Source organism: Mytilus trossulus, chromosome 9 (genome assembly GCF_036588685.1).
Source record: "Mytilus trossulus isolate FHL-02 chromosome 9, PNRI_Mtr1.1.1.hap1, whole genome shotgun sequence".
NCBI classification, from domain to species: domain Eukaryota; kingdom Metazoa; phylum Mollusca; class Bivalvia; order Mytilida; family Mytilidae; genus Mytilus; species Mytilus trossulus.
The window spans coordinates 38,373,768-38,445,856 of record NC_086381.1 but is presented as its reverse complement, the minus strand read 5'-3'; the positions used below and the strand labels follow the sequence as shown (position 1 = coordinate 38,445,856).

At 32.0% G+C, this 72,089-nt stretch overlaps 1 protein-coding gene and 1 pseudogene across 1 annotated transcript; both read right to left on the bottom strand.

The window, feature by feature from the left end:
* Positions 1-12,052: 12,052 nt before the first annotated feature.
* Positions 12,053-46,898, bottom strand: LOC134684602 (heat shock 70 kDa protein 12A-like). The gene is made up of 4 exons (XM_063543901.1): positions 46,653-46,898; positions 34,576-34,794; positions 29,316-29,463; positions 12,053-13,116 (listed from the first exon to the last, which is right to left on the bottom strand). Exons 1-4 carry the CDS (start codon positions 46,896-46,898, stop codon positions 12,053-12,055), a joined length of 1,677 nt encoding a protein of 558 aa, XP_063399971.1.
* A 10,947-nt stretch (positions 46,899-57,845) lies between these two features.
* Positions 57,846-59,554, bottom strand: LOC134684601 (myb/SANT-like DNA-binding domain-containing protein 4; annotated as a pseudogene).
* Positions 59,555-72,089: the final 12,535 nt, after the last annotated feature.

Sequence of the window (72,089 nt, the reverse complement as noted above, 5' to 3'; positions counted from 1 at the left end):
ATCGCAATTGGCTTTGTATGCATTCAGTGTTATTGTAGGGAGTCTGACGTAGGTATCTTCCGATTTAAAAATTTATAACGGAACTGATCTTGATTTGTTTCGGTAAAGACGTTTCGAAATCAACAAGATCTGGATACAATCTGGATTCATTTTGGGAAAAAATAAGTCAATGAGAAATTTCTCCAGATCATTCCCGTTCTACAGGACACCGTCCAGAAAACACAAAATATTGTAAGGACTTTAAACCGAGACAGCAGAATCCTTCACGACATAGTAACGACTGTAAACCGACTAGACAAAACCGGCCTAATTTCCCGTACTGTCGGGGTGCTTGACAGACCTTTCCGAACCATTTGTCCCGATCCGTAGGCATCTGTAATGAACTTATACTGCGTGAAGACAATGATAAGACAGAGGAAATTAAATCATACATGCTCACATATAGAAAGACAATTCCAATCACTTTCTAATTGTCAGGTATTTGTTGGGTTTTGTTCTGATTCAACAATTGTATTTTTTCTGATACCATATTTACTATTTTACAATCAATTTATAACCTCAAAAAGTGATAATTGAAATAATTACACACAGGATATACCTATAATAAATGTTGTCACATGTTTATAACTATAGAATATTATATATAAATAGCATGAGTGTAAATGAAAAATAGCAGCTTAGTATCATACGTTACAGTATTAAACAGGGGAGATAATGCAGTCATTCCCAAAAAATGGGTACAATTCGAATGTAGACACTGTTAAAAAATAAATGTCCACTGAGCAGAGAGAGAGTGTTGTTTTCTTCTGTGTCTATATCTAGTCTGTCATTTTAAAAATTTTTACTTACACCATTTTAGTTGTTTTCAAGTTTTAGCATTTTTTGTAAGACAAGGTAAGTATGAACGTATCGGAGGTAAGTGTTGTATAAAGTCATCTTAAAAATTGCAATAGAGAAAAACACAAGGTTTAAATCAAGGCTCATGTGAAATGGGTTACATTTACCAGCATAACAAACTCATTTATACGTATTATTCTGTATATATTGAAAGCAAATACCAATTTAAAGGCCTGAATTAATATAGCGTTTAAAAAATAATTCAAATTAGTAGTTTTCACAACTTATTTACTAATGAATTTAATCTAATGAAATGTTATGCTGTATAATATTTTAGTTTCATAATACAGCTTTCCAGGAAAAAACCCTATTATACATGTTTTGAATCATTTGTATGTATTTTTTATGCTTGTATTAATCCACACCCCCATCTTTGTTACGGAGGTTAATATCAAACTAGTATTTAAATGCTGATACATAGTAACACTTAACTCTTTAATGCTAGCTTTTCTAAACAATTTATTGACATTAAAAACTAAAAAACTGTTTTCTATCAAGTTATATGTTTCTGTTAGTCAGATGGACTTGTTCTTGTCAAAATCTCCGTAACGATTCACGAACTCTCACTCAAAAATATGTTTTACCTAAGCCGAATAATGTTCAACTAAATTTTATTAGCTCTATATAGATAATGTCGTCTTCCGTCACACTATAATGTATATATTATACTCAACAATGAAGTTTTGGAGTCAAATAGTTTCATTTCGAAAATTTCAATCCCCCGTAACGACATTTAAAACCTCCATAACGGACAATTCCAGTTCTTACCAACATCAAACATATAAAAGAATGTGAATATTGGAATTAAATGACAAACAAGACAACAGAATTACACATTTTTCTTAGTAAATCCTTATCAAAGAAGGGTAAAGTCCTGTTAGAGAAAAAAAACTTGTTTTCCTTAAATTTCTATCCTCCGTAACGAAAATCAATGATGTCGTCTATGATTGACATCACCTTTTGATATTTGTTAGTGATAATTGATGAACTGATTTGGTATCTATAACAATGTACAAGAATTTCAATTGGTATGATTGTGTTTACATGCATGTTTAGAATTTTTTTATTTGCATAACCTCCGTTACATTGATGGGTCCTAAATTATCTTAAAAAATGTTTGCTATCAACGCTATTAATTAAAGCAACAGTAGTATACCGCTGTTCAAAACTCATAAATCCATGGACAAAAAAAATAATCGGGGTAACATTAACTGTAATCATATTAAAGTTATGATTGTCGTAATAATTACACAAGTTGTGTTGTAGACTATTTTAAATCTAAGAAAATGGCTGATATAACATTTATTAAACGTTATAATGTTGCTCACATAATAGGGGAAAACAAGTTAACCTATCTTTCTCCAAACAACATTTTTTTCTCAGAATCTGTAATTTGTTTGTCTGTTTCCTTTATAATGAATGCTGTCTGCTACAAAAATGACTTTCGGCAGTGTCAGCAGCCGCTGATACTGATAAAAAAGTCTGACAACTTAACTGTAAATAAAATTGAGAATGGAAATGGGAATGTGTCAAAGAGACAACAACCCGACCAAATAAAAAACAACAGGAGAAGGTCACCAACAGGTCATCAATGTAGCGAGAAATTCCCGCACCCGGAGGCGTCCTTCAGCTGGCCCCTAAACAAATATATACTAGTTCAGTGATAATGAACGCCATACTAATTTCCAAATTGTACACAAGAAACTAAAATTAAAATAATACAAGACTAACAAAGGCCAGAGGCTCCTGACTTGGGACAGGCGCAAAAATGCGGCGGGGTTAAACATGTTTGTGAGATCTCAACCCTCCCCCTTTACCTCTAACCAAAGTAGAAAAGTAAACGCATAACAATACGCACGTTAAAATTCAGTTCAAGAGAAGTCCGAGTCTGATGTCAGAAGATGTAACCAAAGAAAATAAACAAAATGACAATAATACATAAATAACAACAGACTACTAGCAGTTAACTGACATGCCAGCTCCAGACTTCAATTAAACTGACTGAAAGATTATGATTTCATCATATGAACATCAGGCACAATCCTTCCCGTTATGGGTTTAGTATCATACCATCATAACATATATGAGAAGAACATAACCCGTGTCATGCCAACAACTGTTTTTAGAATAAATGTGTTTAGTTCAGACGCAAAGACCTTATCAGTGACTCAATATTAACGTCAAAATATGCAATCTATAATGACTTGACAACAGTATCGTAATTATATCCCTTCTTAATAAGTCTATTCAAAGGTTTTGTAAGATTCTGAGGTGAATACTGACACCTTTGTGCTTTATACAGAATATTTCCATAAAAAATTGGATGTGAAATACCTGAACGTATAAGAAGTCTGCATGTTGAGCTATATTTACGAATGATGTCTTTATACCGATGATAAAATTTAGTAAATGTTTTGACTAGTTTGTGACATCGAAAACCCTGGTGTAATAATTTATCAGTAATACATAAATTTCTCTCGTTAAAATCTAAAACATTGTTACATACACGACCGAATCGTACAAGTTGAGATACATAAACACCGTCAGATGGTGACAATGGAACGTCACCATCTAAAAACGGATAATTAACAATAGGAAATGAAAAATCATCCCTTTTATCATAAATTTTAGTATTCAGCTTTCCGTTAGTGATATAGATATCAAGATCGGGGAAAGAGCAGTGGTCATTGTTAGTATTAGCTTTATTTAAAGTAAGTTCAGCAGGATAAATTTCATTAATATACAAACTTAAGTCGTCATTATTGAGAGCCAAAATATCATCCAAATATCTAAAAGTATTATTAAATTTGTTTATCAGATGTTGTTTTGATGGGTCTTTGCTTATTTTTGTCATAAATTGTAACTCATAACAATACAAAAAGAGGTCCGCAATAAGTGGTGCACAGTTAGTCCCTATTGGAATTCCGATAATCTGACGATATACGGAATCCTCAAAGCGAACAAAAATGTTATCTAGTAAAAATTCAAGGGCATATATAGTATCAAAGCATGTCCAATTAACATAGTTTTTTTGTTTATTGCTACTAAAAATGACCTAAAAGAGTTTGAACATATATATTCACATTCTGATTTTTTGAATGCCCATTTAATTAGGTGTGTGAATTTTTTCTTAATGAGAATGTGAGGCAATGTGGTATACAGGGTAGAAAAATCAAAACTTTGAACAAATTCAAAATCACCAATATAAGCATGCAATTTATCAAGTACTTCCAACGAGTTCTTGACACTCCAAAATTAATTTATTCCACTTTTTTCGAAGGCCTTATTTGAACAATTTATTATAAGGTTTTTAATTGTACCAAGTGTGCTGGTAAGAAGAATAGACAATTTAGTAGTTGAACAATGGCTTGAAGACGAAATATATCTATATTTGTAAGGGGTTTTGTGTAGCCAATACATAGTTGGGACTTTCATTGTATTTGGCTCTGCCTGTAAAGCGGTGGCTAAAAGTTTATGTTTGTTACAGATTTCGTTTTCTGAAAATGGAGTCAGTTGGAATGTTGGTGAATTGGTGATTTCCTTTTTCAGAACCTCAATGTAAAATTTACGTCAAACAATAATAATATTATTAGCAGCTTTATCGGCCGGGACAAAAACAAATTCCTTGGCTAGTTCTTTTAGTTTATGTTTGATACGAGAAATAGGTTTATTGTGGTTATTGTTAATAGTAAAATGTTCTTTAAAATGTTGAATACGTATATCAACTATCTTCATTACTGAATTAAAAAAAGAGTCCAAAGATTTTTTGTCAGCTTTTTCCCGTTTTATCTATTTCATACAGTAAGTATGGAGTGAGTCGTGGATGATATTACGACACTCATTCCAATTAATAATAGACGGGGGACGATATTTAGGTCCTTTACTGAGGAATGATTTTAACTCTCGGTCTTGAACGATGTTAAGATCTCCTGTTATAACATGGGAAATGGGTCCATAAATATATTCGGAATTACTGCATTTACATGAAGTGGGTGTAGTTTCACTGATATTAACATCTTTACACAATTGACTATAATTAAACACAAATTTCCGGGTAGATTTCTTGTTAATATAACAAATAAGAGGTAGCTCAGTATTGTCAAAATATCCAGGAATTTGTTCTTTAACAGAATGGTCGTTAAATACACCGGCAATATTTACAAAATCAAAGCCTTTATTGACATACTTAATTTTAATAAAATGTTTTTTATGATCTTCAGGGCGATCAATTTTTGGAAATAATTTGGAATAACAATATGCCATAATAATTTGAACAATTTCATACTTAGGACTGCTATATGAAATTGTGTTGCAAACTTATTAACCGGTAACGAACAGAGTTTTGTTAACAGATAATGTCTGCCGTTGTTTTTTGAAATAGAAATTAGGTCCGAAATATTGGTATGATTGGCCCGAAATTTTCTTTGATTGCGATTTGTTCTACGACCGTGAGAACAGTTTTTACGAACAGTTTAAGAAACTATATCCAAAAAGTTAACGGAATTGGTTCTAGATATATTACCAATTCCCATGATATTATCATTTAGACCGAGAGGGTAAACTGTCTGTAATTTTTTAATCCAATTTAATTCAATTATTTTCCGTGATCGTGCAAACTTTGAATGCGATTCACCAGGCTGCTTATTTACTACTTCTAAAGGTTGAACTGCTAAATATATAAAAGGATGGTTGTGCTTCTTAAGGTGTTGGTAAATGATACTTTTGAATTTATTTGGTCTTTTAAAACGATACAGATGTTCTTGAGTGCGTTTAGATAAATATCGTCCAGTTTCTCCTACGTACTGAATACCACACCCCGGTTTGTTTCATGTGAGTGTATACATAATACTGTTTGTTTTTCAAGTTATATCAGTTTCAAAATTTAAAGAAAATGTGCGACCATTAAACGTGGACCTTACCGTATTGTTGGTGGAAAGACGGGTACATGTAAGTCGATTTTTATTGTTAAAAATGTTAGCAATGGTAGTATTTTTAGATAACCGATTTTGAAGATTGAGACGTGTAGATACCCTTTGAACAAGTTTAGTATTTAGTATTTTTCCATTTCTAAGTTTCATAATTGTATTGTTAGTGAATTACATAATAAAGGAGCAAAGATTGGCGTCCAGAATATGAACCAGCATACAATAATTTAAGTTATATAAAATTGATAAAATGTGTTCGGCTGAAAATGTCAAAAGCCATCAGTATAATTTACCCGAAAAAGATAGTGTATATCAGGGTAGGACTGATGACTGACTAAATAGTAGAATAACTGCGTCACAGAGGTTATCTGAACGGAGGTTAGTTTTATTTACATTATATATGGAAATATGTAACAATATTGTTGAGTTGCTTTCTCAAAACTGATTATTGAGAAGCTTTATTGGTGCTTTCAATGAAATGATCATCATTTTGATTTGTTCTTGGTAAGTGCGTTCCAGAATACGTGTTACGTAGGTTAGATTCTTAAATGCGACAATCGAAAAATAGAGAAAAAGAAGATTTTTTTTTGATTTTTCGTTTCATTGCAATAAAAGTTAAAGGCAGGATTTTAAGATTTGATGTATCAACTTTGCTTAAAGTTACTTTGAGCATGATATCCAATCATATAAATATGTTTTGGCTGTACCTAAAGATACGTTACGGTAGGTTATACGTTTAGCGGCGGCATTGGTTTAATGGGTAAATCAAAGTGTATATTATAACTTTTGATTCTAAAATATTTTTGTGGATAAAAATCAATATAGTGTCAAATAAAAAATGCAAATCTAATCATGATTTAGATGAAATAAAGTATTTTAATTCAAACCGATATTTGGAGTTTTTCTTGGCGACATTCGAAATTCGTGTGATTTCAGTATATTGAATAGAAAAAAGTAAAATCACAAAAATACTGAACTCAGAGGAAAATTGAATAGAAAATCACACAAATATATTTACGATGTACATCACAAAAGAATATAATTTTATTTTAGTATACATATTAATCACTTAGAACACGAAAAAGAATAACTGTGACATATGTTAAGCTTGCATTTTGTGGTTATTTGCCGGCGACACTGTAATTTTGTAATTGTACCCATTTTTTGGGAATGACTGCTTGACGTTTCTAACGTAAATTGTTATTTTCGCGACGTCAAACTATGACTTATCGGAGAAAGGTTAGTTTTTGAAAGATTTTTGAAGTCAAACTTATTTTACTTCAAAACGAGTTCATGGGTTCCCTTTTTTTTAAAATTCCATGTGATTTGATTACGTAAGAAGATGAAAACGTAAATTGTGCATTTTATTTTGATTTAATGGATATACAGCAAAAAAGTTGTGTTTTTTCTACAATCATGATGATTTGATGAATATAAGTTTTTCGAAAAAAAGTACACAGATTTAAATGAAATCTATATAAAAACAAAATTTAAAAATAATTTAAAAAAAAACCAGATTGTGTTTATATTTTAAAACAAAAAAAAAGTTATGTCTCTTTGTCGAAAGGAAAATACGTCCACATATCCGAATTTTGTGGATATATATAATATTTCGAAGAGTAGCACATTAAGGTATATTTTTTCTTACATATTTGATTTAATCAGGCAAAAAAAAAAATGTATATGCAAATTTTCAGCAAAATTTCAATATGGGATCAAAACTGTATTGTATGCCCTAAGTGCCTAATGTAATTGATGTTTTGTCTTATGTCCAAATGTCTAGTATGAAAATATCAAGTACATCAAAAGTACATCTCAAGGTCTGATATAAAATGAATATTTTGATTGCAAAAACATGGTTTTTATATAAATAAAATTTATCGAATATATAAGTCTTATATAAAGATAATTTTGGTTCTTTAATATTTCATCCTTATTTTGTTTAAAAATCACATGAAACGTTTCTCCAAATATGATAACATAAATGGACAAAAAGAATGAGGCATACGAGTTGATATGCGTTGCCTCCTCTAATAGTATGAATAGTAATTATATATGATTTAAGGGGTATCGAACCCTATACCAAACAACAGCAAAACACTTTCGTTTTATTTTCTCATTGATAAATATGCCTTTCCGATCATCATGTTAACACATTGTTAGATTTGTATAATTGGAAAAAAAAAGATATCGGCTCCCAAATATGACATTATTGATTGATTGTTGATTTCTAAACGCAGCATTAGCACAAAAAGGCTATATCGCGGCGAGAGCTAATTCGAATATTTTTACAATTTAAAGCATATTTTCAAAACAAGACAAACAGTCCTTCAATATACTAAAATTCTAGACTAAAGTAAATTTGATTATTTACAAATAAAAATGAACAGTAAAACAACGTGATAAAAATTTAAAACGACTTAAATATAATAACATTTCTATATTCCAAATTCCTTTAAAAATGCAACAAAATTTGTAAAATTTGTAAATTTTATTAAATAAATCATACATATCATTGACATTGAAATGCTTCTTACGAACATCAGCAAAGTCAATACAATTAATTAAAACATGTTTAATAGTATACTTGCAGTTGCAAGGTACACATTGTGGTTCTTTTCCAGTTTTAAAAGATGCTCAAGTGGTATTCTAGAATGACCAATACGACATCCAGTACTAACACATTGATCTTTTCTGCACGTAAAATTATTCAAAGGTTTGCCTAAATAAGATTTAATTTCATGTATTTATTATCATCTTTTTTACTCCATCCAATTTTCAATATATCAAAACCATACACTCTAATATTAGATTTAAGATCAATATAAAATAATCACAGTTAGATAAAGAGTCACCTAGGGCTTTTTTGTCTTAAGGTCTACAGCTGGGTTTCCCAGGATTCCAACATGACTCGGGACCCATAGAAATAATAATTCTTTCAGAAGAATTTTTAAATTCCTCATTCCATATGAAATTTTGAGAATGGTTGGGTTTTAATTGTAGTATTTTGTATAGCTTGTAAGCATGCAAATGAATCAGAACATATAATAAATTCGGATTTATCTGAAGAAGCAATCAATTTCAAAGCCAAAATAATTGCTTCTGCTTCAGCAGTAAAGATGGATGCATCAGATGGCAAACGGAGAGTTGGAGCTCTGTTCCTAAAGACAGCAGCAGATGCAACTCTGTCACCATCTTTTGATCAATCAGTATAGACAGTTGAAAAATCTAGGTAATCGACTTTTATTTCAGCATAGTGTTGCTGAATTAAACGAGGATTTTTTTTGTTTTTTAATGTGTTCATGGAGATCAAATATCATTTTTGGTTTGGGAAGTTCCCATGTCAGTTATTTGCAAGTTATAACTTAAGCAACATATTTTTTATCAAAAGAATTTAAACGTTGTTTTAAAAGGTATAACTAATGGAGGAATTTTATTTTCATGTTTTGCAAAAATATCTTCATAAATCGGATTAAAACACAGCTGTCGGCAGGTTTATCTGACATGTTTGAATAGGCTTTTAGTTTGACAGCATATTGAAGTCCATGCTTCAAACATCTGTTAGAGAGTGTTAGCCTCTACATACAGACTCTCAACTGGTGAGGTTTTAAATGCGCCAAGACAGAGACACACACCCTGGTGATGCACAGCATCGAGAATCTGTATGTAGGACTTCCTTGCAGAGCCATACACTATAGAGCCATAATCTAGTTTAGATTTAACTAGAGATTTATATAAATTGAGTAAATTGTTGCAATCAGCACCTCAGTCAGTACTGCCGACAAGTTTTAAAATATCTAGTGCTTTTAAACATCTCGACTTTAACATTTTGATATGGGGTAGAAAGGTTAACTTTTTATCGAAAATTAACCCAAGAAATTTGGTTTCATCAACCATTTTAATTGGGTTGCCGTACACAGTGAGTTCTAGATCAAGATGCAATTTCCTTTTGTTACAAAAAATGCATCCCGACCGTTTTTGTCGAGGAAAATTTCAGATCAGACATGGACGAATTCATTCTAACATTAAATTGTTTGTTAGAGAGAAAATTAGTTAGAGAGTTTTTTTTTTTTTTTTTAAACTAACCATTTGTAGAACCATATCAGTTCTCACATAAAAGTTACTAGAACACACCCCCGAAATCGCGGGCATTCCAACCGTGGTTGAAAGTATGTAAAATATTGCAGGAAGAATTTTGTAAAAGATTTAACGACCTGCGAATTTCAGGAAAAGTATCAAAAGTCAAAGGTACTTGGGGACAGGAAACAGTTTTTTTAAGCCTCCTCCTTTATTTCCAAAATTCCAATATTTGTTTTCTATTAATTTCATTATGAACATACATTTAGTATATTATGAACATTCAAGTAAGGAGCCTGTAATTCAGTGGTTGTTGATTGTTTATGTGTTTCCTATTTGTTTTTAGATCATTTTTTTGTACATAAATAAGGCAGTTAGTTTTCTCATTTGAATTGTTTTATATTGTCATTTCGGGTCCTTTTTTATCGACTATGCAGTATCGGCTTTGCTCATTGTTGAAGGCCGTAATGTGACCTTTAAATGTTAATTTCGGTTTCATGTTGGTCTCTTGTGGAAAGCTGTCTCATTGGCATTCATACCTCATCTTCTTCTTTTTTTGTAAAAAAAAATAATGACTGGAGAATTTTGGAAAAGGTATCAAAAGTCGTAGGTAATTTGGGACAGGATAATTGTTTTTCTAGCCCGGCTCCTCCTTTTTCCACCAAAAAATCCTCTTTTTTTGTATGTTCTCAATTTTTTTTAATGACACATGAATAATTTTAGCGCTAATCTGTATATTATGCACATTCATAAAGGGGGGGGGGGGGGTTGGAGGGATCTGGATCCAGATATCCCGGGCTTAAAAACATGAAATACCTAGGTTCCGAATCCAATACAAATTAGAAATCCCAGATCCCTAAATAGTCAATCCTGAAATTTCTATCTGAAAAACACCCTTTCCCGACGTCCCGAAAAGGTACTGCCCCCTCCCCTTTTCATTCAATACTATTAATAAAGACTTAGTGTATTTTCTTTTTACATTCAATTCTCAGTTTAATAATCGATCCACGGTGGTCATCGATCTCTATTTGACAAAGTCTGTGACCGCCGTGAATAGTAAACTTGAAAATGATGTCAGACAGAAAATATACTTTATTCGTAGTATATGCATTTGTTTCAAAGTATACCAAAAAAAAACGCAAACCGGAGGTCTAATCTGACTAAAATTTCGTTCAATGACAGATATCAGACAGAAAATACACTTTATTCGTAGTATATATATATGTTCAAAGTATACAGAAAAACGCATACCGGAAATCTAATCTGACTAAAAATTTCGTCCTATGACGGAAACATATCCGGACAACTTTTTTCTCGTTTTTCTCACAAAATAACTCAACCTGAATAATTATATGAATGGATGACACATGCGCTTATACACTGTACATATAGGACACAGAGGCATGATGATTAATGTATTGTGGAAAGAAGAGAAGCGACACCCAAAATGATGTCTTCTCGTTTAATAGTATAGATAACAGTTAACCGGTCAGATTGTTTTCAAGACAAGATTTCAATGTGCCCCTACCTTCAACAAATAAGAGCAAGATACGATCTGAAAGAACATATGGGCCATCATTTTTTTGTCTTTTGATCTAGGCCTTAGACATTAAGCATGTGCATGAATAGTTATGGGTGTATGTGTCTTGTATCATGATGACCTTCATGTGACTTCAAATTTCACCTTAATGCCAATTTAATGTTTTTGTTTGCAAGAACCATAACCGGGCAAAAATGTCTTTATCTTTTGACCTATGCCTTGGAAAGCAACACTTTGGCAGTCATAGACTTTTGTCTTCTGACCTACCCTGATGAGGGCCCTCATGGGGTTTTTGATTATGTGATTACTTGGCCGTTTTTTTTAATGATTATTTGATTATTAAGCCAAATATTTCATGATTATTTGATTACCTAGGATTGTATTTTTAGTTTATGATTATTTGATTACTAAAGATAAGCAAATATTTAATGATTATGTGATTATATTGGCAAAAAATGGTGATTATGTGATTACTAGGACCCCCCCTCCATGAGGGGCCTCCCTGATATGTTTGGCTTGTTAATCCAATTCAATTGAGTTCAAAGTTTTATTTAGAGACAATTTAACAAGTACATATAACACAAGCTCTTATAAGCTAAAGTAACAGTTCATTTTAGAAGAGTGGTAATTCAAAAGATGCATCACAATTTTCTCCAGATATTTTATCAACGGCACGAACCTTTAATTCGGTATTTCCAAATACAACAGTAACCTGTACTGATCTTTTTTCTTCAGTTGGTTGCTTTAGTTTTAAATGGAAATTTCCTATTTTTGTACATTCTTCTTCATCGATGTACATTGGGTGTTCTTTGGTTGACATGAATATTGATAGATCAATAGACTTCTGATATTTTTGTACTGTGGAGTATGTCCTTTCGATTGTTGTATCCCTCTCTAAGACTGTTCCAGCAGTGGTAAAAATACTGAAAACGCCAGTACATCTCTTCTCTCCATCTACAATGTCTTTTCGCTTTTGATCGTGTTTTTCATTATCAAATAAAGCGGACACTTCTGTTCCATATGTGAATCTTGAAACTCGATGAGAAATTAAATGTGGCGAATGACCAAACATTACTGCGCCTTTTACAACACAAAGATTCGCATGCTTTGGGACAATAACTTTCATATTTGGAAACTTCGTTCGAACGGCATGTTGTATATATTTCGAATCTGCAAAACCTCCGACTAAAAGAATTTTTGTCAGCCTTGAATCGTCCACCTTACATATTATTTGGCTGATGAGTTCGCATACTCTTTTAGCTGTTGGTTCAAAGAGTTGTTGACTTACCAAGTTTGGATCCATGAACACAAAGTCGTCGTCCATAGTTATTCTGTCACCATGTTCACTATTCAGGAGCATTTGTTCGAAATCGTTTTGATTCATATTCTGACATAATTTTTTTAAGAAAGAATATGGTATCCTCATTTGCATTCCGCTGTTTTCAAGTGGATCATAAACTTTTTTGGCTGCTTCGAATTCCCTGTGGATGTTAAAAAATTGTAATGGGTGGATCTTCTCTACGTCATCTATTAAAGGCTTACCAAAGATTTTTCTGAATTCTTCAACTAAACTAGTATTTACAGAATGCCCTCCACAGTCGTCACCAGTTGCGTGATGGATTTCACACAAAAAACCTTTTCCTAATTTTTCATGAACGGCTATATCTACTGTTCCACCTAAAACATAATTAGATTAAGGTAACAAATATTTAAATTGGCGATCTTGCTGATATGTATAAAATGTCAATGCAACTCTTAAACGATGTGCAAGATAAATAGGAAAAACAAATATATATTTAAACAGCAACTGTGCTATTTTTGCTATCAAATTGTATTGACCGTATACAGATTTTATAATGTCGATCGTAAAAAAATCATTAAATATGGTTTTTGAAATTTGTGTCGCCTGGTTTGAAATCTAAAGTGATGGGTTTTGTTTTACTAAAACAAAATACAAGTGAAAGTGATGTAAAGACATTTTTAGCTTACCTGGCCTAAAAGACCAAGTGAGCCTTTCCCATCACTTTGCGTCCGGCGGTCGTCGTCCGTCGTCGTCCTGCGTCGTTAACTTTTACAAAAATCTTCTCCCCTAAAATTAATTGGCCAAATTAAACCAAACTTCGCCGCAATCATCATTGGGGTATTTATTTTTAAAAATGTGTCCGGTGACCCGGTCAACCAATTAAGATGGCCGCCATTGCTAAAAATAGAACATATGGGTAAAATGCAGTTTTTGGATTTTAACTCAAAAACCAAAGCATTTAAAGCAAATCTGACATGGGGTGAAATTGTTTATCAGGTCAAGAGTTATCTGCCCTGAAATTTTCAGATGAGCAAAACAATCCGTTGTTGGGTTGCTGTCCCTGAATTGGTAATTTTAAGGAGTTTTGCTGTTTTGGGTTATTATCTTGAATATTATTATAGATAGAGATAAACTGTATAAATCAATAATGTTCAGCAAAGTAAGATATACAAATAGGTCAACATGACCGAAATGGGCATATGACCCCTTTAGGCGTTATTGTCCTTTAAAGTCAATTTTAACCATTTTTCGTAAACCATAGTTATCTTTTACAAAGTCGAAATTTCAAGATTTGAAATGTCAAAATCTCGAATTTGAAAAAAAGATGTTTACAGCCATTTTTAATCATGTCCCTGATACGCTTCAGTAGATTACGACAATTTTTTTATATATATAATAGCTGAATATATATACTTTGCATGATTTGTCCTATTTTGACCGAAGCAATATAGGTGTTCAATTTCAGAGTTATTTCTCCTTATGCATTTGATATAAGTGAAATGTATTTCTATCTCGTAATCTACAAGTGATTGAGACTAGAATCCACAATTTGAGGTCCTTGGTAAAAAAAAAAGTAGGTCAAGGTCGAAGGTCAAGGTCATATTTTGATTTTTGAATTTGGCTTATTTCCACTCATTTCCAAAAAACGTATAAGATATCGACACATTATTTTTTATCAATTGTTAGTTTCGACATATTGTAACACATACGTTTTGATTGCAAGGATACATTAACCGTTTTTCACACTTGTATTTAAAAACATGCGTATGGTGATATAACTGATTAACAACATATAATTAAGACCTATGGTGTTTTGATTTGAGGTCCTTGGTTGATGACCTTGAAATTGATTTCAAGGTCATAGCTTAATTTGTCGTTCTAGATTTTTAATTCTTCTTCTTACTATTTTTTTTTCTTCTGTCAAATTTTGTTGTCGGTAAAGTTTTTGCTTCACATTATGTCTCTTAGATATTTCTTATATAGTATCATACAGTTTATGCGCTTTACATTTTGATCCATTCTTAACCGAACAATTTTCTTTGTAAGAGTTATCTCCATATTCACTGTTTATCAAGTGAGTGCATCTCATTCGTAACAAAAAAATATATCGATAAAGTTCTTTTCTACATTGTTTGTTACATCCTCAGGATTTTTTGGCTAATTTGGATCGTCGCGATTCGATGAAATCTTATAGGAATTATCTACCTTTAGAAAACTAATTTATCGTTTTTTTTTAACTCATAAACCTTAAACCGTATTACCTTGAAATCTTTTTATTTGACGTCCCTGTGTCCTAACTTAGGAAATGAGGTCAAGGTCAAAGGTTAAGGTCAAGTTCAAAATTTTGAATTTTTTCATGATTTTGCAATTTCTCAAACACCTTAAAAGATATATATATAAAAGAACAAATTCAAAAGAAATGCTAGATGGTATTAAAGATATGTTAAATTTGTTCTGATACCATAAAATGACATCTTCCTGGAGTTAATGTCCCTTAAATGTCTGATTATAAGGTTATTTGAATACAACTTCAACGTGGTTCATTATAAAGCCATACGACTTTTAACAAAAGAATAAGTGACATATGACCTTGAAAAATCACAACCGGAAGTGACTCTGAGAAAACCGGAAGTACACATGTTTTCAATTTTTTCATGTAAAAGTACTCGGAATCCATATATTTTGGTATAAAAGTACATAAACTTATCCCTTAAGACTATAAATAATTTTTGAAAAACCGGCAGTTGCCAATTAGCTTACGTTGTACACATTAAAGTATATAGAAACTATATATATTTCTGGAATCAGAGTGAAATAAGCTATCATTTGATACCGGAAGTAGCACATTACCTCCTTGAGTTAACTTTAAAGCCTATCAAAGCTACAAGTAATAGCACCAGCCTGAGAAACTAGCTTCTTTTCAAAATTTCTTTGATGTGGAAAGACCTTCAATTGTTCTGTGAACATTTGGTTTTTAATTGTTTTCTATCTTACTTTTAAACTCAAAACCAAGTTATTAGAATTCAATATATCAAAAATGATTCAAACATATATGTACTCCAATAACTAAATACTAACAATTAGAAAATTTTCTCCAAAATTGTTTTTATTCTGTAAATAAAAAAAAAATCAATGCTCTTTAGTTTCTTTTTATTTACCACTGGCACATTCATTTGTCAAGGTAAGTTTATATTTTCAATACTATATAAATAAGGGAATCAATTCTGTGCAACATTTTAAATACGTTTCCAAATTTTAGTAAATTTTTAACAGTAGGTGCAGGAAAGTTTTTACCGTTATTGTTTTTTAATAAATTTCATAGCAATTTGATGAAAAAAGTTTTTATTGTTCATACAGCCCTCGGTCACGAATCAAGTGCTGTAGACATGGATGTTTCATCAAGTAATGTTTATCTTTTAATGCAAAAGATTAAGGTGTCTTGGGAAACGATTACAACAAAATAAAGTATATAACTTTTTCTTTAAAACTAACAACCTAGACAAAAAAAAGTTACTTTTGAAATCAACAAACAGTATTTAAAGTAACAGTCAACAGGTACCAGACCTGTTTCACAACAGGAAAGCTCAGAACAGTGAAAATATATGTCAAAATATGTTTAGGACTTAACTTTTCTGTCGAGTATTTTTTTTGGATTTTGGAATCACGTGAATTTTACGATTTTTATCTGAATGGTAAAACATCTATTATTTGTCTTGCTTAGGTAAGTTAATAATGTCTCTACTGAAAACAGATTAACCATTAATAATGATAGTGAATTTCATAATTTGGGAAAATTCACTTATTGTCTATATGAGATGTTTTGGCTAGCCAACGATTTTGGCATCGCTCTAGAACCTGGTGCCTGAAAATCAACTGGCCGACATACGATAGATTATGATGCCCTCAGCAAATGGTTTTGCGATCATACTCGAATTTTCATATTTTCTTTAACGCGTGTCTTGTCCTAATTTCGGGACCATATGACGCCTGCATAAGACTAAATAACTGCTTTAAAACTTTATGACTTTATAAAAAGTATGTATAGTACCACATTATATATTGTAAAAATATGTATAGTACTACATTATATGTTGTAAAAATATGTATAGTACTACAATATATATATGTTGTAAAAATATGTATAGTACTACATTATATGTTGTAAAAGTATGTATAGTACTACAATATATATATGTTGTGAAATATGTAAAGTACTACATTATATATGTTGTAAAAATATGTATAGTACTACATTATATATGTTGTAAAAATATGTATAGTACTACATTCTACATGTTGTAAAAATATATATAGTATTACATTATATATGTTGTAAAAATATGTATAACACTACATTATATATGTTGTAAAAATATGTATAGTACTACATTCTACATGTTGTAAAAATATATATAGTACTACATTATATATGTTGTAAAAATATGTATAACACTACATTATATATGTTGTAAAAATATGTAAAGTACTACATTGTATATGTTGTAAAATATGTATTGTACTACATTACATATGTTGTAAAACTATGTATAGTACATTTGTACTACATTATATATGTTGTAAAATATGTATAGTACTGCATTATATATGTTGTAAAAATATGCATAGTACTACATTATATATGTTGTAAAAATATGTATAGTACTACATTATATATGTTGTAAAAATATGTATAGTACTACATTATATATGTTGTAAAAATATGTATAGTACTACAATATATATATGTTGTAAAATATGTATAGTACTACATTATATATGTTGTAAAATATGTATAGTACTGCATTATATATGTTGTAAAAAGATGCATAGTACTACATTATATATGTTGTAAAAATATGTATAGTACTACATTATATATGTTGTAAAAATATGTATAGTACTACATTATATATGTTGTAAAAATATGTATAGTACTACATCATATATGTTGTAAAAACATGTATAGTACTACATTATATATGTTGTAAAAATATGTATAGTACTACATTCTATATGTTGTAAAAATATATATAGTACTACATCATATATGTTGTAAAAATATGTATAGTACTACATTATAGATGTTGTAAAAATATGTATAACACTACATTATATATGTTGTAAAAATATGTAAAGTACTACATTATATATGTTGTAAAATATGTATAGTACTACATTACATATGTTGTAAAACTATGTATAGTACATTTGTACTACATTATATATGTTGTTAAAATATGCATAGTACTACATTATATATGTTGTAAACTATGTATAGTTCTTCATTATATATGTTGTAAAATATGTATAGTACTGCATTATATATGTTGTAAAAATATGCATAGTACTACATTATGTATGTTGTAAAAATATGTATAGTACTACATTATATATGTTGTAAAAATATGTATAGTACTACATTATATATGTTGTAAAAATATGTATAGTACTACAATATATATATGTTGTAAAAATATGTATAGTACTACATTATATATGTTGTAAAAATATGTATAGTACTACATTATATATGTTGTAAAAATATGTATAGTACTACATTATATATGTTGTAAAAATATGTATAGTACTACATTATATATGTTGTAAAATATGTATAGTACTACATTATATATGTTGTAAAAATATGTATAGTACTACATTATATATGTTGTAAAAATATGTATAACACTACATTATATATGTTGTAAAAATATGTAAAGTACTACATTATATATGTTGTAAAATATGTATAGTACTACATTACATATGTTGTAAAACTATGTATAGTACATTTGTACTACATTATATATGTTGTAAAGTATGTATAGTACTGCATTATATATGTTGTAAAAATATGCATAGTACTACATTATATATGTTGTAAAAATATGTATAGTACTACATTATATATGTTGTAAAAATATGTATAGTACTACATTATATATGTTGTAAAAATATGTATAGTACTACAATATATATATGTTGTAAAATATGTATAGTACTACATTATATATGTTGTAAAATATGTATAGTACTGCATTATATATGTTGTAAAAATATGCATTGTACTACATTATATATGTTGTAAAAATATGTATAGTACTACATTATATATGTTGTAAAAATATGTATAGTACTACATTATATATGTTGTAAAAATATATATAGTACTACATTATATATGTTGTAAAAATATGTATAACACTACATTATATATGTTGTAAAAAAATGTAAAGTACTACATTGTATATGTTGTAAAATATGTATTGTACAACATTACATATGTTGTAAAACTATGTATAGTACATTTGTACTACATTATATATGTTGTAAAATATGTATAGTACTGCATTATATATGTTGTAAAAATATGCATAGTACTACATTATATATGTTGTAAAAATATGTATAGTACTACATTATATATGTTGTAAAAATATGTATAGTACTACATTATATATGTTGTAAAAATATGTATAGTACTACAATATATATATGTTGTAAAATATGTATAGTACTACATTATATATGTTGTAAAATATGTATAGTACTGCATTATATATGTTGTAAAAAGATGCATAGTACTACATTATATATGTTGTAAAAATATGTATAGTACTACATTATATATGTTGTAAAAATATGTATAGTACTACATTATATATGTTGTAAAAATATGTATAGTACTACATTATATATGTTGTAAAAATATGTATAGTACTACATCATATATGTTGTAAAAACATGTATAGTACTACATTCTATATGTTGTAAAAATATGTATAGTACTACAATATATATATGTTGTAAAATATGTATAGTACTACATTACATATGTTGTAAAACTATGTATAGTACATTTGTACTACATTATATATGTTGTTAAAATATGCATAGTACTACATTATATATGTTGTAAACTATGTATAGTTCTACATTATATATGTTGTAAAATATGTATAGTACTGCATTATATATGTTGTAAAAATATGCATAGTACTACATTATATATGTTGTAAAAATATGTATAGTACTACATTATATATGTTGTAAAAATATGTATAGTACTACATTATATATGTTGTAAAAATATGTATAGTACTACATTATATATGTTGTAAAAATATGTATAGTACTACATTATATATGTTGTAAAATATGTATAGTACTACATTATATATGTTGTAAAAATATGTATAGTACTACATTATATATGTTGTAAAAATATGTATAACACTACATTATATATGTTGTAAAAATATGTAAAGTACTACATTATATATGTTGTAAAATATGTATAGTACTACATTACATATGTTGTAAAACTATGTATAGTACATTTGTACTACATTATATATGTTGTAAAGTATGTATAGTACTGCATTATATATGTTGTAAAAATATGCATAGTACTACATTATATATGTTGTAAAAATATGTATAGTACTACATTATATATGTTGTAAAAATATGTATAGTACTACATTATATATGTTGTAAAAATATGTATAGTACTACAATATATATATGTTGTAAAATATGTATAGTACTACATTATATATGTTGTAAAATATGTATAGTACTGCATTATATATGTTGTAAAAATATGCATTGTACTACATTATATATGTTGTAAAAATATGTATAGTACTACATTATATATGTTGTAAAAATATGTATAGTACTACATTATATATGTTGTAAAAGTATGTATAGTACTACATCATATATGTTGTAAAAATATGTATAACACTACATTATATATGTTGTAAAAATATGCATAGTACTACATTATATATGTTGTAAAAATATGTATAGTACTACATTATATATGTTGTAAAAATATGTATAGTACTACATTATATATGTTGTAAAAATATGTATAGTACTACAATATATATATGTTGTAAAATATGTATAGTACTACATTATATATGTTGTAAAATATGTATAGTACTGCATTATATATGTTTTAAAAATATGTATAGTACTACATTGTATATGTTGTAAAAATATGTATAGTACTACATTATATATTCTGTAAAAATATGTATAGTACTATACTCTATTAGATAAATCAGGGATTAATTAGGGGAATGTTCATATTTGTACGCAAAACTAGCTAAATTGTTATTTACATCTCCGATGTTTCTATCTAAATGCTTGGTATAGATCGTCGTTGTGGTCTTTAGCAACACGGAAAGTGTCTAATTTAAATTTTAAAATCAAAACGTAAAACATATCAAATGAATGGATATCAACTGTCATATTTCGGATTTAATCTGAAAATGGTTAATTTTACTTGGATATATAGTTAACTAAACCTCTTACTTGCCATTTGAAAAAAGTTAATATATCATGCGAGAAGGATGATCATAACCATTATACCATATACATTGTGGCTGGTCATGTCAAGATGATTTTAATTATATACACGGTAAGACCCACATGACCTAGATGCAAAGATGATTATTTAAACGATAAATAGGGTAAGACCCTAGTGGTCATCCCCTTTCCGTGTCATTTGTATATATTCAATATATTGTACTAATATTCCTGTTTGTCATGTCCTAAATATTTGATAAAATAAAGTGCCAAAGGTTTCTCCACCCCTATAGTATATGTTCTAATACATTCTTCAATATCGTGATACCTACACCTAAACCATATATATTCCTGTTTACTAATATTAAACAAAGATTTGAATTATATATATGGTTTTAAGGTTTTAAGGTTTTAAACCCCTTCTATGTTCTTAAAAGTTAAATCACAAAAATACCGAACTCCGAGGAAAATTCAAAACGGATGGTCCCTAATCAAATGACAAACTCAAAACAACAAACACATCAACAGAATGGTCATCAACTGCCCTATTCCTGAAATGTTACAGGCATTTATTATGAACTGAACCTGGTTTATAGCGGTGTGATACATTGTAATACATATGTTTTTTCTATTTGTATTCATCTGATGACTTGAGCCTTTTGCAACAGATTTTTATGGTTCGTTCTTAAATGATGTTCTTTTACATCACTGTCCCCCACAACAAGGTAAGGGGATGGTTTGAAATCCGCTTACATATATGACCCCGCCACTTTCTATAGCTTGTGCCTGTCCGAAATTAGGAGCATCTTATTCTGTGGTTGTCGTTCCTTGATGTGATAACTAATTTGTTTTTCGTTTTATTTTTTATACATAACTTAAGCCGTTAGTTTTTCTTCTAATTTGAATTGTTTTACATTTGTCATTTTGAGGCCGTTTAAAGCTGACTATGCGGTTTGGGCTTTTGCTCATTGTTCTGAGTTATTTGATCCCTAAGATTGTCTCATTTGCAATCATACTACATCTTCTTGTTTTATGAATGATTTGGATCCCAACACTCATTCATATATTTTCCTGTTTGTCACGCAACACAGATATCGATGATAAAAAAGGTCAGATTCCAGAGGTTTCCCAGAGTCCAATGATCTAATGTCTTGCAAATAGTCGAGATCCCTACAATAAGCCATACATATTCATATTGACATATAGCGTCATTCCCGAGGTGATTTTATAACCCAAATGTTTCAATATATTGTAATCCTGGTCATCATCCGTCTGTTTGTCATTTACCGATGATTTGTCCATTCAAATAATCTAATATCTTATAAATGATCAAGATATACATCCCTAAGTCATACATTTGGTGGTATAAAATAAACAGATACAAAAAATAAAACATAAAAGGAGTCACAAGGGGTCATTTACACTCCTGTCAAATGAGAACAAACTCTCAACGGAAATTTCTTAATTAATAAAATTAACGGTACCAATTTTCTTGCACCAGATGCGCATTTCGACAATACATGTCTCTTCAGTGATGCTCGTGGCCAAAATATTTGAAATCCAAAGCTTATATAAAAGATGAAGAGCTATAATCCAAAAAGTCCAAAAAGTATAGCCAAATTAGTGAAAGGAATCAGAGCTTTGCATGAGGGAGATACATTCCTTAAATTAAAATAATTTCTAATATTTTGTAACAGCAAATTTTAATAACACAAAAAAATCCGTATGTTCATGGCGTATTTTAAATGGCAATATCAAATGCCAAACACATCATACGAATGAATAACTGTCCTATTCCTGACTTGGTACAGGTATTTATTATGTAGAAAATGGTGGATTGATCTGACTTTGTAACTAGACAAGTTATTAGTTCAATCGAAAATACCTCCTTATTTCAAAGACCAGTCTGTACCAATAATTTCTTATACCTATACCAAACCTATTGCAACTAAAATTTTCAATTACAAACGCGTTTTGCAGGATCTCAATATTGACGACTTCAAGTCTAAACCTCCTGATTGCACTTGTGCTAGTTTCCAATTCACATATAATCCTGCTGGCCACGTTATTACCGGTGACCTTAACATTGTTAATAACACTTCTCTACGAAACGTGTTATCGAAAGGTCCGAAATATCGTGAGCCTAAATCCATCAATTGGAAACACAACTTTAAAATTTTGATGGATTCAGTCGAGGATTATGCCAGGCAATGGGCTAAGCGCGAGAAGGAAGACGTAGACAGTCTATCCGAATGGATTAAGGCAGTGAGGTCGTTAATACAAATCAGAATTAAGAAAATAAATGTCCATGCTACGTCAATCTTCAAAGATCCAAATGTTGCTGAACACCTATCTGACCTCCATGATGAACATGTTGTTGTCCCCGCAGACAAAGCCCCAAATAACATCGTTTTTATCTGTAAAAGTCATTACATTAATTGCTTGATAAACGAATTAGGTATAGACAATTCACTTGGAAACCCAACATATACCCTCACGACACTTACCAAAGAGGAAATCCTGGATAATCATAGGTCTGTTCTTTGTTCCTTTGGTATTTCAACCAAAGATGAAGAACTGGATCTTCCATCACTGTATTGGATACCTAAACTACATAAGTGTCCTTACAAACAACGGTATATTGCTGGGTCTTCCAAGTGCTCCACGAAACCCCTTTCTAAATCATTAACATCCGTTTTTATCAGCAATCAAAGACGGGCTTCAAAGTTATTGTGAAACTGCCTATTCTAGAGGTGGCGTGAATCAGATGTGGATACTTAAAAATTCCAAAGATCTTTTAGAGTACATACAATCTAACTCTCTTTCATCTTGTAACAGTATTAAAACATTTGACTTTTCTATCCTTTACACAAGTATTCCACATTCCAAACTAAAAGACAAATTAAAAGAGTTGGTATTACTTTGCTTCATAAAAAAGAATGGCCAACGTAGATACAAGTATCTTGTCTTAGGGAGGGATAAATCATACTTTGTAAAGAATAATTCTGATTCAAACAAAAAATTCTCTGAAACCGATATTATCAAGATGCTTGATTTCTTGATTGACAACATATTTGTTACGTTCGGAGGACGTGTTTTTCAACAGACTGTCGGCATCCCAATGGGAACAAACTGTGTCCCTCTACTTGCTGACTTGTTTCTTTATTATTATGAGGCTGACTTCATGCAGGAACTTCTTAGGAAGAAAGATAAGAATTTAGCAATATCCTTTAACTCTACTTTCCGCTATATAGATGACGTTCTTTCACTCAACAATTCCAAATTTGGTGACTATGTGGATCGCATCTATCCCATCGAATTGGAGATAAAGGATACTACAGATACAGTTAAGTCGGCTTCATATCTTGACTTACATCTAGAAATTGACAATGAGGGTCGGTTGAAGACAAAACTTTACGACAAAAGAGATGATTTCAGCTTTCCAATTGTGAACTTCCCATTTCTAAGTAGCAACATTCCAGCAGCACCTGCATACGGGGTATATATCTCCCAATTGATACGATATTCCCGTGCTTGCATTTCCTATCATGATTTTCTTGATAGAGGGTTACTGCTCACAAGGAAGCTATTAAACCAAGAGTTCCAAATGGTGAAGTTAAAATCATCCCTTCGTAAATTTTACGGACGCCATCACGAGTTGGTTGACCGTTATGGAATAACCGTTTCACAAATGATATCGGATATGTTCCTTACGTCGTAACTACAATCCCCTTCCCTTTCATGTATTTGACCTACCGAATTATACTATTTACCGGATTTGTAATCACATAAGCAACACGACGGGTGCCGCATGTGGAGCAGGATCTGCTTACCCTTCCGGAGCACCTGAGATCACCCCTAGTTTTTGGTGGGGTTCGTGTTGTTTATTCTTTAGTTTTCTATGTTGTGTCATATGTACTATTGTTTTTCTGTTTGTCTTTTTCATTTTTAGCCATGGCGTTGTCAGTTTGTTTTAGATTTACGAGTTTGACTGTCCCTTTGGTATCTTTCGTCCCTCTTTTCTTACAATTATTTATCTAATGAGAATGTTCTTATACATTGCAAAAGGATAATTTCCTTAGCCCAAAAAACATAACTTCCCTCAGACGAATTGAATGAATAATGATATGGTTTATACTTGAGAGGTATTTGTTTAGGAGAATTTTTAATTGCATCATGTTGCAATAAATATTTGGTAAAATTTAACAATATGACAATTAGTCCGTCAGCTAGTTCTCAAATGCGCTCTAGTTAAGGAGTTTGTGTTTCACCCCAGGGTACCGCGATTTTTTTCGATAGAATTCATCTTCATTATCTTTTTGATAAAAAAACATGGTGTTAGACTAAAAAAAAAGTGTTCAAAAGATGTTTTAAAATGTCCCTTTAAATGGTCCCCTCATTTAGCAATCACGACTAAGTAATTTTTAATTAAAAATTTTAATATAAAGCGATTAAAAAAAATTAAAGTACAGGTGTAAACAACTAAAACAGATACAAAACTATCATATTTAATGTAACTCTGAAGATTTTTTTGTTTTAAAAAAATGTTTTTTTACATTACAAACAATCCGATTTTTTGGGTTAAAATTAAGGCATATTTTCTCCTTTCATAAAGAAATTCGTTATACAATTACCCGTTTTAGTTAATTAAACTTTAGAATTAATCATTATGCAATGTTTAAATCATTTGCAGTATTTATGTATCGTCTAAAATATGAAATATTTAATAAAATATATGTACGTGCAAATACTTGTGAAATACCGGAAAGCATCACATTACCGTCTTTGATTCAGTATATAATATGTACACTGTATTCACACATAAGCATTTAATTAGCAACTGAAAACAAAGATTTAATTGTCGATTTATGATGTTTTTGTGAGACAAATTAATTTATAAAGTGAATACGTAACGAAATATTTATGAAAAAGGACAAATTAAGGTGATTTTTTTTGAGGGGGAGGGGGGGGGGTTCAGAAAAGGTGCACTCTATCGAACTCAATAAAAGTGTGCTTGATAACATTTTGTGTTTTAGCTATGTAGTGATTGACTTAAGCTTGTTACGTCATTCAATCGACAAACATCGATTTGAACGAACGTCAAATAGTTAGATATGGGAATTGGCCATACTTTTACGTTCTTAGGGTTCTAAGAGATACAAAAAAAAATGGCTTTGTTGGTTTCAGTTTAAATAAAGATTCTGTAAAACATTGGTTGTTAAATGCACATGAAATAGTTATCAAAGGTACCAAGATTATAATTTAGTACGCCAGACGCGCGTCTCGTCTACATACGACTCATCAGTGACGCTCATATCAAAATATTTGTAAAGCCAAACAAGTACAAAGTTGAAGAGCATTGATAATCCAAAATTCCAAACAGTTGTGCCAAATACGGCTAAAGTAATCTATGTCTGGGATAAGAAAATCCTTAGTTTTTTTAACAATTCAAAGTTTTATTAACAGGAAAATTATAAAAATGACCATATTATTGATATTCATGTCAACACAGAATGTTGACTGCTGGGCTGGTGATACCCTCAGGGACGAAACGTCCACCAGCAGTGGAAAGAGCTTCAAAATCCTTTAAATGTCGAGATTTGGTAGGAACAGATATATATAGTTAACACTGAAACATCCACACAAAAAGAACTTAGAAAAACTTGAATAAAGCGAGACAAAACTGATGTTATGAAATTTTTCAGACACTGCAAAGCTGGCCAAATCCATTTGAAACATCTGAACAGTTATATGGCTTGTTCTCGGGTTCTGTTGCTTCTTCGGAATTAATGTGCGACCTTCTAAACGCGTATGAAAAGGGAATATTTGCTTCAGAAATTTTCATTACTGAACGGCTTATTCAAAAGTCAACCAATATCTTCAAAACAATCAAAAGAAAATCATGTCTTACATTTTTAAAAAGGGAAATAAAAGGCAAGCAGTTAATGGCTGACAAGAACAACACAACATTGAGAGCAGATGAAAAAAAATGTCGCCTGCTTGTCATAGCCCAGACAAGATAGTTGGTTATACGATAGGTTCTCTAGTTTGAATTAGGTCCTCTTTCAATGGCTCTTGCAAACTTCAGTGGTACACATGTAATGAAAAATAAAAATCTGTCCTGGATGGTCTTTTAGAAAGGGGTCATCCCTTAGGAAAGCATGTGAATATTTGATGACATGGCAGTTATTCAATCCATTACTAGGATACCAAGCACTTTTTTCGATTTGGCAATTGTTATTTTAAAAACCATCCTTTTAGTTTCGAAAAGAGGACACTGATTAGTATCCCACAATATCCATAAAGAAATTAAAACGGCAGGTCCTTGGGAGGGCAAACCATTGCGATAAGTTCTAGACCATCACAATCGTGTTCTTTGGAAGGGAAGAAATGTTTGTTAGTTAGGGGAAACAAAGTTGCTGTTGTTGAATTCGTTGGTTCGGAATAGAGTTAACAATCTTATAGATTTTCACTTGAATGTATTGATTTATTTGTATCACATGGAAGTATGTGCCACAAAATATATGTTGAAAATGAAATAGCGTAGAATGGTTTTAGCTTATAATCAAACAGGAAGAAGCCGATAACAAAATGTTTCTTAATGCAAAAACATGCAGCTGACAAAAGTTACGACTCCATTGTTATAAAACCTTCTGACACTGATGTAGAAGTATTTGCTTACTATTTTTACAGTTGCATATCAATTCTAACATTTTTAATCTGACAGGTACATCTTTCAAATGCAGTTTATTGAATGTGCAATCAATGTGTGCGAAATAAGGTGAGAATGTTGTAGAAAACTGCTTGGATTTCACGGCAATACAGGTTGTGATTCAGGAAGCGTTTTGTCTGGTAAAGGAAAAAGCATTCGGTTTTTTGACACGTTATGTGGAGTTTTCAGAAGGTCTAATCCATCGTGGTAAAACCTTTGAAGAGGTTGGCGAAGAGTTATCAAAACACTTGAGGTTTTCGGTGTTCTATATCTTTTATTACGAAATTAAAAATATCGATAAATAAAGATCAGAACGTTTTGAAACGCAACAAAAAAAAAAATCATTTTCATCTACTGCCCCAACAAATGATGCAATGTTAAAGCAAATTAAACATGCCAACTTTCAGACGAAGATTTGGAAATCTGCTCTTAAACACAACACTGGTTTATTGCCAACAACCATGGTTGGATTGTTGAGAACGATTTGATCAGTATCAATTGGCTAGACTAACAACCAGCGTTAGATGCTTTAATAATTCTAATGTGCTGTTCATGTAAAGCTGGTTGTGCCAACGAAAGATGCTCATGTGTTCAACAAGGTTTATCCTGAACAGATAGCTGTATGTAAATGCTCAAAAGCTTGTAGATATAAGGATTATCAAATCGTTGATATTGCTAACGATGACGACGATTATGATGGAATTGATAATAATAATAATTCGATAGATGCAGATGACCAAGCTGATGATGATTCTTTGGATTGACCTTCTGCGTGACCTTAAAATGTAGTGTTTCGGTTAATATTAAAAAAAAAATGAAAAAAAAAAATTCAAGAAACACTGACAGTTTCGTGTGTTTTAATATTTGAGTTATTTCATGAATGTGATGCTTTTTTGGTTGGCTATGTTTGTGTCTGTCGTTGATTCTGTGTTTTTGTTTCTTTCCTTTTAATGTTTTTTTTTGTCAACAGCCTTTAGTTATTTTATGCTCTATGTTTCAATGTAAAAAAATATACCATTTTATCAAGAAAATTAGTACGTACTATGCTTCTTTTCATTCAAAATCATGAATTTTGGAAATTACCCTCCCCCTTTTTTCTTGGTTCTCTACGATTTAAAAAATAATTAAAAATTAGCCTGCGTTTTAATTAGCTATAATTTGTTCCATTTAATAAAAAGAATAGCACTCAATAAATGGTTATTTTTACATTTTTCTGTAAATATGTGCAAAACAAAATTTTTCATATTCCCTTAAATAAGTCCCCTTTTAACCCCTTTTAGACACTTTTTCAAAAGTCTAACACCTCTTAAAATATTCTTCATATATTAATCTTTAAATTTATACCAAAAAATTGCGGTACCCTGGGGTGTAACACAGAATTGAAATTTTGCCCTACCAGCTGATGGACTAAATTGAAAACCTTGACGTAGATCAAAATGTATTCAACAGTTATGCAAATTAGGTTTTTGAAGTATATAATGTTATTATTGTAATTAATGTATTTACGGCGAATACATATCATTATCTCTTTCTTACCGCCTAGATCAACGACCATGTACTGAGTTCCTTCTTTGAAAACGGTTATTGCATCCTCATCTTTATCTTTACTTGGTATATTTTGACAGTAAATTGATGCAGCCTCTGGTTCTAAAGCAATTATCAATTGGTTGCCAGGAATGCCAGCCTGCAATATAATACAACTTTGATGTTCGGTTAATGTTTTATTAGGATGATTTTATTTGGCATCTGTTAATTGGAAGGATTATCTAGTCACACTTTAGGGTTATTGATCATTTGTTGGATGCCTTTAAAAATTACAAGTGTGAAATATGAATTCACGAAAAAGAAGGATAATGTTTGATGGAATGACTGCTTGAGTTCAGTGTCAAATATTTTACTTATTTAGGAAAAGAATGAATAGATAAAAAATCAAATTAGTGAGTTATGTAATTAATTGATCGGATTAATGACCAGAATTTTGAATGCCGGTTGAAAGAATTTATGGGAGATAGGGTCATACTTTAAAGTCATAAGAAACCTCAAATTAAAAAAAAATATGCATATATTTTTATAACTACAAGGATAGTTTTCTTTATACATCCTATGTACATATACTTTTTTCTGAGAAAAATTCTTTAATTTAGAAGAAGTTTACTTATTTTTAATTGCTTGCTTCCGGGAAACAATATTTTCCGTATGCATAGTGACCCGAGCGTAACCCTCCTTGTAAAAATCCGGTGACCACAATACGCATGGATCTGTCATTAAATAAACAAATATCTGATTGTACATGTTAAACACGTGCTCAATACTCATGCTTTTTGTGATTTGTTTAAGATATTTATTAATAGTATCGGAGGCACATGTCTGTGTTTGTTAATGTTTACAAAAAATGTAACACGTGTTGATGAGCACATGATTGCATACCTGGTTTGTTATTGTATGATTTGATTGGCTATTGTATGTCGCAATGCAGGTATCCTTCCCGTTTGTACGAGTGTAGGATCGCGTTTCTTGTGCATAATCTCATTAAATATAAGATATGTTTATAACCAGTTATTCGACGTTCTGCCTTTACCGAGTAGCATACCTTCCGTTTCGTTATACATATCCCCCACCTACCCCACCCATTTTGATAGATTTGAGTTATACAGTTTAATTATGTGACAAGATGAATTGTAATAATAATGTATTGGTTGTGTTTTGTAGATTGTTGTAGATTTTGATTTTTAGTGGGATGGAGTCCCGATACGGTGTTTTGTTGTATAGAGAAAATTGTGTGATTTGCTTAGATAAGTAATTAGATGCAGATGGACGTTTAAATGACTATTGAAATATGAGTATAATTATGAAATGGTTTTGATGTTTGAAGAAAAATAAAAAATAAAGTATTAAAGTGTGCTACTCACAAGGAGAGCTCATTACTAGTGTATACATGTGTTGAGTTTTATTGACTAAATAATTTATGTTCGGTTAAGCTTGGCGAATAAGGTGACAATCGTTAAAACTGGACTTCAAAACACGGCATTTTATAAGCAGCCATATTTGTTAAATCATAACAAACAGCGAGAAAAAAATGACGATTATATGATATATTCGCGAAAATAGTGATAAAATCGTGCACAGAGGACTGAGTTTATGATGTATACATGCATTGGTTAAAGAACTGGACAAACATTATTTTTCACCACTCACTCGTTTCATATGACTTTAAAGCAAAACAAATTCCTTTCTAAAACATAATGTGTTTCTTCTTTCTATTTTATTGACCTGTTCGCAGTGTAAAGTATACAATATTACAAGACATAGGTGAATGATATGATATGGATGGCATTGTTATACCATTTATATTATGCGAATAGAACATAGTAAAACCTTACATGTTAACGATGTGAATACACAGTATACGATACATCTTAACAATAGTTTGGAGTTCATTAAATATATAATCACATTAAAACAAATTTGATTAAATAACTTCCAGAAATCACTTCCCCCTCGTGTTTGTCTTAAGCTTATATATAAATATTGTAAAAATTAGAGACGTGTTTAAAAAAAAAGTAAAGCATGCACAGATACTAACAAGTCTGTCTGAATGTAATACATTGCCTGTAGAATACAGAAATATAACACTAAGTTATCAGAATTCAATAAACACAAAATAGCACTGTCTTTATTCAAAAATATTCTCGACCCCAAAAACTAAATACCAACAATTAATAAATTATCTAGATAATTCTCCCCCAAGAGTGACTGGGGTATAGAAATGTGGTCACTTGGTCTTCTCCCGACCGGCAGTAAAACACTTGCCGAAGTGGGGCGTCTGTTTGTCTGTGCTGGATGTATCAAATTCGCAGTCACGTCCGGTCAGAAGGGGGACGTTAAATCCGATGCCTCGTATCAAGAGAGTGCCACGCTCTTTGCACGTTAAGAACCCTTGCAACAACTCTTTAGAGGGGTCCATAGGTGGCCTGTTGCAAGGCAAAATTTCTGTCCCTTTCCAATATACCGTCATTCTCTAGTGGCAGTCCAAATTTCCCCAACCATCATCCCAGATGGCCTCTAGCGTATCAACCTACCTATTGTATTAAGTGTGAACTTGTTCTCGTCCTGAATATGCATGAAATATTTGCCACTGGACGTTAAGCAACCAACAATCAATCAATCTTTTGATAATTCTTTTATTGTTGTACATTGAAACAAATCATACTCTCTAGTTCATATTTTTTACAACTTTCACATTCATTAGTTTGGGAAAGTTAATATCTATCAAGATCATTATTATGTGAGACTATTCTGTGTAACATTTTATATTAAAAAGCTTGTAGTTGGCTTTCTATAGTATATTTTAAAGCCAGTGAATAAATATTTTTCCATTTTTCATTATTTATTTTCTATTAATTTGTTTCTCCACCTTTACTGTGAAATAGGAGAAACAGTTCCCTGATCGATACAAAATGCAAATAACTGTGATGATTTTGTATCTAAGGTTAGATTGTTTATATTAATTCGGCAGAAGCCTTATTTTATGCACTGTGTGTACTTCAGTAAAACATAGAAAAAGATTAAGATGTTTCGTGGCTAAACTTTAGGTCAGGTCAAATGTAAAGGGATGTTCCTAAGGAAACTCAGATACTGGTAAGAAGGCACTTTGGTACAGCCTCCTTTAGGGTATATAAGCGGGACAGATTCCTTGCTCATGGCCGATTGTAATACGTTATAAGACGAATACATGAAGTACGGTACGCAGATATTCGAAATAGCTTGCTCGTATATATTAGATAATATTACTAAGTGTAAAAAGAACAGGTTGGTGCCTATTAGAAAATTTACATGCTGAACCGTATTATATGAATATGACAGTTGTTGTCCATTCGTTTTGATTCGTTTTGTTATTCGATTTTGCCATGTGATTATGGACTTTCCGAATAGATTTTCCTAGAAATTTCAGTAATTTTGTAATTTTACTTTTTATTGTACCGTATAGGACAAGTTTGAGTCTGTGTGATCACCTTGTTAAGCACATAATTGTACCAACAAAGACAAGTGTGAAAACTTGTAGGGTAAATTATTGTACCAGAAGGACACATTTGTTCCTGACTAAGGAGAAATTCGTCACAGTACAAATTTGAACCAGTGAATACATTTTAAGTAGAATAGTTTTTGTTTAGATTGCAAGGAGCAGTTGTACATATTTTGTTTTTTGACGCTTATTTATGAATAACAATTATTTGTGATATATTTTGTAAAGGGGTCAATTTTGATCCAGAATTAAATTGGTAACGAACTCATTCTATAATTCTAAAATAGAAGCAGACACGCTTAACCTGTGTACACGTTACATAACTTACTGGTAGGCGTTGTTTTATTTTCATGCTCTAAAACGAATCCGAAAGATTTGCTGCCATGTTTTTATAGGTATCGCAAAATTTAATAGATGGTCGTTTTTGTTTGTTAAGTAGAGACAAAAGTATCATATTCGCTACTGCCTTAAGGCAATTTGGAGGTCGAATCCAAAAGATTTGCTGCCATGTTTTTATAGGTATCGCAAAATTTAATAGATGGTCGTTTTTGTTTGTTAAGTAAAGACAAAAGTATCATATTCGCTACTGCCTTAAGGCAATTTGGAGGTCAGTATAATCTGACGAATAAAGATGACAGAATCAACAAACCAGTGAACTGAAAAGAGACGAGTGTGCTTCCAAAGGGTAAGCGTCTCCTGCTTTACATGCATCGGCCACTTTCGGACGACTCTACTGCTGTCTGCTAAATGCTCTGATAACCCCAAAAGTTGCAAACTTATCTTATCCCGGTAATAAAACTTCTCATCTGTTCGGAAGGATAACACGAAAAGACGATATTTATGTGTGTGCTGTTTGTGTAACCCCGTGGTTTTTTTTTTAAAGTTTAAACGTTGAGAGTTTAAAACAAGAGAGAGTTGGTCCGATACCACAAATATAGTCCCTAGTGTTGACAGTGGGTTACTTGCCATTAATTTTTATACCCCTTCTAAATTTAATTCTCCATGTTTAATGCCTCAAATGTTAAGTAGGGGAAGGGAAAGGGGGGGGGGGTGAAATGACACTAACAAAATCTGGTTCAGAGTTTTAAAGGAAAGTAGTGATTTGGTCCAGCTGAAAAGGGTTTTAAATGAGTAATTCGGATGCTGTCAAAAGATTTCAAGACGCCCTTAACCTAAAATTGTCAATATTTTGAGTTGGAGCCGATGAAGTTTTCTATAATTTGTCCCAAAAGTAGTACAACACACTGTAACAGTTTCTTTGAGAAAGCGCAGTTGGGATTTTTTTTAATTTTCATTTATGTTCTTAAAGAAATGGACTACGAAATAATTGTGGTCTCGGACCAGTTGAAAATGTAATGGTCGGGGTTTCACCGAATGTGTTTGTGGTTTAATCAGATTTATCGACCAACAATATATTTGCTATATCAGGGCAAATCTGCAAAATACCTAACCTAACATTAAAATATTTCCTAAAGTAACAAAAACTTTTCCAGTTCAGTACCTTTAGGAATTATAAATATTTTAGTTAAATTGCTTCTGGTATTTTTATATCCTTTAAATGCACGCGCTAAAAAGCCGTCATTATCGCAAAACCATTTGTTAACTGATGTATTTAATTTAATTTTTCTTGGCGTTAGTACACAGCATAAAAAATAAGTCAATATTTAAAGGCTTTATCTTTAAGGCATTCTAAAAAGAGGCCAAAAGGTTTCAAGCATTTTACAAAATTGTAAATTAAGAAAATACCTGATACATATACATAAAATTTCTTACCGAATGAGCACATTTTCTCATGAACTGCTTTGCAGCTTCTGACCATATGGCTGGAACTGTAATCACCCACCGGATATCCTCGTCATTTAGATCAATGCCAGTTGTTTTGATTGCTTCTTCAAATTCGTCCTTTAACGCTGAAATTGCTTTTGCAAATACAGTCTCTGCCAATAACATCTTACCATTCTCATCAGCTAAGGGCATATCAGATGTCGGAATCTGAATACAAAATATATTACATAAGTTTTTGTAGGTATTATGCTTGTAGTTGTGCAAGATAGATAAAGATAACGTTTATTTCGATATCCATAATCAGCTAAGGAGATGACCCTTGGATTATATTTTAGTTAAATTAGCAATGCTCTATTCATTGCTTTTGCTAAGTGTTTAAGTAGACTGCTGTTTGTTCTTTCCTGGTTTCTCGTATTGGCCATGGTTTCTTCTGTTTCTTCGACTTATGACTTTTGGTTCAAAAATCAAACAATAACTATTATTGTCAAAGTCATATGAAACTTCAAATGAAAAAGAACTTGATGCATTTTTGTTTTATAACTTAATGGCTAATCATAAAACTTATGCACATATACTCTTTTCTCTAGAAAATTCTAGAATTCGTCCAACTTAAGAAAAAAAATACTTTGTATGCAGTGAACTTAGCGTGACCTTTCCAGCAAAGTTCAGGTGATCACAATACGCATGAATTTGTAATTTAACTAGACTATTATATATTGTAGCATGTGTATCTGTTGTCATAAAAAAAACTCATTATATCTAATAAAATTTGTAAATTAAGTCCTTCTATTTGAATAAAGTAACATTCATTTTTAGTGGAAAATTGTTTTAACGTTGATATAATTAAAAATTGATTGCTTAACTCTCTTTGTGATATCTAGGTTCTAATATCAGCCAGGACAACGGCACTAGTAAATATATAATGGCAAGGATCAACAAAGCCAGAACTTCTTTCTGCAGATTGCGAACAGTATGGAAAACAACATCAATATCCAGGTCCACAAAAATCAAAATCTATAATAGCAATGTAAAATCAGTTTTGCTATGTGGTGCAGAGTCATGGAGGGTTATAAAATCTGACTTCAACAAACTTTCATCTTTCCACAATACATATCTTCGGAAAATTTGCAAGATCTTCTGGCCACAAACTATCAGTAATAAAGAGCTATACACCCTAACCTTACAACGAGATATCAGAGTAGAAATTAAAGAAAGGCGATGGAAATGGATAGGCCATGTTCTACGAAAAGACAAACATGACATAACAAGGATAGCTCTACGTTGGACACCAGCAGAGGGGTTACACTTCTTTCGTGTATTTGTCTTTAAGGGTCGAGTAATCCAGATACATAATGACAGCGTGTCTGCTTCATTGGAGTTCTGACATAATTAAATACACCATATTAATGCAAAACACATGATTTTACAAGTAGCTCTTAGAGATTATCAGATGAATATCACAACTTGAGACAGTATATTCTTGACAGCCAAATAAAAGTTATCTAACTGCATATTGTACCTCACATTAAAAGAAGACAAACAACTTAACACAAAATATATATCGTCGCTGGGCTTCTAAAATGTTGCATATGACTGTTTTGGCTAAAAAAAAACCTTTTTGACACCAATGGTCTCGGCGGGAGGAAATCTTTGGTATTACAAAATAGGATACAGTTAAGCCATTCATTTTAAAGGTTAATCTTGTATCTATCAGCTGTATATACCTCTTTTATAAATACATATGCAGTAATAAAAAATAACAGCATTTTTTTAAAGGTTGGAAATGGGAGTAAAAAATCTTTGTAATGCGCTACCTCAAATGTAGACAATCAAGTTCAAGTTTAAAAAAATACTGAACTCCAAAGAAAATTCAAAACAGAAAATGTTTAGCATTGATAAATCTCTGCATAAGAAATCTATACAACTTTATATTATTTTTTATAACTTAATAAGTTTGATCAGCTGTTTATTTCCCTGGATAATCAGTGGAGTGTAACAGGGTAAATCAAGAGAAGCTTGGACTCTTGGTGAAACTTGTAACAAGCAAGATTAGATGAATAAATATTATTATGTTGTTAAAAAAAAAAAAAAAACAGAAAATTACTAATCAAATTGCAAAATCAAATGTTAGAACACATAAATCGAATGGACGACAGCTGTCATATTCCTGACTTGGTATAGGCATTTTCAAATGTAGAAAATAGTGTTTTGAACCTGGTTTTATAACGCTAAACCTCTCACTTGTATGACAGTCGCATCAAAGTTAATTATATTAACATCGATGCGTGAACAAAACAGACATGATAAGTCAAACTGTCAACATATATTGGTACAGCAGTCATCACTGTTTCATAATCTCAAAACAAATAATTATTTTACACAAAAAGCATCCTTCAAACACAACAACCACATATTCATTGCTTCGCGTGTCTGACGTCAGAAAAAGCAATCGTCACACAGGATGAAACACAAAACTAGAGGCTCTAAAAAGCCTGTGCCGCTCACCTGGATATATTGTGCATATCAAACAAAGGTAAACGAGAAAATTGTGTTGTGGTGTTGGTGATGTGTTTGTAGATCTTACTTCACTAAACATTCTTGCTACTTACAGTTATCTCTTATCTATAAGTAATTAGGCCCAGAATTGACAGTTGAAATAATTTGTAAAAATTTACACAAAAATTTACAAAACTTCTATAAATTGTAAAAAATTTACTATAAAGGGCAATAAATCCTTAAGGGGTCAATTGACCACTTTGTCCATGTTGACTTATTTGTAAATCTTACTTTACTATACATTATTGCTGTTTACAGTTTATCTTTATCTATAATAATATTCAAGATAATAGCCAAAACCTGCAAAAGTTTCTTAAAATCACCAATTCAGGGGTAGCAACCCAACAAAAGTAATTAGATATTAACCAAAACCTGCAGTTTACCCTGTGTACTATTTTTAGCCATGTCCGCCATCTTGGTTCATGGGCGTAGTCATCGGACACATTTCGTTAAACTAGATACGCTATTAATGATTGTGGCAGAATTTGGTTAAATTTAGCCAAGTAGTTTCAGAGGAGAAGATTTTTTTAAAAGATTACTAAAATTTTAGAAAAATTGTTAAAAATTGACTTTAAAGGGCATTAACTCCTTAAGGGGTCAACTTACAATTTTTTTTACAAGTATTTTCTGTAATAATATTCAAGATAATAACTGAAACAAAATTTCCTTAAAACACTAATTCGGGGGCAGCAACCTAACTCAGGTTGTTTAATTTGTCTGAATATTTGAGGGCAGATAGATCTTGATCTGATTAACATTTTTACCTCCTGTCAGATTTGCTTTAGATTCTCTGTTTCAGAGATATAAGCCAAAACCTACATTTTACCTCTATGTTTTATTTTAACCATGGTGGGCATCTTGGTTGTTGGTCAGGTCACCGCACACATTTAAAGAACTAGATACCCTAGTGATAATCTTGGGCCAAGTTGAAACTCGGTGCAGTAGTTTCAGAGGAAAAGATTTTTGTAGAAGTTATCGACGATGGACGACAGACGCAGGATGACGATGTACGACTGATGCCAAGTGATTAGAAAAGCCCACTTGGTCCGTTGGGCCAAGTGATCTAATAATTTTGTTGTTCAAAGTACTTTCTACTAAGACACTGGTGACGTTTTACAAAGTCTGAGAAGAAGCTGCAAGCTCTTGAATATCAAATAAGTTGGGAAATGTATATCACGTTGCAGGTGAAGTTGGAATTGCTGCTAAGGTGGGGAAAATTATTTTTTCAAAATGCCTAATATAGAATTCCTTAAAATTGTATAAAAGAGGGACGAAAGATGCCAAAGGGACAGTCAAACTCATAAATCTAAAACAAACCGACAACGCCATGGCTGCAAAGGAAAAAAAACAAACAGAAAAACAGAAAAACAATAGTACACATGACAACATAGAAAACTAAAGAATAAACAACACGAACCCCATAAGATATAAATACCACGTTTTAGGTGATGAGGAACCTTACTTCAAAAGGTGTTATACCACCAAATCATGGTACGTCACATCAGTTTACATACGAATATATGATACAACCTACATTTAATTGCAGTAAAACATTTCTGGGTAATAAACAAGTATCTTGGATTTTTTCAAACCACCGCATTTTTTTTTATTTGGGTTTCTATAAAATATTTTGCAAACTTGAGATAAGATGGTTTTGAAAGCTGTTTGAATAAGGGGAACATTTGATTTGGTTTACTTCCAGTAATGGCTATTTTCTTATATGCAACTAAATTTTATGTGAAATTTTGTCTTTAGTCCTATATAGGATAAATTTTACTCATGCCAAGTGCTTCTTTATTGATAACAAGGATACATTCTGCACAATTTTAAGAAAAGTGCAAATTTAACAAAGAACTTTACACGGAAAGGTGGAAAAACCTTTTAATAATAATAAAAGTAATAATAATTATTAAAGCAAAAATGTTCAGAGAACAATTAAAGGTCTTTCCACATGAAAGAAATATTGAAAAGAAGCTAATTGTTTCACACTGATGCGATACATAAGTGGTTTCGGTATACATCATTTGACTGAAATAAGAGAGATGATCTGCTACTTCCGGTGACGTAAATGTCTCTTCTAGTCTCATATAAAGACTTCTTTTACCCTCATTTCAAAAATATAAAGTTTCTATATACTTTTGCCTTTAAACCAGGAGATAATTGGTCACTTCCGGTTGATCGAAAGTCATTTCTAGTCTTGAGTGATCAGGAAATGTATTTAAATTACAAATTATTTTTATTCCAAGTACTTTTTCATAAAAAAAAAGTGCAAATATGGATACTTCCTGTTTTCCAAAGGTTATATGTCACCAAACCTTTTGTTAAAGGTCTCATGGCTTTATAATGAACCAAATTAAAGTAATAGTCAATTAACATTATGATAAGACTTTCAAGGGGCACTATAAGATGTTATTAGATTGTTTCACACAAAATCTAGCATTTCTTCTTACAATGAAGCAAACATTTTGCACTTGTTCTTTTCTGTATATCTTTTAAAGTAGTGGAGGAAATGCTAAAACAAGAAAAGCCAAAATGGAGTCTTGACCTTGACCTTTGAGCTTGTTTGGACCTAGGGGCCACAAATAGAAAAAAACATTTAATTCAGGGTCATACTTTTAACGGGTTATAAGTTAATAACACATACTGAAGGTAGATAACTCCTATAAATTCAGCCAAAATTTCCTGAGGATGTAACGAACAGTTTGTAAGAGAAATTTTGTCGATATCTCTTTTTTTTTATTACGAAGGATATATGAAAAATAGTGATTAGGGAGATAACTTTAAAAAAAAAATTGATTCGGCATAAAGGGTGACATTTCAATTCACATAAAATATACGATACAATGACGTTATACCGTGTAATCAACCAGTCCACACTAATAAACAGCCTTTTTATAAAATTATAACAGTTAAATTATATAAATTTTATGTCCATAGATAAGACAGCTGAATTCTATTCCGAAAAATACTACCAGATTGTTTTGTCATATTTAACATTAGTCTAAAACAAGGACAACATGTTGACAAAACTTCAAAAATATACGTGTCAGACGTAACATACTATACGAATTTCAACTTTAGCAGGGGTTTTTGTGTTCTTCAAAACGGTGTTAAATCCGCGAAAATTCGAATTTATATATAAAGTATTAAAATATTACTGAATATGCGTTCCTGTATCGATCAACGCTATTTTTGGCAAAAACAAATAGTGTTCATTTGGTCAGATTTAGGAAAAATGTAAGTTATCAAAACTTATAGGTTTTAAAATATAAGATAAATTAAATGTCAAATTTCGTTCGTGTAAATTATGTTCATAAAAGTACATAGATAGACCATATCAAAATCGAATTTTTGCAGCACTCACACCACATATAAAAATGTAACGGCTACTGGAAAATGTCTTGCAAGATCGTAGTTCGCCGCTGTTTACATATAAACTGTAATTTTAGACGTTATGTTTTGAAAATTTGGATTTGTTGAATTCTTAAAAGTGCTTTTCAGTAAAACGACTTCGCTTTCAAAGAAATGAAATGTCTTGCAAGTTTGTCCACTGGACGATTTTCATACGTTTTTAACGTTGTCGACTCGGGACGCTTTTTCCGGTGGATCATCTGTATATACTTCCTCAGATAGAATTTTCTTAATAGTCAGATACTATCAGCAAGACCACAAAGAATAATAAGAATTCAGATTACTAGGTCTGTTCGTTTAGATGAGGTTCTTCAGTTGTAAAAAAGTTGTGTATTACTCGACGATAAATAAATAATCTTTTTCAAATTTTCAAACTTTGGAAGCGTAAAACTGCAATTTTTTTCTCTGCAATAAGATTCATATGAATAGAACTTTGAAGTGAAATTAAATTTGGGACTGAAGCGTGGCTATAAACCTCTCTCATCATACAAAGCTTGTAAATATATGAGATGAATATACTTAACTTTTTTTCAGACAACCGTTTTATTTCTAAATCTATAATTATTCCGTTATTAAAGAAAGATTTAGTAAAGTGAAATTTATCAGCAAGACCCGTTTTACTTGTAATTCCCGACAAACTTTTTTTCATGAAAGCAAAATATATATTTCTACCTTTTCGGATCTAAATGGGAAAACATTGCATTTTGTTACGTTTTATGTCAATTGTTCCCTGGTAGACAGTTGTCTCATTGGCACACATCATACCGTATATATCTTCTCATTTCATATGGACTTATGCATTACCCAAATACGATATATTTTGTTCGGTTTGTTGCTTACGTTACTTTCAGTGGGAAATATTTCATGCATATTAAGTACAACCAAACGTTTTTAGAAGTATCCATATTCACGGGTGTCATTCGGTTTATCGAGAGAAATGAGCGTGAAAGAATATCTAACGGTGGTCAAGTATTGAGCGACGATCGTGAAAGTTCTGGTAACGGATCGTGAAAGACATTTAATCGAGAATACATATGAAAGGTCAATACATATTCTAATTAAATTAATTACACAGACAATTTTACGACAAAATAAAACTGTCTGTCAAAATGGTTCAACATTATGATCAGTATGTCAGAATATCCAGTTTTAAAAGTACATACTTATTACAAAACAACAAAAGGCAGATTGCTTCTCGACATTTCAATGACATAAAAAATGTAAACAAAAATTATGTTTTCACAAATTCGACTAGAAAACGTACTTTAATACGAATAAGGGCATTCTATTTGAATTAATCAAATGGTTCTTATAGTTATTTTGAATAAACATAATATGAAACTTGGTAAATAAAGAACTATTTACACAAAAATGGATTTTTTGGATTGTGAAAGATCATGTACCGTATTTTTGAAGATCGTGAAAAGGATCGTGAAAGAACTGATGCTACGAAGACGTTCAAATTTTTCTTCAATTATATCATAGTTAATATTTGTTATTGGTATTGAGAAAAGCTATATAGGTCAACATCCTCAATAGGTTTAAGCTTTTCAAAGTATAAATACTTTCAGAAAATGAAATGTAAAAAAGTTGGATGATTGTAGGATGAAGCTTTTTTATTGTCATGTGAAGTACCCACTTATCACGAGTTATAGGATATCCACATTTGGTATATTGGATCCTATAAACTACATGTACGTCAGACAGGATTCACCTGACCCCGAATTTGCCTTATTTCATGGATGAAGATTCATTTTTGTGGTCAAGTCCGTATCGCGGATTCCTTAAGCTTTAGGATAAGTGTCTGTTCTTATGATTGTGAGGTGTACATTTTCGACTTCTGCAATGTTTCAACTGACATTGAATCCATTGTCATGCATCATTCGGCAATGCTCGTTTTATGTTGTCTAGCCTTTGGATATATACCTGTATGCTATAGCGCCATGGCAGTTCGTGTATGGTGTACTTGTCTGTATGCATGTTTCATAAATGACCATATCGATGGTCAATTGTATTTGATATATTGAATGATAGAAAGATGTCTATGTCTGGCTGTCAAGTTAGGGTTCATATACTTTTGACCTTATGTTTCGAATTAATTGGCCAGCATAACTTTTATATTTGTCAGTTTCTAAGGCACTGTAAGGATCGGAAAACATTTATTTGGTCTACGGGATATTTGTAGAGATCTGTATGTCATGGTTAATCTGACCTTGCACTCTTTTATTAACCATTGACAATCATAATTTAAAAAAAAATGTGGTATGATTGCCAAAGAGACAATTATCCACAAGAGACCAAAGTGACACAGACATTAACAACTATAGGTCACCGTACGGCCTTCAACAATGAGCAAAGCCCATACCGCATAGTCAGCTATAACAGGCCCCCATAGTGACAATGTAAAACAATTAAAACGAGAAAACTAACGGCCATATTTGTATAAAAAATGACCAAATACCAAATATGTAACACACAAACAAACAACAACCACTGAATTACAGGCTCCTGACTTTGGACAGGCGCATACATTAATAGTGTGGAGGGGTTAGACACGTTATTGGGATCCCAACCCTCCCCCGAATCTGGGACAGTGGTATAACTGTACAACATACGAACGAACTATAAAAATCAATTGAAAAGGCTTAATTCATCAGATGGACAAAATACATCAAGTTAAGCGCATTTGACACTTCTAGTAAAACCCTTGATATTATAGACGTTCCATAACATTAACTATCATAAGTAAAGCAGACGAGACATTACAGCATTTGCGATTTGGTATTCTATAGTCTGTAGTATATAGTTAAACAATCCACATCTGCGTTGTATATACAGAACTTAAGAAAGTACTGTTGCACAAAATGTTGGTTATCGTTCAATCTCAAATTACTCATGAAAGATGCTGTTTTGCTGTAATTTTTTGTTTGATGGGTATCATTTTGGTTTAAATGTTGCATATCCATATTATTGGCTATTAGTAAATAGTGTCTGCATAAATTGCACTTGACCAATTCTCAGAGCTGAATCTTTCAAACTTATCTAGAGATGTTTTAGTTGTTGTTTTTTTTAACTTTCGAGGTAAAGCGTTGAATAAAAAAAAAGCTTTAATGTTCATTCTTATCAAAAAAGTTACAGGCTTCAACCAGTTTCAGGTTTATCAAATGGTAAAAGAAATACTGATTTCTGATTACTAGTAATAAGTCTGGTCACGCATCATCTTTCACGATCAAAATAATGCGTTTCCTGATCTTTCACGATCAAGTTTGATGGATATTCAACAAATTCAAGGTTTTCATATACAAATTAATGCTTTTAAGAGGAGAACATACCAAAGATAACATTTCAAATATATCACGATGAACTGAAACATGACCATTATAGTAGCAAAAAGCGTGTTATTTGTAATGCGCCTTTTGTGTTTTTTCATAAAGTACTGCTTATTTCCTCTTTCTTATTTCACAGTTATGTTGAGGAAGTTAAACCATTTTGACAGACATATTTTTTTTATTCGGATTTGTTCCGCGTTTTGAAAATTAAGCAATATTTTTAAAGATTCTGACCTAGAATTCCCATTAAATGTCTTTCACGATCCGTTACCAGAGATTTCACGATCGTCGCTCAATACTTGACCACCGTTAGATATTCTTTCACGCTCATTTCTCTCGATAAACCGAATGACACCCGTGATATTGATGTGCAAAACAAAAATTACAAGCGAAATAAAAAATATCCCCACTAATCATTAATCGCCGTAAAACGTAAACATTTGACGTTACCATTTCACGTCGTCCAAAAAATACCGTTTTATATAACAGCTCGCAAATATTATTTAGTTTGTATCAATAAACATGAGATCAGGTAAAAAGTCGTTAATTATCCATTTATTTCAACATCAAATTTATTTTAAATTCTTCTCAGTAATTCTATTGTTTTTCCTGCGATAACCAGGGGCAAACATACAAAAAAACGTATGACGGCAGATCGTAAAATTCCGACGTTATACAGCGGACAGAGTGCCTACCATTTGAGACGCAATATCGTGCGTAACGTCAATACAAGAAATTTCGTATCGACATATTGCGAATTTAACAAATATAGTTTCTATATTCTTTTGCATGTAGTACAGGATATAATTGGATACTTCCCAGTTTATCGAAAGTTATTTCTAGTCTTGAGTGTTCATGTATATATATTACAAAATATATGGATTAGGCCTACTTTTATATGATAAAAATGCAAAAGCTGCTTCAGGTTTACTCAAGGTCACTTCCGGTTGTCATTTTTCAAGTCATATGGCTTTATAATGAACAAAGTTGAAGTTATAATTAAATTACTTTATATTCAGACATTTCAGAGGTACTAACTCCTCTATAAGATGTCATTAAATTGTATCAGATCAAAGGTATCATATATGCATTGCAATAAACTAAAACATTTTGCACTTGTTCTTTTATTTGTAACTTTCAAAGTGTTGGAGTAAATGCAAACACAAGCAAAAGCCTTCACCTTTTACCTTGAACCAATTTTCTAAGTATGGACCGAAGGGTCTCAAATAAAAACATTGAGTTAAACATACATAGCGACAAATTTATTTTGTAAAGGTAGATAACTCCTATAAAATTTCATCGAATTACTTCGATCCAAATTTGCCGAATATTCCTGACTATGTATTATAAACAAACATTTTAATAAAAAGAATTTTGTCGATTGTCATTTTGTTACGAAGGTGATGCACACATTTTTAATAAACAGTGAAAAAGGAGATAAGTTGAAATAACTCTTACAAAGAAAATTGTTAATCTCAGCAGGGTGAAATTTAAAACGCAACAAAGAGAGGCAGAAGATATTAGAAGGAAGAGGGGACATTCAACCTTTATAAATAAAAATAAAAAAACTGACAACACCATGGCTAAATTGAAAAAAGACAAAAAGACGAACAATAATACACACGACACAGCATAGAAAACTAAAGAATAAACAACACGAATCCCACCAAAATCTAGGGGTGATCTCAGGCGCTCCGGAAGAGTAAGCAGATCCTGCTCCACATGTGGCACCCGTCGTGTTGCTTATGTTATAACAAAGCCGGTAAATAGTCAAATTGGGAAGGTCACATTCATGAAAGGGAAGGGGATTGTAGTTACGACGCAAGGAACATATCCAATATCATTTGTGAAACGGTAATTTTTTTATAACGGTCAACAAACTCGTCATTGCGTCCGAAAAAATTACGAAGGGATGATTTCAACTTCACAATTTGGAACTCTTGCTTTAATATCTTACTGGTGAGCAGCAACCATCTATCAAGAAAATCATGATAGGAAATGCAAGCACGGGAATATCGCATCAATTAGGAGATATATACCCGTATGCAGGCGCTGCTGTAACGTTGCTTCTTAGAAATGGAAGGTTCCTAATTGGAATGCTGAAATCATCTCTTTTTTTGTAAAGTTTTGTTTTCAACCGACCCTCATTGTCAAGTCAAGATATGAGACCGACTCAACTGTATCTGTTGTATCCTTTATCTCTAGTTCGATTGGATAGATGCGTTCAACATAGTCACCAAATTTTGAATTATTTAGTGAAAGAACATGGTCATCAATTATATAGGTTATACGATACAATATGAGAAATATCTAAGCGGCATATTGCGAACCAAATATTTATCGCAAGAATAAAATTAGTCGGAAAACATTAATTAAAATCAGAACAAATACAATAGGTCTTTCAACAGAACAGTGAAAAGACCTAATAATCAGAAGAAATATATTATAGGTCTTTCCACAGAAACGTTGAAAGACCTTATAATAATAAAAAAAATCAATTGTTCAAAGAGTGTCTTTCAAAAGCGCAGTAACTGTCCAAAAAACTGTAAGAAATCCAAGCAACATCTTGCGAAACCACTATACCGCATGAAAAGATTTGTCGAAAGAAAAAAAAAATGAGAACTTTCAACGGACCGGGTCTATAATAAAGATCCAATTAACAAAACATATTTTATTCAGTCTATGAAATCATATATCTTTACTCACATTTTTATATAAATCCAGTTTAAAACGTCTAAATATATAGAAATCCTTGGCTCCTTCTCTTACCAATTCAGCATATTTATTCTCTGCTTTGTATCCAAATCTAATCTTTTTTTCATTTTCAATAAGTAACACACTGGTGGGAGTTTTGTCTGTTGTGAGACTGGATTGTCCGGAATTCCATGGATCATTGCAAGTTATATTTATATCGTTTTTCTTAAAATCTATGTCCTTTTTTTCTGCGTATGCATATGCTGAATAAGTAGTCCCAATATCAAATGCTACGACCAATTTATAATCTGGAGAAAGCATTGTTGTTAGTATGAGGGTATCACTGCAAAAAGTAAAGAAAGGACTTGTATCAAATGAAAACAAAATATTTAAATATCACAAAAATACAAAGTCAAATATGACATTATATAATAATCTCAACAGAATTCGATTTTCAAAATCCGAAGATACAATACAGATGCATGCTTAATTTTTTAAACGAAAATTCATGCGTTTTCTCACGTTTATAAGCTGATGAGCTGTTGCTTGCTAAAAGCTGACATAACAAGATGATAAAAGTTTCAGTTAAAAAATCATAATACAATCTTTAGTGTGATTATTTTATTTTATTTCTTTTCACTTTTTCTTTTTTTGAATCTTTTCTCTTATATAAAGATAAAAGGAGAAGCTGCTATGTATGCGACTTGTTAATCGATAAAAGGAGAACATAGCTAATTTGTAAAAGAAAAAAACGGCGTTTTGCATTTGCGCCGATTTTTTTTTTATTTGCGCCGATTTTTTTTACAGGTAAATAACAGGTAAATTACAGGTGAAATGATATAAGAAAATGTGGTATGAGTGCCAATGAGACAACTCTCCATCCAAGTAATGTTATTTTCATTTATCATTTTAAAGACTTATTCCGTTAGCCAGTTGTACATATGTTATAAATTGTCATGCAATCATAACATGTATATAATTGTTGTCTCCTGCTTAAAATCAAGAAGTAAAAACCTAAGATAAAAGCACTTTGTTTATTCTAAAATGACGAATTAAAATATATGTACAGCATTCAAATCCCTAAAAACGAAATACATTCAAATCATAAATCTGTTCTTTCCGAGTATGTATAGGCAACACGTCTTTCTTATGATTTCGTCTCTTCTATTTTTGGCGTAATTGTCAATAATGAAGGCCACCTTTTCTTTGTCTGACATACGTACTGGTGGGGGCATTTCTAGAGATAGCATTTTCTCACAAAGAAGCTATTCATCCAAGAGTTCCAAATGGTGAAGTTGAATTCATCCCTTCGTTAAGATTATAAACGCTATCACGAATTGGTTTTCCGTAATGCCGAATGTGTACTTGTACGTTGTCTACAAATGTATGACATTTTCATCAGATGGAGCGGAGCGTCAGACAATGTCAAACGTGAAGCAGTCATCGATTTTATTTAGGGAAAGCCGGAATGGTAACCCGAAACATTGGGATAACCATTTACCAATTGCAATGTCACTTGATTTGTTTATACTCTTTGCTCAGCCAATGTAAAAGTATGAACTTACCTGTAACTTACCTGTAAATCCAATAAGGAAAAAATATATAATCGGCGCAAATGAAAGAATGACAAATTTCAAAATCGGCGCAAATGTCATACTCCCGAAAAAAATTCACGTCTTTTTGACACATTCCCTATCCAGTCCATTCCAATGTATTTGTTAGTCAATGTATATTAAACTTGTATTTTGTGTATCTTCTCAAGGGATGTAGAAAAGACATGTCCTTATAAAGAGAAGCACACCTTAAACCTGTTAGATAATGAGGAACAGAAAGATTCAGTGTCTTTTTGTTTTTTGGAATGTACAAGTACCCGGCCACGTCCACTTATTTGTAATATTGGTATTTTTTTTTATATTAGCCTTTTTTTAACTGATTTTTATTGTTCGTTCTTATGTTTTACTGTTACACCACTGTCCAAGGTTAGGGTGAGGTTTCAGACCCCGCTAACATGTTAAACCTGCCACATTCTCTATGTATGTGCCTGTCCCAAGTCAGGAGCATGGAGTCAGTTTTACAAAAAAAAACTTACGACTAAGATTCATCGTGAGTCATGAACAATTCAGTATACTTACGATCATTCTAAGTCGTAATTTTTTTTTTTTGGTTAAACCGACTCCTGTAATTTAGTGAGAATCGTTTGCTTATGTGTTACATATTTGTTTTTTGGTTATTTTTTCTTTGCATAGCTTAGGCCGTTGGTTGTCTCGCTTGAATCGTTTGACATTGCTATTTCGGGTCTTTTTATAACTGACAATACTGTATGGGCTTTGCTCATGTTGAAGGCCGTACGGTTGTTAATTTCTGTGTCATTTTGGTCTTTTGAGTGGAGAGTTGTCCCATTGTCAACCATACTACACCTTCTTATGTATAATACATGCATTGAACAAAATGACTAAAACCACTACACTTCCATCATTTTTCGGATTGCCCAAAGATAGATATGTTATTATTCTATGTTTTCATGATATATTCATCTTTTGTCTTAGATTAAAAATAAAACTGTAAGAACCGAAAGTCATCGCCCCCTATCCTGTCGTTCCCTGTTGAAAAAAATCAATATTTAGATCAATTTAACAATCAGTGTAAGTACAATGTATGCACCAAATTACTCAATGTTCTAAATAATAATATGAATGGTACTACTTTCTACTGCATACAATTTATTTTACAAATAAAGGGTTAACAAAAATGGAAGTTTATGTACATTTTGAAAGTCAGCAGCCAAATTTACACATCAATAATTTCTACTCTTACAATTCTCAACTATTTTTTTGTGCTCAACGTATGTAGTAAAAAGCATGTATATGTCCTCTCTGTACCGGAGTGAGCATTTAGTTGTTCCCTTGTCCGTCTATACATACGTACATAGGTCCGTCCGTCTGTACGTCCCAAAATTGGATTACGATCTCTAACTTTAGTTTACCTAAACCAAATGTTAAGAACTTTATATACACAATGCTTAACACCACAAAACACAGGTCAAGTTTGATTTAAATTGCGCCACTTTATACAAGAGTTATGCTCCTTAACAAGAAAAGGAAAAATAGCTGAATTGTTCGTTTCCGATCTCGAACTTTAGTTTGCTTCAACCAAATATTATAAAACTTATAAACAATGATTATTACCACAAAACACAGACCCAGTATACATTTTGGTGAATTCTTTTTTCTGTTCTTAGGTTATGCTCCTTTACAATTGAAAAATATGCTGATTTTTTTGGTTTCCGATCACTAAGTTGAATTTGTTTCAATTCAATGTTATAATGCATTATTATAATGATTATTGCCACAAAACTCAGTTTAACCCTCTTAGTGCGTAGCTAAATTTCAAAACATTGTCCAGAAACGGGTCAATTTCAGTAAAAAATATCAAAAACAGTAAATTGTTATTCAGTCTTGTATTACAGCATGTTAACTCAAATAATTGAAGAATTACTAAACATAAAACCAAGATGTGTATATTTTTCAAAAAATAACGTTATTTATATGACATAGACGGCGTGCACAAAGTTGACGGCCCTGTAAAATGCGCTTTTCAAAGTACCTTTACACAACCGCGTTAAACATATTTTTTAAATAGAAAGTATTTTTTATGATAAAATGATTAGAGCCAGATACTAAAATCCACATGATTAAAAAGGTTATCAAAATTAAATCTATAAAGAATGAAACGAACATGGAAAACACGACAAAAACATGTGTAACTTGTAACATTAAATAAGCATGAAATATAGTTTTTGACCTGAAATTTGTACAAATTCAACATATATTCCTGCATTTTCGTACAAATTTTATTTCGGATTCGGACTATGAAGTCATACGAACTTCACTTAAAAAAAATCAAAATCGAACATTGTGGATGAGTTTGGAATGTAGTTCGTTATGTGTAACAAGTAGTAATTTGGAAGGATTAATATCAGAAAAGGGAGAAAACGGTGAAAAAAATATGTAGTTGCAATTTTCTTATTTCGAAATGACTCGATATTCCAAATGTGCAAAAAAAGAGGTTTAAAACAATCTGCAAAATATGAATGATTCGATAGTACAGGCTAAACACCGGATTTTTTTAAATGTCCAGCTACTATGTTACAGTTTAAAGAAATGACGTTTTAACGCAATTTTCTGAATAGGGTCTACAATATAGTCGCTTATTATTTCCTTTACACTGCTCTTAGCATGTATTTACTTAGATTTTCAGAATGTGCATTTCCTGTACTTTGTAGTTCGAAAAAATTACACATGCTGAACGTTTATTTTTTAAATTATGTGATAAACTTCGTGTCCAGTGTTTTTGTTACGCTTACGTTTTCTTAGGGGGTTTCACCGACGTCGTAAATGATTTTAGCTATTTGAAGTTACGTTTGTGGACTCAGCTTTGTGCACGCCGTCATAACGTAACGTCATGATAATGATTACGTCACGTCCTAAGTAAGTTTCGCGCTTTTCAATTTACTTGACGTCAAGCACTTTGCAGTGTTTTGAAGAGAAAAAAAAAACGTTTAATTTTTGCAAAACAGCACTTTACTTTACAAAATTTCAAGTCAGTTTTACTTATTTTCGGATCAATCAAATATTGCATTGGATAAAAAAAAAACATAAAAAATATGACATTGCGTAATCCAAGTGTAATACACAATACATGTCATATACAACATGACAAATAATGTACACACAACTTTTGTATAATACTTCCATTATTTATGGTAGACTTGATGACACTAAGGATTGTTTTTAACTTTGAATTGGGGTTTTCTCATTGTCTATGCCCATACGGTTGCCTGTTATTGCATATATCCACTTCATTTGAACTTTGGTGGCTAGTTTGTTTTTATGCCCCACCTACGATAATAGAGGGGTATTGTGTTTTCTGGTCTGTGCGTCCGTTCGTCCGTTCATTCGTTCGTCTGTCCCGCTTCAGGTTAAAGTTTTTGGTCAGGTAGTTTTTGATGAAGTTGAAGTCCAATCAACTTGAAACTGAGTACACATGTTCCCTAAAATAAGATCTTTCTTATTAGATATGCCAAATTAGAGTTTTTAACCCAATTTCACGGTCCACTGAACATAGAAAAATGACAGTGCGAGTGGGGCATTCGTGTACTGGGGACACGTTCTTGTTTTTATTTAATTTTTCAATAGTCAGGATTATACATCACCCTCTCACCACCACCTGACTAAGGTGTTACAGTGTTTCAAGAATATAACAACAAAAGACTACCGCTTTACCAAGATATAAATAAACTAAAATATAAATATTTTAGATTTTTTTTGGTCGATCTGATTCTCTCTTTCTTTGGTGGATAGTTGTCTCATTGCCAAATAGACAATCATACCACATCTTCTTTTATATAATATTCAAATGTTTATCTCATTTATATACAAATTTCATCAGCCAACTTATTTTGATTAATTAAATATGATACTGATTTGATAACATTATTTTTAAACAATTCTTTATAACTTAAACATAAATTCTCCCGAAGATTTTATATTAGGGACATTATAAAAGGAAGTGTGCAAATTATTCTGCGTTATCTCCGAAATAAATTACAGAAAGTATCAGTTGCCAGTCACATCCCGTTTCAATAGCAATTGATGCACACTTATTTCTATTTCTGTGAGAAGTAAACTCTATTATTTTGGTATATAAAAGTGGGGTCGCCCCGATATTCCGACACCCCATTGGTCCGACACCCCATTTATCCGACACTCTAATAGTCCGACAAAGGTTGATAACTGCAGTATGATAGAAAAATCTACTTCATGAGGGTGTGGATTTGGATTTACAGAATAATGGTCAAAATATAAAGAATATAGAAAAATGGACCACAAATAGAGAAAAGAGAATAATGATGTGCTAAAATATAGAGAATAATGAGCAACAAGTATAAAGAATAGAGAAAAAGTCCTAAAAATGAAAGAGTACAGAAATGAATGACGCCAATCCCCTAAAATTCAGACACTCCTTCGTAGAATTGTTGACGTGGTATTTGAACCACTCTTTCTTATGAGTTTACAAAAACAGATTAAACCATTCCACCGATCTGGTAGTACTATGAGAAATCGAGAACCTTGCAAGTTTTGGTAAACTAATACAAAGGAGGGGTGAAAGATATGGAAGGGACAGTCAAACTCATAGATCGAAAACTAGACTGACAACGGCATGGCTAAATAAGAAAAAGAGAAACAGAAAAATAATAGTACACAAGACGCAACATAGAAAACTACAATATGTGTTCTATATGTAAACACATTTTGTCATCAGCAGTGCAAACTCTCATCATAAAGAATAATGTCATGTGCGGATTAGGTCTCTGATTCTGATATAGTCAAAACTGTAAAAAAAAAAATCATTTTACCATAAAGAGGGACTATCGTTTTCAAGCATCATTATTTCCATTCATCTATGCTGTACACGGGCTTAAAGATGGAAAACTTAAAAAGAAACTGAAAACAATATTTCGAAATGTTAATTCCATCACACCCGTATATTGGTGAGTTTAAGTTTATATAAACATCGATGATAAAATTGTCCAAACGGTGATAATTTTTCTTTACAAAAAAAGACTTTACTAAAGTTGAAACTTCTATAAAAATTGATGAAATGTATACTGTCAGTCTGAATTTGAACTGAATATAGTCGTGAAACATCTGCCACTGGACATAAGACAAATAGATTACTACCCAGCATGTACAAATATACATGTTCATGTACTGTTTACATCTATACTATACTAAGAGAAGATACTGTATGGTCTGATTTAGCCGCAACTCCTCTGAAACTGTATAAAGTCAGAAATATTGTGATATGACGATATACATGTAATGTTATGTACATCCTAAAGTTGCCTTCGAAACTTTTTTTTTCCACAGAAAACGACAGTCTTTAAGAAAATATCAAAAATTCAAAGACCGTTATCGATCCGTATTTCATATACGATTTTGCTCATGCTAAGGCGCCGTACTGAATGCGCAATCTATGTTTTGATGGATCATCTCTTTCGGTAATATCAATGGATTTTACGTAGCTCATACGGTTATTGAGTTAAGAGGCTTACAGACTATTGAAAATCACACTTTAATAAAATAAAGCTAGCACACTCTTTTATTCACGTCCTAACTCAGGAGCCTGTAATTCAGTGGCTGTCGTTGGTTCATGTCTGACACATTTATTTTTCATAAATTAAATTGTTACTAGAACACACCCGCGAAATCGCGGGCATTCAGAGCGTATTTGAAAGGATGTAAAGTGTTGTGGGAAGAATTTTGTAAAAAATTTAATGACTTGAGAATATCAGGAAAAGTATCAAAAGTCATAGGTACTTGGGGACAGGAAAATGTTTTTTTAACCCTCCTCGTTTATTTCCAAAATTCCCATTTTTTGTTTTATATTAATTTCATTATGAACATACATTTAGTGTACATGTATTAATGAACATTCCAGTCAGGAGCCTGTAATTCAGTGGTTCAGTGATAAATGTTTTTCGCACATTTTTTGTACATAAATAAGGCTGTTAGTTTTCTCATTTGAATTGTTTTACATTGTCATCTCGGGGCCTTTTATATCAGACTATGCAGTATTGGCTTTTGCTTATTGTTGAAGGCCGTAAGGTCACCTTTAAATGTAAATTTCGGTGTCATTTTGGTCTCTTGTGGAGAGCTGTCTCATTGGAATTCATACCACATCTTCTGTTTTTTTGTAAAACATTTAGTGACTTGAGAATTTCCAAAAAGGTATCAAAAGTCATAGGTAATTTGGGACAGGATAATTGTTTTTCTAGTCCGGCTCCTCCCTTTTCCACAAAACAATCCTTTTTTTTTGTTTGTTCTCTATTAATTTTAATGACACATGAATAATTTTAGCGCTTATCTGTATATTATGAACATTCATTAAAGGGAGTCGGGGCAGAGGCGGATTTAGCCCCCCCCCCTTTTCTTGTAAATAATTGGTTGCATATATAGGGAATCACTGAAGCATGACCGGAGCGGGACCTTCTTAAGCAGTCAAAGGGCCCCTGCGTATGAAAATTTTTGGATCCGCCACTGCGGAGAGGCCCTGATCCCAATATCCCGGGCTTAAAAACATGAAATCCCGAGGTTCTGAATTTCTATACAAATAAAATATCTCGTCATCCCGAAATTCGAAAAAAAAATTCACGGATCCGGAAATGGTCAAGCCTGAAATTTCGATCTTAAAAACACCCGTTCCAAACGTCCCGAAAGTGTATTTTCTTTTTACAGTCGATTTTCAGTTTAATAATTGATCCACAGCGGTCATTGATATATTATTCAGACCCTCTCTATTAAATAAACCCTGTGACTGCCGTGAATGACTCATATTTATCAAATGTTCATGAATTGAGGAAAAAACGTAATTTTTTACTGCATGTTTATCACAATTAAAAAAAATCCTCTATTTACAGTTTTATAAAGTTTGGGTCACATAATCTCCCTGCAAAATGAAACCAAATGCCGTTTTGAAAAATAGGGGTCCATGAACTCGTTTTCAAATTAAATCAGTTTGAGTGATAAAAATCAGTCGAACAATGCATCTTTTCCCGATATGTCACAGTTTGACGTCGCGAAAATAACAAATTACGTTAGCAACGTCATTACCTTCCCTGTAACTGTATCGTATGCCCTTAAATTTCCCGAGACGCTAGGCAAGGGAAATTTTGTCCCAAGACTTGTTTTTTTTGCAAATACCCCTCCATAACATGATATATCTGTTTAATTACACCGAATAAATTTTAATTTAAACTCTCTGTACTAGGAAAACGAAATATTTATTTGAGGACAAGTACTGTCATAAAATGTACCGCGGGAACTATACAGGTACGTATACGTGTTCGCGCTGTCTTTATGTAACGTCATATCCGGAAAAAAAGACGGGAAGATGCTCGCGAGGGTAAAAAAGGAATATCCAAAATGGCAAATACCATGGTATTTGAGGCATATTCACCGGCAGTGGTGAAAAAAAGGCTGGCCCCGTATTCACAAAACTATCGTAACTCTACGACTGTCGTAAGGTAAGGTTTACGATATCGTAAGTTGTAACTTGTATTCATGAAAGAAACTTACGATGCGAGATGTTGTAAATATTGTTATAGACTTACGACTGCTCGAGGCCTGTCGTAAGTTGCAAAGTTACTATCGCAAATATGGCGGCAGCGCTAATGTTGAGAGAAAATCATAGATTTTTTAGACGAGAACGGGTATTTCTAGATAGATCTAACCCCCTAGATAGGCCTAATGACTTTTTATTGAGGGCATACAGATTTCCGAGGCATAAAATAATTGAGCTGTGCAATGAACTTAGACCAGATTTATAGAAGGCAACTCTTAGGTCTCATAGTATTCCTGCTTTTCGTTTCTATGCAAGTGGTAGTTTCCAGAATGTCATTGGGGATGTATTTGGATTGAGCCAACCAATTATCAGCAGATGTATAAGTGATGTTACAGACGCTTTAGTTAGAAGGATAAATCAGTACATAAAGTTCCTAGATGAAGCCGAAAGAAGAACGAATAAAAGTGACTTTTACAAGATAGCGCATTTTCCGAATATAGTGGGTGTCATTGATGGTACTCATATACCAATCAAGGCGCCCAATGACAATGAATATCAGTATGTAAACAGAAAGAATTTTCATTCAATAAACGTTCAGTGTATATGTGATGCCAACTTCAAAATTATCAACGCTGTCTTCAGGTGGCCCGGCAGTACACATGATTCCTATATCTGGAATAACTCACAAATTTGCAGGCAGTTTGAAGAAGGTGACATCGCTAATGGCTGGCTCTTTGGTAAGTCAATATTATACTAGAACTAGACTAAGTACTTAAATATCGGTAACAACAATTGTCCCAACACTCTTGGCCCATAAAAATTGACAATATTTTTATAATAATTTCCTGTTTATTGGAAGATCTTTTTTTATTCTGTTTGAGTTAAGGTTACATTTTTAGAAAACCCTTCTGGAGCACCTAATATCAACCTATTAAAGTTGTTGGTGGGGTTCTTGTTGCTTATTCTTTAGTTTTTCTATATTGTGACTTGTGTACTATGGTTTGTCTTCCCATGTTTATACGGGTATGGTGACATAACATATCTTCCTGTTGATTGTTTCATAATGCACGAGCACGTAAAAAAAAACATGGTCTTTATTTTTTACATGCACATTAACGTGTTCTCACATTGAATATGCATTTAGTTTGACGCAGAACATTACACCAGTAGAAGATTGAGGTGCCTGAGTGAGTGTAATCTCTTTTTGTTTGTACGTTAAACCAGTAGCAGATTCAGGTGCCTGAGTGAGAGTACAATCTCTTTTTGTTTGTACGTTAAACCAGTAGCAGATTCAGGTACCTGAGTGAGTGTAATCTCTTTTTGTTTGTACGTTAAACCAGTAGCAGATTCCGGTGCTTGAGTGAGTGTAATCTCTTTTTGTTTGTACGTTAAACCAGTAGCAAATTCAGGTGGCTGAGTGAGCGTAATCTATTTTTGTTTGTACGTTAAACCAGTAGCAGATTCAGGTGGCTGAGTGAGTGTAATCTCTTTTTGTTTGTACGTTAAACCAGTAGCAGATTCAGGTGGCTGAGTGAGTGTAATCTCTTTTTGTTTGTATGTATCTCCTTTATTCACCATAAAACCGATGACAAAAAAAATATAAACCCACACTCGGCAAGTGACTGGTTTTGAAATAATTATTTTTGTTGATTTACAGGTGAAAGTGGTTATGCTTTAAAACATTGGATGTTAGTTCCATTTATGAACCCCTCTACGCCAGCTGAAGAGGAGTTTAATAGAAGACATTGACGAACAAGGGTGACAATTGAGCAGCTGTTCGGAATCGTAAAAACTCGCTTTAGGTGTGTTCACAAAACAGGGGGATGCCTGTGTTATGTTCCAGCAAAATGTTGCAGAATAATTGCAGCTGTATTTATTTTGCACAACATATGTGTGGATAATAAGATACCATGTCTTGAAAATGACAATGTACCAGATGAATACAATGACCTAAATCCGCCTTTGAACGAAGGTGTAGTATGTGGTAACGGACAACAGCTCAGAAGAAATCTCGCCGCTCAGTTCGTTTGAAAAAATGAACAGCAATAAAAAAGATAAATTTAATTCAAATACTGTTTCACTATTTTTATTTTCACACTCACCAAGAAACAGCTTTATCAGAACAAAAAATATGATTAAGATTTTTTACATCTGTAGGTAGCTCATCATGGAACCAGATTGAGAGTTAAATGGGGAACATAGATTAAAGTTCTGTTGACTCAGTTGTTTGTCCTCTTCTAATTTGAACCTCTTGGTTTCAATTTCCAAACGACTTTTCTCTATGTTAAGTCTATCTTGCTCTACTTGGAGTCTCCTTTTCTCGACAACGAGCCGTTCCGTTTCAATAATCATTTTTTCCTTTTCCACTTCAAGCAGCTCTTCATTAACACTTTTCCCTACTGTTACCGATCTTTTTCCTTTTGATGAGGTGGCTGTTGCACTGGAACAACTACTCACTGCAATTAAAAATTATCAATGAGCATATTTTTAGATGAGAAAGAACAAATTTAAGACACACAAAAAAACAACAATAAATATGAACAAAATTAGTGACACTATACATTAGTATTTTTAGAAACCTAAAAACATAGGCTAATGGTTCTTTGTAAACTTCATCTTAATCATTGATCAATTTTATACAGTGAAAGCTATACTCACAGGCGCTTGAGTATAGACATCCTTTAACATTTATGTGTGGTTGATTTCTCATTGTAATATCTTTATTTGTGATTTTGTATGTGAATTAAAATTGAACGAAGTCTTGGGTAATTTCAATACCATTATCATTTTGTCAACTGTGACATATTTAAATTGACCATATAAATGATTGGGAATATATTTATCTAAAACTGAAGGAAAATTCGTTTTTATAAAACATAAGCCATTTTCAAGTGTGTAGTTATTACAAATTATGGAACTTACCTGGCTTAGCTGGTATATATGTTATCTTTGGGCTTTCATTGTTGTTTAGGCATATAGTAACAGTCTCCTCAGGAAATGATATTTGGTGTACACAGGAAACGGCAGTGTCTGTTAAAAAATAAGATCATTTATCATATTCAAAAAAAGCTCTTTGGATGACTCGAGGATGATAATGTAATATAATAATAAAGTTTATTGTTTTCTATTTGGTATTAAATTTATATATAAAGATCCATGTTGTTACATCTTTCTCAATTTGTCAACCGTTAATGGCAGTCAATGAAGTTTAAGAACATCAGTTGTTCTACCTGCGTAGAAGATGCGTTTTGTTAAATATACTTTTGCTAAAAGATTTAAAATTTGTATTTGTTAATCCAAAACCAGCTCGCTTCAGATTTTGAAATAATAGGAAAGTTGAATAAATTAATAAGAAGAGAGGGTCCGAGAGGAATGTTAAACCATTGTAATAAACGTATCTCACCTCCTCTTTCATTTACATTCGGTAAATCTGTCGTTTCTATCCCGCCACTAATACCATTTATTGCTGTTGGTCCAAGTATTCCCAAAACAACACGCTCTGTCTCATCCGGATCATTACTTAAGTCAAATGGGCCGCCTCCAGTTTTGTTCAGTGATCTCTAATGTTGGGAATTCTTTTTCTTTGTTTCACTTTTAATATATGTCCACTTTCTTTTTATTTCTTCTTTTGATCTTTTAACTTGGGACACTGCGTTTACTTCCTCAACAATCTGTTGCCATCCGCGTTCTTTTGCTTGATGAGTGTCAGTGTTGTTGAAGCTGGAAAATAGCAATGTTTGTCTTTGGTGTATACCGTCCGTTAATACCTTCAGTTCGTCCTTCATAAAATTTGGCCTTCTTGGCGTTGACATGTTGTTGGGTTTTGACGGTTCGAATTGACGTACTGAATGACGTCATACATTTTTTCTTCTGACGTCGAAGAAACAGGAGTCTCCCGTCTCCCGCCGTTTCCTTTTCAATCTTAACTCTAAACGGACAAACCAATCGATAAGTTTTAAAACGCTAACGGTCTATTTTTTCTTAAATAAGATGCAACTTCTTGAAAACTGACGCATGTTAGAACAATTTATTTAAGGTGGTACCTAACACTTGAACTAAAATTAATTTGGCTCGTTTAATTTTCTTAAAATTTTGACGAAGAATTTACTTTGAGCCTTTTGACAAAAATATAAAAATTTCAAAAAATTTGAACCAACCGTTTAATCAGAAAAGTACACTGGTTATATAGTAGTTTGACAAAAACTTATTTTGATCACTGAGAAGCTTAATATTCCCTTAAAAACACAACGTCATTAAAACGTTCTGCTGATTTTACAGAGTTATCTCCCAGTAGTGTTAGGTACCACCTTAAAGAAAATCTTCATTTGACTAATTGTTTGAATACAACAAAATTTTCCAGCATTTATCATAATAACAATAGCAACTTATTTCAGAACGTCTTTTATATATATATCAGACGTACTTATAAATATAATTATTTTCTGTGACTGTATCTTACATTAAGTTGTATGATCCTTTACTATAGATAATTGAGCTGATCTGTAACAATAACATCTCCATGCCTTATATATCATGTACTGTAGTACATGGCTAGATTAAAACAGAAGAGGAAAGGTAATACCCGGCCACTGAAAGCTTTATAATTGTAGAGCCGAGGTGGTCGTGTGGTCTAGCGGGATGGCTGCAGTGCAGGCGATTTGGTGTCACGATATCACAGTAGCATGGGTTCGAATCCCGGCGAGGGAAGAACAAAAAACTTGCGAAAGCAAATTTACAGATCTAACATTGTTGGGTTAATGTTTAGACTAGTTGTATTTAAGGAATGACTGTAATATTTTTTCTGTCTTTGAAGAAATAAAATAAAAAATTTGGTGCACACTGAATAACGCGCGTAATTTTTCCAGGCCCCCTGGATACGCCGGCCTAACTTACCATATGATGAAAGTAACAGGAACTTTAAATCACATCTGCTCGTTTTGTAGTAAAACATTAAAAATGCTTCGATGGCCACAGCCTGATACGACCACAGAGGTCGAACAATAAACGAACCAAAAAAAATAGCGGTCGTTTAAAAACAGCACTTTGATGGCCATGTCAACAAACACCTAGACAACAAGCCTTATAAATTTGAGAAATGCGAGAAGTCATTTTTTATCAAACATAATTTAAAACAATATGTACCTAGAAAACAACAAAAAGCAACAGTGTTATTTGTGTAATCAGGAATTTAAAACTTCAAAAGGCCTAGCAAATCACAAAGCAGGAAAACATGACAATACAGTTCACACATTCCAATACTGTGGGAAAACGTTGTAAATGGCCAACCAGTTTTTATAGACATATACAAGTCATAAACTAAAAATTAAAGCAATCCAATAAGTTTTTCAGTTGTTGCAAGTCTTAATTATCACATTAATCTACAATAAAAATTCATCGCATTTTCAAAAATTCTACATCAGAAATGAATGCCAAAACAGTGATGATTCATCGCATCTATAGTAAAAATGGATCGCTTTGAGTAATCGATATTCTATATTATGTAGCTTTTATAACACATATATATTTGAATTTTAATACTCTTAATGTACATTAAAAAGACATATCACAATGAAAATAAGTTAAAACTTTGTTTTAAACCAATCAGGCCCGTAGCCAGGAATTTCCGAAGGGGGGTTCGTTTGACTCACAAACTCGACTTTAATAGTCACAATTCGAACAGAACATCGACTTTAACAGTGCTTATTAATTTTCAAGGGGGGGTTCGTCCGAACCCCTCGAACCCCCCCTGGCTACGGGTATGCCAATTATTTTGGTATTTTCAAAACGTTAACAAATACAGTTTCTCCATGATCCTTTATTCTACAATGAACATACTCGCATACAACAGTGAAAATGAACTTACTGGATTCGTCTTTATATACACTGATGTTACTGAAATTTCTTTAAATAAAATATCTCAATACAAGATACCTATTCATATAATATAGGTATTGGCGTGACAAATTACACAATGAGGACAATGCGTGCATGCATGTTGTAGGAATTATTCAAAAATTAAGACATGAACATGACCGTGTTAATATCGATGATGAGTTTAATTTCATAAAAGAAAATAGAAATAGAAAAATTATAGCGAATTAAAATAATGCTACCAAATATTGTAACAAAGACTATTTTCATGATATTTCAGCTTTTTAGATATATTAACTATTTTAATCATTTTTTTCCCTCCGCTTTCATCCCCGTCTGCCTCTAGTTTTATGTTCTATAGCTCATTTTGTTTCAACTTTTGTTTTGATGCGTGATATTTCGTTTTGTCTTGTATCGTTTTCGTTACAAAGTTTTGACATATTTCGTTTAGTACTATTTTGTTTTGTTTTGTTTTGTTTTGCACTTTACATGCAGGTACCTCAAACGCGATATTGATACTAAGTATTCTTACAATTTTAATGTAAAATTGAAGATTTCAACCTTTAAAAAGATATATATGATCAAAACTGCTCGTCAAGTTTTTAGTATTTTCAAAGTTTGCTTAAACATCTACTTAACTAGATGAAACAAATTTTAGAATTTAAGTATTTGATGAAATTTTCAAAAACTGAAACTTAGAATACTTATATTTCAATACTCTGATAAGAAGAAAAAAACCCTGATCAAAACATTTTTTTACTTTGAATTGTTAAGTGTAACACGGATCGTTCGAGTGCATTTGATATGACATCATATATTGAAAGTGTTTGAATTCAAATTCAAATTATAATTTGATTTCAAATCGGGCACTTGCTGACCAAAATCCTTCTCTGTTACGTAAAATGGTTGTTCTGGTGATTTACGACATTAGCAACTGCGAGAAACTTACAACAGTACTACGACAACGTTGGAGAATACAAAGTTCGACATGTCGTATGCATGTCGTATATTTACGATAAATAATTACGATACGACAAGTTGTATCGTATCTTTACGTTTGAAATGAGGAAAAAATGTTAGAATATGCGAAAAATACACTGGCTATCAGCCAATCAAAAGCTGGCATTCTTATATAAGGTGTAATTATGTAAAATATTGAATGACTGGAGAATTTCAGCAAAAGTATCATAATTTCATAGGTTATTGGGGAAAGGAAAATGCTTCTTTTTTTTTATCCCTCCTCCTTTATTTCCAATATTCCCATTTTTGGGGTTTCTATCAAATTAATATGAACATACATATAGTATGTTATGAACATTCAAGTAAGAAGCCTGTAATTCAGTGGTTGTAGTTTGTTTATCTGTTACATATTTGTTTTTAGTTCATTTTTTTGTAAATAAATAAGGCCGCTAGTTTTCTGGTTTGAATTGTTTTACATTGTCAGTTCGGGACCTTTTAAAGCTGAGTATGCGGTATGGGCTTTGCTCGTTGTTGAAGGTCGTACGGTAACCTGTAATTGTTAATATCTGTGTCATATTGGTCTCTTGTTGATAATGACTGGAGAATTTCAACAAAAGTATCTCATAAGTCAAAGGTTATTTGGGACAGGAAAATGTTTTTTTTTTATCCCTCCTCCTTTATTTCCAATATTCCCATTTCTTGGTTTTCTATCAATTTAATATGAACATACATTTAGAATGTTATGAACGTTCAAGTAAGAAGCCTGTAATTCAGTGGTTTTTGTTTGTTTATCTGTTACATATTTGTTTTTCGTTAATTTTTTTGTACATAAATAAGGCCGCTAGTTTTCTGGTTTTGAATTGTTTTACATTTGTCACTTCGGGTCCTTTTAAAGCTGAGTATGCGGTATGGGCTTTGCTCGTTGTTGAAGATCGTACGGTTATCTATAATTGTTAATATCTGTGTCATATTGGTCTCTTGTGGAGAGTTGTCTCAACATGGCAATCATACCACATCTTTTTTTTTGTATTTCGCTCTTTTTTTTGTACATAAATAAGGCCGCTAGTTTTCTGATTTGAATCGTTTTACATTGTCAGTTCGGGACCTTTTAAAGTTGAGTATGCCGCATGGGCTTTGCTCGTTGTTGAAGGTCGTTCGGTAACTTTTAATTGTTAATATCTTGTCATATTGGTCTCTTGTGTTCCTTTGAATGCGAATATACACCTCAGTCATCATTTCCTAAACATGTTATATTATATTTTATGTAATTTTATACCGGTACTGTGAAAAAAAGAAGTAATTTCAGACTAAATTGGATGCTAAATTGATTTTTTCATAGTTATTTGAACAATGGCTCGGTATTGTTCATTATTAAGATCTTTACACCTGCTCTGCAAGGTTTTTGTGATGCTTATTATATAGAGCATTGGCAATTTAAAGTTGTGTGCTTTGTGCTCTTACAAGTTTTAGGTGACATACCTCTTGTGTTAAAAAAAAATATATTCTTTTTAACACCTTTTACTCACTTTGAAGATATTTTTCGAGTGTTCCTTTTTATTTGAATGTTTTCTTCAATCTTAAATTGTGAGTCTTGTGGCCTGCAAGTTTGATTGTAAATATATACAATTTGAATTGCACTGTATCCTTCTCACCTTGATAACCGAAACCGATTCATTAAGGAACCTATTCATAGCCTAGACAAAACAGTTTACACATTGTACTTACAAATAAACAAACAAAATTGGAAATAGCAAAAAACAACTAACATGATCAAACCTAAATATTAGTTAAAGGCCACATTTATGAAATGTTGTAGGGTGTTCTTTTATTTTTTTATCTGAACACGATTTTTTCATTAACTTTTAAATGGTTTCTTTTACATGTTAAAGTTCACTTCTGTCTTATGTTATGTACTTAAATTATTTTAAACTAGGCGTATTCATAAGCACATGTCCCACGTCAGAAGCATATTGTTAAATGGATGTCTTTTTCGGTGCAGTTAATATTTGCTTTTTGTTTCTGGTTTGAAGAAAAAATGGATTTGTATTTTACTGTTTAAATAGTTTTATAACCGTATTTTGGTGCCCTTAGTAGGATTAGTTTGATGTGAGCCAAGCTTTTATGTTGAAGGCTGTATTATAACATATAATTGCTTACGTCGACCACACTGTGTCTTGATAGAGAGTTTGTATTCATACCACATTTAAAAAGATATTCACTCTAACATTATAGAAATCCATTAGAATAAGGAATAAGTAATCTATAGTAATTCCTTGGGTAGACAATCCTGAGCTTTTCGAAAAGGTCAAAGTTTATTATAGGACAATGACTCAAAAAGGAAACAACACAGAAACAGCTTGAGGTCGTCATACCGTTGGTAATGATGACTGTGCATGCATGTTACATGTCAATCTCTAACAGCCGTGTCCTAAATTTAGATAAGAGAAAAACGAAAGTGCGCATTGACGAGTAAAATTATAATTTGATTGTTTTAGAACGTACGCAAACCGATAGTGTTTGTTTGAAATGGGATCTATAATGTGAACGAATCAAGACGTTAAGGATAGTTACACTGGTGATAAGCGAATGGTCGTAACTAAAGTTACGACCATCCGGAGATGGGAGACAACTCTAGGGATAAGTTTTTCTTTTCCGATTTTCGTGGTGCGCTAAAAGGTTCATTTGAACCAAACCGCTTGTCTCGTACATACTATTCGGCAGTCCGGTGATATTAAAACCAAATTTGATGCGTTAAAACATTCCAATTTTCGTAAAATAGTCATTCAAAAATTCAAGCATGATGGTCGTAACTAAAAAAACAAAAATATTGAGGATGGTCGTAACGTAAATTTGTGATGGTCGTAACTTTGTTTTAAATAAGACCGAATAAGGCAAGTCAAGAGTTTTAAACGTGTCTTTTATTATATGCATACTAGTATTTTATATGATGTATTTCTAAAGAATTTTTTTCATGTTTTACATACAATGTAAAATAAAGCAATTGCAATGCGTGTAACACTTATCAATTCAATTTTTTTTTTTAAAGTTTTCAAATATTAGTTTTGGGGAATTTTGATTAATTTAAAAGTTCGATTTAAAATTCCAAATTTTTCAAATGTCTTGAACCGAACCAGTCAAGAGTTCTAAACGTGTCTTTTGTTATACGAATATATCATATATCATATTATATATTTGTGAAGTTGTTTTCACCAAATAATAAAAAACTAAATGGAGAGAGTGATACCTGTAAAGAAGAAAATTGGAACGAATCGAACGAAACAAAAACAAAATGAAATGAACAGTCATATATTCTGAAAATGTAATGTATAAATTTAACAAAGAGGCAAATAGTAACTATTGAATTAATGTAGGCGTTTAAATTCATTAACAATGTGAATTTCTCAAAAGTGGAGAATTCATTTTAAAACAAGAAACACAGCTCTGGTTATGATAATTCTTAGTTAGAAATAAAAAGGACAAAATGTATCAAATAATTGTTTTAATTACAAAATAAATGAGTTTAATAAAAGGCATTTTTAACAAATTGGACATCATATGAAATAACAGTATCCTGATTTTTTTCCGTTTTGAATTCGCATCTGTTGAAAACATAAACTTTTTGAGGATGTACCTACTAGTTGATTTTTTATAAAATCTTCAATTTAAGAATGATACATTAAGTCGAAAGAGCATTAATAAGGAGTCAAAATACGCTAAAAATATTGCTAGGTTCGAGACTAGAGCATACCCGCGAATTCGCAGGTCCGTACCTGAGTTCAAGAACATAATTACGCTTTATTTTTAGCCTGGATGCTTTGACGTTATATTATTGTTTGGTGGAATCAAGCTGATAATCAGGTGCACAGTAATGTCCAATGACGAAGTCCATGAACAGCTTGTAGCCATTCATACAATGTAAACATATAACTTTCACATGATTTTCAACCTGCATACCGGGATTTGTATGTAATAGTTGCCGCAGTACATTTAGTTTGACCTAAGTCCTTGTAACATTATCCTGGCTACAAACTAGTATTTTATTTTACTCTTAAATTCAGTGCATGAAGCAGTGTAAAATATATATCAACAATATTCCTATTTTTGAGGTTAACACAATGTTCATTGCGACACCATGAATTCAGTTTTCATTCCGTATCAATACTTAGAACTAATATCAATTTATAATCGTTATGTAATCGATAAAAAATAACGACATCACGTAATAAAATCCTGGGTTGAGTTCAATATCGTAGCGGCTACGTAGCCGCTATCAATATCTATGTAACAACTAGTCTATGTTCAATCGTCAAAATCTACGTAGCACTACGTAGCAGCTACGATACTGAACTCAACCCTGACTCAGAAGTGCATTTGTGGATTCTATTTCCTCATGAACGACCAAAAGACGAATATTTGAAGGCCAATAGTTTATAAGACAACAACAATTTAAAGTCAAGGAGTAAACAAAGACTCATAGACTTATAAGAACTGCAATAAATGATTTAAAGATGATTGTTCAGAATTGTACGTTTAATAATTTCATCTGCCGACATGATTGCAGATAAAAAAAGTCGTAAATAAAAAACACTAAAAACAAATTTAAAGAATACGCGTGCATTTAACAATGTCATGCCTTAACGTACAGTAAAAAATATATTAATTCTCAACCCTTACATACTTTTTGGCTTAATGCGAGTTGATTAATTTTCATTGTTTCTCCTAAATGATGAGCGTTTGAAATCCATCAGAAATGTGTATGTTTAATAATTCTCTAGCTTAATTTCTGCATATCATTACCAGAGTAACAAATAATATTGTTTGTAGCAAATCATATATTACATCTGAGTCTATTACCTTTACAATTAAAATACATTAATAAAAGTTTGTCTAAATACTCGAGTTACGGTCATCTTTTAAAGTTACGACCATCTTGTGTCGGTTACGACCATCATCCAAAATACTATAGTTGAAGTTACGACCATCACACATTTAAAGTTACGACCATCATGCTTGCATTTTTTAATGACTATTTTACGAAAATTGGAATGTTTTAATGCATCAAATTTGGTTTTAATATCACCGGACTGCCGAATAGTATGTACGAGACAAGCGGTTTGGTTCAAATGAACCTTTAAGTGCACGAAAATCGGAAAAGAAAAACTTATCCCCAGAGTTGTCTCCCATCTCCGGATGGTCGTAACTTTTAGTTACGACCATCCGCTTACCACCAGTGAGTTAGGCAACACAGTGAATATGATTTACAAAACCGTACCATAGTTCAAATATTTAGATGTTATAAGGTTAAACTATTAAAAAAAAGTGCGGCTGAAATTTTATACTAAACATACATTAGACTCGGACTTTTCTTGAAATGAATTTTAATATGCGTATTGTTATATGCGTTCACTTTTCTACATTGGCTAGAGGTATAGAAGGAGGGTTGAGATATCATAAACATGACTAACCCTTCCGCATCTTTTGCGTCTGACCCAAGTCTGGAGCCTATGGACTTTGTTAGTCTTGTACTATTTCATTTTAGCTTCGTGTGTACAATTTGGCGTTCAATAATGCGTTCATTATCACTGAACAAATATATATATATATATAGATTTGTTTAGGGGCCAGCTGGAGGACGCCTCCGGATGCGGGAATTTCTAGCTGCATTGAAGACATCTTGGTCATGTTGATGACCTTCTGCTGTTGTTTGTTCAATGGTCGTGTTGTTGTCTCTTTGACACATTCCCGTTCTCAATTTGGTACTACGGAAGCCGATAAGGGCCATTCAAAAAATATATTTTATGTCGTTATTACGACATAGCATGTCGTGCTATGTCGTAATTTCGACATAACTTGTCGTTATTACGACATCGCTATGTCGTAATTTCGACACAACATGTCGTTATGTGTCGTAATTTCGACATATCATGTCGTAATAACGACATCACTATGTCGTTTTAACGACATAGCTATATGTCGTAATAACGACATCGCTATATTTGAAAGAATATGTGTTATGATTGGCAAGAGACTAAATGACAAAGAAATTAACAATTATACGTCATCATAATGTCCCCGATAATTATAAAAGCCCCCGCATGGTCAGCTATAAAAGGGGGAGGAAAGCTACCAGAGAGAGAGTCCCCGAAATGCTGTGTGGCAGACAGTGTTATTATTCAATTATCAGCTCCCTTGGTAAAACTCCAAATTTCATTTTTAATGTATTCTATTGTTAAATAATTTACATGAAGCTTAATAGGTATATATTTGTTAATTGCATAGCTTTTGCTATTTGAATTCATTGGTTAAATATATTTTTTTATACTGTAAAGTTTAATATTTGCATCGTCGCAAAATCTTTGGTTACCTTCTTTGGATACCTTCAGTGAAAAACTTATATATGTTATAGATACCAATTTAGATAAACATGGCCCATAGTGCTAGGGCTATACAGTCAGACAATGTCGTTTAGATTAACAAGTTACCGGTTAACAATAGCTATGCAGTCACACATGTTGGAAGAATGAAATGTGGAATTATTAGAGAACTGAAATTGTATAACCAAGTTTCTCTAATTCTATGGAAATTTATCCCTTTTAGAACCCATTGTATAAAAAAATTTAATCAACGTGTGGTTGCTGGTGATCTCAGAAGATCATTGGAGGATTTTAAGGGTCATGACCTTTTTGGCTGACTGGATGAACCAAAATATGATAACAGGTGTTAATGAAATTGACAACTTCGTGCAATGTGAAAGGCACTCGAAGGGGATTTTCGGCAAACAAAAAAAAAGAAAATGTCTTTTTAATCATTAGAGAAACAGATTCTTACATAGTTACTCGTGGATTATCGGATTTATCCAATCTCGATAGTTAAATTATAAATTTTAAAGTACTCGCCGAGGCGGCTCGAACTTTAAAATTGATAATTTAACTATCTCGATTGGATAAATCCGATAATCCACTGGTATCAATGTAAGAATCTATATCAAGCCAAGCTTTCCATCTCCCTTTACATAAGCGCAAACTACATGGCTTCTTGGTATAAGGGTGTATTAAAGTATTGATAGCTCTATTTCTACTTTCAAACGTTGGGCACGCGCGATGTTCCTACAACCCCATGGATTTAAAACAGAATCTTCGAAATTTCATCCGCAAAACAAAATAAAAATGTTAGAAAACACGAACCAATATTAAAACAAATTCAATATATGTTTTGAATTATGTTTTTACAGCTCTTGATCATCTCCTAAGTAATATCTAGTATATTTGAGGATTAAAAAAAGAAAGCTATGTGTAAAAAACGGATGTCCCAATCCAACGTTACATTTATGAAAAACTGTTTTAACTCTTATGGATAGGGATCCTATTTCTTATTCTCTGATCTTCTTGATTCTTGACAGGAACAACGACATGTGTCGGTTCTTTGTGGCGTTAAAGCCGTTATTTTACCAAATTTCATTTTACTCGACTGCATATTATAGTAGAAAATGAATAAAAATAGTAAGACAATAATAATATCTAACAAAAGTACAAATATTTGGCTCATGTGAGTTCAAATATTGCTGATTCAATAAAATCTTCTCTACACAGTCGTTTTTCAAACGGTAGCCATTTTGTCCAAGTTGATATTTCAATTTTCAAAGCAGTTAAGGCGTATTTTTTTTTTATAATTGATCAAAACAAAAGTTAGATACACGAAGAGTAAAAAATGCCAAGATTCTTTCCTTATTAACTACATATTTGGGTCTTAAAGGAATAAAATGCTTCCATACATTACAAAACGGTAGCCAATTTTTCCAAATGTCTGAAAACGTCTAAAATCCTAAAGATGCTAATTTCCGACGTTAAATGTGCTAAAGTTTCAATTAAATGTTTATAATAATTAAAACAAATCGTGTTATGAAATTTGGAGAAAGATGTTAATGATTGCTGCCGAAAAAAAATAGTGCATGTGGCTAAAGACTCCGCCAGGGTAAATAGGATCGACACAGGTTAAATTTTGCAATTTTTATCAATTGTATATCTTTTAACGATTTATTTAAAAGAATTTTGAAATGGGGGGTGGGGGGGGGGGAATCCCATTTTGTAAAATAAATTAAAATTTATGTTACGGAAGTACTCCGAAATAGATCATTTAAAGTCGTCACTTCAGTTAGGTGCACTCACCAATATCAGAACACTTAATACCAGTTCACGGAATGTTTTACTTCGCGATTTGTCCTGTTATTTCGTGATGAAAGTAATTCCTGTACTAGCGAAGCCGGAACTTTTCGTCAATATAAACTTGTGCATGAAATGGAGGTAATTGAAAGACGAATCCCAAACAGCAACGAAAACCGTTTCATCGAATTAAAAAAAACCGGGATTATATTTTTGTTTGCCGTTTTCGCGGACGACCCAGGAGTAGATTACTATATTTTAAAATGTATATATCTGAAGATGACTTGGGAAATAATTCTCAAGCCAAGGTTCAAGTAATTGAAGGGGTGTATTTCGACAACTTATGTGTCAGGGAAAAAACAATTCTATTCAAATTTAACCAAGAGTAAAGATGTTCGATTTACTTGCAGAGTGTCAGATATATTTGCATTTGGGATGAATTAAGATATAGAAATTTTACAATGACAGATGATATGCAACTTGAAAGTTAAACATCCTATGATAAAAAAAATATGAAAACCGTATACATGTACTTCCGTCCCATCTTTCCTTCCTACATTACTTGCGACAGTACTGCATTTTAAGTTGAAATAACTTAAAGGGTAAACATTATTATATCGATTTCCACAACTCGAGGTAATTTTTTGATAAAATGACATCACAAAACGACCAGAACCAGAATCAACCAACCATATAAAAACCGAATTAAACTTGCAAAAATTAAACGAAGTCAAAGACCCTCATCGACGTCGCATTTTAAGTGTAACGTGTTGTAGGAATATCGTGCCCAACGTTTGAAAGTAGAATTAGAGCAATTGATACTTTAATTCACCCTTATTACAAGAAGCCATGTAGTATGCGCTTATTTTGAGGAAGTTGGGATGCTTAGCTGGAAAGTTAGGATCGCATATGCACATACTATTATCTACCTAATCTACTGTACAGCCATTTGTCAAACGTTAATTTATGACCCTCAATTGTGTTTTATAAAATATATAAGTTTCTCACTGAAGGTATTCAAAGAAGGTATCCAAAGATTTTGCTACGATGCAAATACTAAACTTTACAATATAAATCGTGCCCAACGTTTGAAAGTAGAATTAGAGCAATTGATACTTTAATTCACCCTTATTACAAGAAGCCATGTAGTATGCGCTTATTTTGAGGAAGTTGGGATGCTTAGCTGGAAAGTTAGGCTCGCATATGCACATACTATTATCTACCTAATCTACTGTACAGCCGTTTGTCAAACGTTAATTTATGACCCTCAATTGTGTTTTATAAAATATATAAGTTTCTCACTGAAGGTATTCAAAGAAGGTATCCAAAGATTTTGCTTCGATGCAAATATTAAACTTTACAATATAAATCGTGCCCAACGTTTGAAAGTAGAATTAGA

Coding starts and splice junctions, on each gene's coding strand:
- LOC134684602 (XM_063543901.1), bottom strand. CDS start 46,898: ATGCTTTCTCCAGATTATAAATTGGTCGTAGCATTTGATATTGGGACT. Junction 34,795..46,652: donor AGAATAAATATGCTGAATTG/GTAAGAGAAGGA, acceptor TTTTGTATTCAG/ATTCCGACATCTGATATGCC. Junction 29,464..34,575: donor TGAGAAAATGTGCTCATTCG/GTAAGAAATTTT, acceptor ATTATATTGCAG/GCTGGCATTCCTGGCAACCA.